Raw genomic sequence first — 72,089 nt, forward strand, 5'->3', positions numbered from 1 at the left:
CATCGGAAACTATCTGGAAGCCTGGCCATTCACATAAATTAATAGATTTGAAAAAAATAAGAATAAACTGAAATGAACTAAATTCTTCTCAACTCAAAAAGTATTCACCTTTCATTCCATCTAAGACTGCGACCATGTGACCAGCTTTCCTCTGGACGATTTACAGCTTTGCATTAATAATGAGAGAGAGCATCATAAAAGAGAATTTTAAGCATTCAGAATAGAAAGTGCTGACCCAGTGTCCACTCTGGCCCAACACACAGCCATGTTCTCACGGCCAGAGAACAATCCATGAAAATCCTAAAATTTGCTCTGCCCTTCCTTTGTTTAAAAGGCCTTGAAAGATCCACCATGCTCGTAGGGTCAAGCATAGAATCCTTGGAATGCCTTGTTCAGCCCTTTCAGACCAAGGGACCGAGTCCTTCCTCTTCTCCAGCCTCTACTTCTGTCCCTTCCCACACAGACCCTAGAAGCTTAGAACACAGAAATAGACACCTTGGAGGGTTCTAAACCTCGAGGCCATTTTCTTTATAACTTGTAGGAGATGGCGTTCTTGAAATATGAACAATAAGGAGTAAAAGCCATTTCTCCAGCCAGATCCATCCTGCCCCCTTGACACATTTCCTGAAGCGCCTCAGAAGTCTGAAGGTAGCCTTTTGTCCAATGACTCATGAATACACAACCAGAGATGGGCCCAGTCACAGAAGGCTTAAAATTCAATAGTGAAAAATGCTTGATCTATTGGTAATCATGTCTATATTGCCTTTTAAACTATTATGTTGAGAGAAAGGGAGAGGGAGAAAGAGAAGGAGAGAGACAGGGAGACTGAAATTGGAGAGGGAGGAGGAGAAAGGGAGAGAGATCTTTTCTAATTGTAATATTATTTTTTTAATTCAGTCCAACTATTGTGTAAATGTGCATAAAACTAGAAACATCATGGGCTTCCTCAAACATAAGCCACCCCTGGAGCCCTTGGCACAATGAGGGCCTTGGGATAGATTTCGTTTGCACACTACATAAAGATCAGTATTCCATATTTTATTTGACTATATAAATGTGTCTCAGGCAAAACTTAAAAATAGATTCAGTGATTCTATCTGAGGTTTGCAAATCCATTGTAAAAAGCCAGCTGGTCAACCGAAAACAAATATAGCCCCAGTTCCTTCTTTGCAGTGCAGAGAGGGCTCATCTGCTCTGTGAGCACAGTCCACAGTACTGGCTGGGCCATGCATGCAGGAGGGTGGGTGGCTGAGCAAACGGTAAATCTTTGAAGCCAGACAGACTGCAATGATCATTCCAGTTCTGTCACCCATTGACTGTGTGCCCTGGGGCAAATTATTTACTCTATGAGCCTTATTTTCTCTCCTGCCAATTGTAATAATAATGCTACCTATTGCTGTAAGGGACAAATAAGAAAAGCTATGTGCTAAATAAAATGTGCCAGCACCTAGCAGTTCCCTCATTCCAAGCCAGCTTGATGCCTGTTGTGCCAGATATAAAAAAGGAGATCTCAGAGAGAGTCAAGGCACAATGTGACACAAGCACCCAGAGGCCACCTTGGGAGCTCCTGGCCAGTGAAATGTCTTCCTCCTAATCACATGACTTTCCTCCTAATTTTCCAGGTCTTTGCTCAAACAACTCCTATCAGAGAGGATGTGCTTGTGAGCTCCATCTGAAATATCAGTTGTTGTTTTTTTGTCTCCTCTCTCCCATGTTGTATATTCCTGCATAATACATATTGCTTCCTATTGTATTTGTTCTTAAACTTATGTATTGTTCAATTCACTCCACCAGATCTGAGGTTCTGGGGATTGTAGATTTGGTCTGGTTTTTGGCTCTGTATTTCCAATGTGTTGAACAGCGTCCATCCCATAGTAAGTACTAGGATATTTGCCAGTAATATGTGAATAGAATAAATCACACATTGCTAATTCCTAACCACTCAGCTCAGCTCATCGTCAGCCTCTCGTGGGATGTGTTTCCAGACCATTCTGTGCACAGATTCTCAGAAGCACTCACTGGGGACAAGAACTGGTGCCACCTTATGCTATTACCAAGTTGTGCAAAATTCACATTGCATTTTCTAATTGCTGTTAGTGGAAAATACACAGCTTAAAAGCCGTAACTTAAGTTTGCTAAGAACAACAGAGACCCAAAAGTAATTGGGTAATTCAGCTTGGCAATTATTTATTGATGCACCAAAACTTGTGTAAGACATAGTTGGTTTCTTTAAGCTCTCCTTTCCTGAGACCCCTTTGAAGTTGATTTCTTCACCACTCACAATTCTGACTCCTGCCCCTTCTTTTATTTTTCTACAGGAATAAATCCAATGCTCTACCTGGGGAGTCACATACATAATAGTTCATAAATCCAACTGCAACCTTCACATTGGCAACACCTGTCTTTCTGCGTCCAACCCAGATCTCTCTCCAAATCCACAGGCTATGGATAGCTCCTAATGAGGTCTCATACTGAAGCTTCAGGCTTCAACTTCCATCACTCATTCTCCTGTTTCCAAGTAGCATCACTATCTTTGCATCCAAACCAGAACCTCAGAATCATTCAAGATTCATCATACTCCCTTGACACCCCAAATCAATCCAAAGTCAAACTGGGTGATTTAAGATCACCAATAACTGTGATCTTAATAGTTCTAGAACTATGGCTAGATCTGTAATAGTTCTAAATCTGTAATAGTTCTAGAACTTGCTAACAATTCTTCACTGCCACCTCCTTAGTCCAGGCCCTCGCCAATTCTTATCTTGAAAACAAAACATTAACAATACAAATGTTGCTATGTGGAGAAACAGGAAGTTCTTTTCACTGCTGAAGGGAGTGCAAAAAAAGGGACAGCCACTTTGAAGGACAGTTTGGCCATTTTTGTAAACCTAAGAATACTTTTAGCATACAATCTACGAATTGTGCCTCTTGGTATCCACCCAAGTTGAAGATTTATGTCCACACAAGAATCTGCACACAGCAGATTCTACAGCAGAACTTACAGCATTTTATTCATAATTCTCAAGACTCGGAAGCTACCAAGATGTCTCTCAGTAGGTGGGGAAGTAAATCAACTGTGGTGCAGACTCCTCCAAACCTTGAAACCCCACAGAGCAGTGGTCTTGCCTTATCAGGCTTGAAACCCAGCTCTGGAGGATGCTGCTAAAGCAAGGCCTCCATCAACCAAGGTTATGAACAACTTCTATATCCTCTACATCCTTGTGAAATAGAGTCCTAGGTTGCTGTGTAACACAACTGAAGGGACACTGCATTGCATGTACCAATGCCCCACCTCAGGTGCATCTAGAAGTCATAATGACACCCTAAGGAGGAAACAAATCATTTTTCTAAGCTCGGAGCGGACACTTCTGGCACCAAATATGCTTGTTTTCTACACCAAAGCTGACACTGACCACCTGAGGTGAGCACTGACCCCCAAGGTAAGGGCTGAGTTCCACAAGACTGCCCAGTTTTAATCAGCTTATTGCTTCGGTGACTAAAAGACCCAACCAGAATGGTTGCAGAGGAGGAAAAGTTTATCTGGGGGCTCATGGTTTCCGAGGTCTCAGTCCACAGACAGTATTATCCATTCCTCAGGGCTCAAGGTGAGGCCGAATATCATGACAGAAGAGAGTGTTGAAGGGAAGCAGCTCACATGGTAGTTAGGTAGCACAGAGAAACTCCACTCACCAGATACAAAATATGTACCCCAAAGGCACACCCCCCAGTGACCCACCTCCTCCAGCCACACCCTATCTGCCTTCAGTTACTACTCAATAAATCCCACCAGGGGATTGAGACACAGATTGGGTTAAGGCTCTCCTAACCCAATTATTTCTCCTCTGAACCTTCTTGCATTGTCTCACATATGAGCTTATGGGGGACGCCTCACATCCATCCAAATCATAACAGCCCCCAACATGCATGCGTGCGCACACACACACACACACACACACACACCCCACACACATACACACATTCAGATGTCAACTGCCCATCCAAGTTCCAGTCTGAACTTACTGATAATCAGCTATAAGTCAGAGACTCCTGTGACCCAATCCTCAGGTTCACTAATTTACAACAACATGTTCAATAACTTACAAGAACTGCTCACAAAACCCTAGAAAACTTGTATTTATCCTATTGGTTTATTCTAAAGGCACCGCCCAGAGGAAGAGATGTACGGGACAAGCACACGAGTGGGCACAGAGCTCCCAGGCCCTGTGCAGGCAGCCAGCATCCCCTCCCCTGTGTTCACCAACCCTCAAGCTCTCCAGAACCAGAGCCTTTGGGTTTTCCTGGAGGCTTTATTATGGGGGCATGGAAGATGAAGTCCCTGGCCATTGTGAATAAGTTATTCTCCAGCCCCCCATCTCCTCTCCTGAGGTTGGGTGGGGTCTGAGAGCTCCAACTCTCTAAGCACAGGGTCCGTCCCTTGGCAATCAGGTCTCAGCTCTAGGGACCTGCCATAAGTGGCCTTGTTAAGGTCAACTCAGATGTAGCCGAGAGTAACCAAAGGTGTTCATTTCACCTTTATTGCTCCTATCAGGTGGGATACGAGGAGTTTTAGGAACTCTGGGCATCCATCTGCGGACTGAGACCAAAATGCCTATTTCTTATTACATCACAAAGCCACATACCTCTGGAATTTAGCACCCCACAGAATAAACAGATAATGCCCTCAAAGTGCTTAACCTAACGCCTGCTAAAATGTGTTTGACAAACACAAGCTCTTTGGGATGGTGGTGGATGCAGCGGTGGTATTTTTCTATCCTTGGCACTGGACTTGGCCTAAGGTAGTTGCTCTGTGATTTACTCTGAATGAATTAAAAAAAAATTAAATTCAGGTCTTTTATTCTTGGTTCTAAATTATAAAGCACTTTGAAGTCTTAGTACAAAAAAGTGACATGAAATGGAATGGTATCCCTGTGTTCCTTATTTTCCACCACAATCCCTCCTGAGGTTTATTCCCTGGAGCCTGCACCATTAGGCAGGCTCGGAGACTGTTTGAGACAGGCTGTTTCTGAGCACAGTGGAATCCTGGGCAGGAACTTTCTGGGGAGGTCCTCAGCGGGGCCAATTGTGCTGGCAGGATTGAACCAATAACAAATACCGCTGAACAATGCAACTGTCCCTTGGATCCGGTTGTCTCTGGGCCTCTGGGAATTCAGCTCTGGCTCCACCATGCTTGACAATTTAATCTTCTCATACAAACTCCATGGGACTCCCTGGGACAAGTGAGGACTGCAGAGAAGGAAGCAGCCTGTCACAATCAGAGGTCAGCTCAGGAGAGCATGGCTGGGTGACCAGGTCTCCGCCTGGGCTGCAGTTCAGGGGAACGACAGGACCTCACTAATTCTAACAGGGTTCCAAATCATCTGTTCCTTGACATGATGAGATCACTCTTTCTGTAGCTGCTGTCATCTGGTTGTACAACAGACTCTGGATTACACTACTGAATCATATTGACACTGAATGTGCACCTGTGTTGTGAAAGCACTGTGAAAAAGGCAGACTAATAAATAGGTCCAACCTTCACACTGCTGACAGTCCAACGTGAAATCTTTTGACACCTAACTACTTTAATTAATATTTTTCTATATTTTAATTTTTGTTGGTGCCTAATAATTACACATAAGAGTGGATTTATTGTTACACATTCATACATGCACATGTATATGTATAACAATATAACTTGATTAATACCTCCACTGAAAGGGAGAAAGGAAACAAAAAATATGTGAGAGAAATAAGCAAAAACATGAAAAAGTCTCAGAGAAGGAACAAATTTAGAGAAATTACTCCATGGTGGCAGAAAGCCTCTGGGAAAGAACACTAGGAATCACCTCCATCTCTAGTCACTTAAAAAGTGGGGAAACTAAGCCTTAGAGAAGCGAGTCACTCTGAGCAAGGCCACAGTGCTGTGTGAGCACTTCCCTCTCTGTAACTCAGCCTCCTGCAAAACCACTGGATTCAGAAGGCCCTAAATTGGAATTTGGGTTCTGGGACCAAATGTGCATGATTTGGCACAATGTATTCAATCACTCTGAACTTCAGAATCTTCTTTAATGAAAAAATGACAAGGAATTCTTTTATCTTATGAAACTGTTGGGAAGATGACATGAGAAAAATCCATATTTGTTGAATGAATATGTGTTTAAGTGCATATTTGGAAAGAGAGAGAGAAAAAAAGAAGCCACTGCCTGTTACTTTTGGCTTTTTTACTCTCCCCATTGGGACAATTTAAGTTCTAGAAGATGGAACTCAAGTATGCCTGCTCTTAGCATCTGCAGCATGTGGCACGGTGCTTGGCACCTACTACACTTAAGACTCCTTTACTAATAAGTGACTATTCTTTCTCAAGTCTTTTGCTCTGTGCATTTGTGTCTGGCCGTTGGCTAAGGCCACACATGTAGCCGTGGTTGTATCTTTTGCTTGTCCAGGCCACCAAGGACAAAACTGGTCTTGTTATCCTCATTTTACAGACGAGGAAACAGATTCAGAGAAGTTACACATGTTTCCAAATCAGAGCCAAGGCGGGCAGAGTGAAACCGGGGCAGGACCTCTTTTATACAAGGACTCTGCGGGCATCATCTAGGCCCACTGCTCACACCTTGCCGCTGGCGTACCAGGGCAGAGAGCGACTGAGCTAACCCAGCAGGGCAGGATCTGAGAAAGAACCCAGGGCTGTTCCTTGGGTGAACCACTGTGTGGACAGGGCCCACTTCAGAGTAGTCCTGGAGTCCAGCCCCTGGAGGGTAACTCCCACTGCCAGTCCTGCTCCTGCTCTACTCTGTGCTGGATGACAGCCCGTCCTTCCTACTGCCGTCCTGTCCAATCCATGTCCAGTCACCTGCTCTCTCCCAGCTGCTTCAGGAACCTTCCATAGTGACCAGCTCCAGGAGCCAAGACCTCCCATGGGACTGGGCATCTGCCAGTGCCAAGGACAGGGGTGAAGAGAGGGCTGGAGGAGTCAGCATTGTTTGTGTGTGGTGCTGAGGATCGAACCCGGGCCGCACGCATGCCAGGCGAGCGCGCTACCGCTTGAGCCACATCCCCAGCCCCGAGGAGTCAGCATTGGACAGGGGTCCAAAGGAAGCGAGTCAAGGACCTCCACTGGAGGAGGGGACAGCTGGAGGAGGAGGGTGTGAATTCCTGCAGTTTGATGGACAGCCATCAAACAGACTCCAGTCAATGCTTAAAGCATCAAAGGTGGCATTTACTGTGTCTTGCTGAGGACCAGGCACTATTCCTCACTACACTTCTATATGATTTTTAATGCTACCAAAATTGGAATAAGGCATCTATATAACCCCAATCTTATAAATGAAGAAACTAAAGCGCAGAGAGGTTGAATCATCTGGCCAGGGGAGCACAACTAACCAGGATAGGAGGCAGGTGGTGAGAAGTGGAGCTCCCACAAACAATTTGCTGCCGTGGTCTACCTGAGCCCCACTGCAGTGAGATGCCTGAGGGGTGGGGCAGGCTTTGCAGAATCCATGACAATAAAGGTGAGTCTGGACACCTGCACCAATGAGGAGCAGGTCCAGATGAAGCTGGTGGGTGGGGCATGGGGAGAGGCAGGAATGCATTAGGCTAAAATTGCAAATGGGTCCACCAGCCTATTCTTGTGGATGCCTCACATTCTGCCCCCTCATACTAAGTACCCCAGAATTTCTGCAGGGGAATCCCCCAGGCCAGGGCTCCTTCTCTGCTCCTGCAGAGACCCAGGGCACCAGACAAGCCTCTGGCTACCTGCCACTGGTGGCACCCACCTGAAATGGGATGCACCTCAGAGCAGAACACTGACTCAAGTCTAGGTGTGTGCAGTGCGTTCCACTAACATCTCTGAAGTTTGGGCAAGTACATTAATCACCAACTTTTGAATAAAAATATCCAGAAGGACCATGAATTAAACCATATCAACAAAGAAGAAAGGGCACAGTTGCAATTTAATCGCATGCATTTTTTTTCATTTGGGCTCAAGGTAGTCAATAAAGTATTGAAGCCAGGCCTGGTGGTGCACACCTGTAATTCCAGCTGCTCGGGTGGGGTGGTTGAGGCAGGAGGATCAAGAAATCAAAGCCAGATTGAGCAACTAAGTGAGGCCCTAAGCCACTCAGCAAGACCCTGTCTCAAAATAAAATACAAAAAAGGCTGGGGATGTGGCTCAGGGGTTAAGCGCCTCTAGGTTCAACCCCCCAGTGCAAAATAAAAAAGTAGATCCATAAATAAAGAAATATATATAAATAAAGTATTGAAAAACTGAGCTACTAAACGTTTGACTTCTTGACTGAATAAGTGGGGCGGACACAGATTGCCTTTGCATTTTTGTTTTAATCTTTTCATTTTTTAACCTGAGCAGCTCCTCATTCTATCAAGCATCTTTCTTAGGGAGCTCGTTTGCCGTGTTCCCCGTGCTCCTGGGGCTGAATGTGCTGGGGACAGACTTGGCACCAGCACTCATCCAAGAAGCCCTAAGCACAGGACCCCCTCCAAGTTAAACAGGAGTCCTTCCACTTTCCATCACGTGGATGGGCGGTTAAAAGTCAAAGATCTTGGTTACCTAGAAGTTTTTGAGGTTTTATTTTGGTTTGGAGGGCTTAGGGGTGTTCTCTCTTTGGTTCTGCCTTTATGATCTATGGCTGAATTTTAAATAAATTTCATAAGCAACATTTGCAGAGTGATGGGAAGGAACAAGTTTGGGGGTCAAACCAATTTGGGATCAGGTTCTGGCTTCCACTCTGGCTTAGCTGTGTGACTGTGAGCAGGTTTTTTGTCCTCTCTGTGCCGGTTCTCCTGGGCTTTAACTGGGGCTAATAGCTCCCACATGAAGATTAAGTAGAAAGATCTCCTCCAAACACACGTTCTTCCAACCCTAGCACACAGTGGAAGCGTAGCACTTCCTTCTCCCTCTCATCTGCACCAGGTCATAACTCAGTGCTAGTCTGTCACTTAAAGATGATGATGCTAGAATCATTCTTTGTTTCCAATAATCACATGCTTTCAAGGTGGGGGGGGGGGCAGCACTAGGGGAATCTCATTTTAGAATTCAGAAGCAATTATATTATTATTCATTTTATTCTCCCAAAAGGCCAACAGAAGCCAGCATGTTAAAATACCAAGCTTGATGGATTCTACTGTGGGCACAGGATTCCAAGGATAATCTTATCTTTATACATTTTCTTTAAACAAACTAAAAATGGCAATTTATTCTCTGGTGCATTTTATATTCTTATTTAAAGTCAACAATGTTTTACAAAAGCCATGAGTTCAGTTGGCTTCTCTTCCCCTGCAGTGACTCCTCAGCTGTGAAGTTGCATGCCCCAGAAATTAATTTCCAAATAACTTATACCAAACCTTTTAAACCTCAAATACTTTTATATTAAATTTCAGCAATTTCTAATGTAACCTATTTTAGAAACTCTCCTGCTCTGTCTTACTCCAGCAGAGTTTACAGACTGTAATTTAGCTTTTCTTTGGTGACTCACAGCCACACTTCTGAACATAAATTATTGCTTTGTGCTGTCATAGGTAGATGGCTTCAAAGACCCCTAAGGGGCAGCCAGCGCTAATGGCCCTCACTCAGGGTCCCAAGGCCCTGTAACAGTCTTTCCTTGACCCATCCCACAGAGTTCCCATCAAGGAAGGACACCATCAAGTGCCTTGGTTTCCATGGCGAGATGCCAGTTCCTCCATCCTCCTGGGTGATAGGAAAGTATTCAGATCAGTCTGTAATCAGAATGAACACTGACTTCCTTCAGCATCTCAAATATTACCATAGGAGTTGTTCGGTTTTATTTATTTTTTTTCATATAACTTTCAAATTTAATTCCATGTTATTTTAAGGGCAATTCAGGTAAAGTCACATGACTGCAGTCTTACCATATTCTAAAGAGAAGTTGAGATTACAATGAGGTTATTGGGAAGAGTATGGCTGAAACTGTATTCCTGAAAGCTATGTGGGGAAGGAACGGGGTCACAGAAAAAGAAGGCTAATGTGTTGAGAGAAAGAGGAGAAAGAGTTGGCTGGAGATAGCCACAAAATCACAGGATGGAGGAGCTCCTACCACGTAGGAGCTCAGCAAGCAAGCCAGGAGGGGAGGCTGTGCCAATAGCTCATCTGGGGCGTGGAGCAGGTCTAATAGCACTGTGAGGGTGAGTGAGGTGCAGCTGAGCAGGCTTGTGGAAAAGCTGCCTGAGCTGAGAAGGTGAGGGCCAGGATGGCACTATGGTCATCTGCCAGGACATGGAAGCCACTTAAAATAAAGGTCAACTCAGATGGTGAAGGAACCACATTTCAGTTACTTAAGTTACCGGAGTTGGGGGCAGCACAGGAGAAGACAGCTAACCATAACTCCATCTGGAAGGCCCCCCAAAGCTCAGTTGAAAATATGGTCCCCAGTGCATCGAGGTTCCGAGGTGGGCGTGGTAGGAAGCAGGTCACCGGAGGCGTGGCTTGGGGACTATACCTGTCCCTGATCCCCTTCCCCTCCTGCTCTGTGTCCGCATCCTGCTTGGCCTAAGCTGAGTAGCTTTCCTCCACCACACCCTCCTGCTGTGGTGCTTCTGCCTTGGAGCCAGTTGACAATGGACCGAATCCTCTGAAACTATGAACCAAAATAAATCTTTCCTCTGCTAAGTTGTTCTTGTCAGGTATTTTGGTCACAGCAATAAAAAGCTGAATGACACACTAGTGCAGCCAAAGGTGGTTAGGCACCAATGTAGCACCAACTTGCACTGATGCTTTTTAGAGGTGAACAGAAGGTTTGGCTAAATTGGGGAGGGAGTCCACAGCAGGGCTTCCTAGCATGGAGGGGCTTAGGGAGACCATTTTATTATGTCTTCAAGGCTCTTACCCTCAGGTGCAGACCTAAGAGGCTCCAAGGGTGGTATGGCTGTATCTCATGAGCATCACAGTAGTGACCTTGAGAAATTGATTTGTCTTACTGGAAGGCTTGGGGGGGCCTCTAATGGAAACATCAGTTGGAATGAAGTGGATGCAATGGGTGTCCCATTCTGGTCCCCTGTGGGTGCACACATCACTCAACAGCTCTGGGAGCTGACAATAGCCCATAGTCAGCCTGGTCTTCTGCAATTGGCCTTGGCTGACAGGAGCTTCTCTTCCCAGAAATACCAGGGAAGATATGCTGCCAAAGCCAGGCACACTGCAGTGACAAAGTCCTGGACCTCTGCCTTGAGTTGGGGACACTGTGGGCCTGCAGGCCCAGATCCTCCTGTGTAACCAGCCTGGGCACTCTCAGCTGAGGGCACTCCCTCGTGAATCCCCATCTCTGGATCCACATACAAGAACCCTGGCCTAAGACGGGGAGAAAGCAGCACCACTCTACAGAGACCAAGTAACTGCCCAAGCTCATTAGGAGAACCAGGGTCGGAACAAGGGTGACCAATCCACGGAGGCTGTCGAGGGCTACAGGGGCTCCAAGGATGGGGGATTTTTGATTTCCAAATTGGATCAGTCCTAGGAAAAGGGTTACAAGCTGATCACTCTGGTCATAGCTGGGATTCAACCCCAAATCTGTCGCATGCTAAAGTTTGTGCTCTCACTACCACAACCCTGCCTCAGGTCCACTCAGGAGGCCCGATGTGCGAGCTTTCACCAGAGAGTGCAGCCACCACATAATGCCCATGCAGGGATGTCTGCAGGCTCCCAGCAGCTCCTGACTTCTCCTAGAACATGCATACTTAGCCGGAGTTCACAGGACGACTTCAGGGGATCCCTAACTTGAGCGATTGTCCAGGAGATCATGGCTTTTATCTCTGGATTAAGTAGAAGAGTGGGGTAAGATATATCCTGAAGAGCTGGTCCCTAGGAAGTGGCCAAACATCTAGCCCTGCATCCTCTAGAGCTTCATGGGTGGATCATCAGCTGCACGGCTCACCCCGCTCTCACCCTAGTCCTGTAGTGGGGACTTTCTCTTCTGTTAGAAACTAGAAAGACATTTATCTGAGACAAATGGGCAGGCCACCCCGGGAGAAGGAGCAACAGCAGGGACCAAGCTTCACTGTGTCTTGAACTAGATGTCCACCTTCTGACCAGTAATATTAAACAGGTCTGTGGTCTTGAAAAACCAAAAAGTTTCATTTCCCTATTGAAGATTTCTGGTATTAATTCTTCTATTTGTTTGATAAATATTTATTGCATGCTTATTGAGTATCAGGAACTGTTCTGTTTGGTGCGATATAAACACCCAGAGTCCTGGCACCATGGATGTACCCCCTTGCAGAGATGGGCAACAGAAAATAGGAACCAATATACCTGTAACAACATGTCAGAGAGTAACACAAAGACAATTCTATGAAGAAAAATAAAGGAAATGAACATTGTCTTCTTCACTTCTTGGGCTCCTATAAAAACTAGAAGGGGATAGAGTAGCCTGACCCAGAGAGACCCCTGCAAAGAAGGGGCATGGACAAGGGGAAGATGACAGCCCCAGGAACATCAGGAGTGATGTCCCACTCACGTGGGGACACAGTCAAGTCTCTAAGGCAAAGGAAACGACACAGTGTGTGGGGTTTTGTTTGTTTTAGTTTGGGATGTGCAAAGTTACAGTCCTTGTGGGTCTAGAAGAACGTTTTCATTTCCTCATTTTATACACTTCCCTGGGGCAATGGCTTCTCCTCCCAGGCTCTCAATTAGCATGTGCTGATGATTTCCTAAACCTATGGATTCAGCCAAGAACTTTTCTGAGCTTGACTGATGTCTCTATGATTGCCTAAAAGGTACATGGACATCCTCAGAGACCTAAAATTACCTTTCAAAACAGAACTCTTCATTCCCCCTTAAAAACTGTTCTTTCCACTGTGTCTCTGGCCACTGAACAGCAGCAGGCCCAATCCATTAGACCATGTCACAGAACCGACTGTCATCCTTCATCCCTCTCCACGCCTCCACCCTGTGTCAAGTCATTGAACTTGTCCCAAGATTCTAGTGACTTCAAATGTCTCAAGTTTGTTCTTCTGTCTCTGACCCTACTGTCTTCCCCTAGGTTTGGGCCATCTCTACCTCCACATACCTGTGGTCCCACAGAGTCTCCACGTCTGCCAGCGTCTCTCTCAACGCATCCTCTACACTGGAGCCAGAATGGACAGTTCCAAAGGGCATGTGTGTATCTGTCTCTACCTAGTTCACAATCCTCCCATGATGCCCGTTAGCTTCCAGATGAAGAACGAAATCCTGCAGGAGATGCGCAAGCCCCTGTGTGCCCCCCCCCTCTGGGTACCTCTTCAGTCTTTTCATTTCCCACCCTTGTCTTAAGCTCTCTCTCAAGAAACTTCACGTCTGCAAGTCCTTCTGTGTGCAGGGCTCTGCCCCGACTCCGTGCCTTCACACTGGTTTCCTTCTATCTTGTGTATCTATCTAACTCTTGGATCTCATTTTTGTCTCAGATGCCTCTTTGCCCAGCTGGGCTCCTGCTCTCTATTATGGTTTGCCCTCATTGTGGAATATTATACCTGCTTGTTTACTTAGTTGTCTTGTTTGCAAGCTGTCTCATTCTTAAGGAAATGAACATCGGCATCTTTACCTCCTGGGCTCCCAGAACAGAATGAGGCACTGAGGAAATATGTGTTGAGGAGATCAGCAGCACTCAGAGCCCTTCAACTGCCCAGTTAAGAAAATGACCCCAGGGAGTTTAAGTGGCTGCTTAGAGAACACAGATCACTCATTTTAGCATTAACCCGACAACATCTGTCTTAGGTCTTCATACAATTTTCTTCCCAGACCTCAGACTTCTTATGTAAACTAAACCCAGCTCTTAAGCTCACAAAGGTGCACCAGCAGGACTCAAGACCTAGCACCCAGAAGCAGATACTAAAACATGGCAGGCACTGAGTGTTGGGAGGAACTGAGGGGCTGGGTGTCTGTGGAAGCACCATGGGGGCTATGAGCCCAGTGCTGGACACAGCAGAGGGTGTGTCCAGGAGAGGCAGCCATGTCTGAGAAAGACCAACAGGTAAGGGCCACCCCTGCCATTCCAGCCAGAGCTCACTCCACATAAGAGCCTCCTGATGGAGGCACTGTGCCAGGAAGATGTCTCCTCAGAGGGGCACACCGGGGGCTCCCTCTGGAATGTTCACACACAGGCGGTCACTGCCATTCCCTCTTCTCCACCCCCTGGGGATAACACTCACCCTCTGTTCTGGCCCATCCCCCCGTAGCTGAAGACTTAGCTCAGAGGCTATGACGTCACTTCAACATCTGCCTAAGTCAAACAAAATTAGAAACAAGCTTTCAAAGAGAAATATCTTTTCTGTATAACGAAGCCAAATGAAAGAGCTGTACCTTCAATTAACACATAGGGCGAGCCATCAAAGAGGAGTGGAAGGAATACGTCTAAAGTGACATAAAAATGAGTGTCAGATCTCATGCAGCTCAGGCTTCCCCATCCCTCACTCGGGGGCTCTTCTATTAGTGAAACTGCAGTTCTCAGTGTCCCAAGAAATGCTTCATAAGAGATTTATCATTGGTAGTCTTGGTATCTATCTAACTGCTTACTCATGCCTGAAACATTGGACGAATATAGTAAGCGATTGCTTAATTTTTCAATCCACTGTTCAGAACATGTCTTTGTTTCTCCCCCAAATCATCCCTGTCTGAGCTGGGAAGAGCACCTCCCCTGGACTCAAGCTAATCCTACATTCATTCATTCACTCAACAAACATGCATTGAACACATATTACAGGAAAGGATTTGTTCTACCAGAGGGAGTTCTGCAGTGAGCTTTATATATTGATAAGTACTATAAAGAAAGGTAGGTCAAAGGATGTAACAGCTGCTTTAGAAGTAGGTCCAGGGTGGGCTAATGTTCTGATAAGGCTACATTTGAGCCACAGCCAGAATAAAGTGGGCATAACCATGTGATTACTGGAAAGGAGGCATCCCAGGCGGAAGTGGTGGGAAGGAGGCCAGAGTGGGGGCAGCAGGCGGCTCTGGGAGAAGGAGGAAGAGCCATGGCAGCACTTGGGGTGGAAGGGCTGAGGACCTGCAGGGTACAACAGCCCGCAGCCTGGGAAGGGAGCCATGCAGGGCTGGGAGCAGATGAAGGTGACGCGGTTCTGGTTCCCTGCAGTCTCCCTGGCTGCCCCAGGCAGAGAGCAGGGCCAGGTGGGGAGGTTGGGTCAAAGCCTGGCTTGTGGGGCCTGAGAGAGCCTAACCAGAGAGAGCGTGGAGAGGACGGAAAGTAACGCCCAGTGCCACCTGTGACAGTGCCACCTGTGAGCCCCTCCTGGCCCGCATCACTGGTACCAAGTCCCTAGAGTGTCCCAGGACATCCTCCTGAGAGGTGACGCAGTGTGCTCACTTCCTTTCCTCCCTCCCTCACATTCCCTCCCACACCATTTCCTGTGCATCCCCTCTCCTCGTCCCAGCTCTCATCCCTGAATTCAGGGACCTCTGATCAAAGAGGCTCTTGGCTCCATCCAGCTCCCCCAGTCTGGCCTCCACTGTGCAGCTGGAAGCACCTTCCGCCCAACTCCAAGCCTTTGTGTGGCTCCTGGTGAGGGGAGGAGCCCTGCAGATTGGCTCAGGGAACTCTGGGAGACCAGCCCTGTTCCTCTCCCAGCCTCACGTCGCCCTCCCTAGTGCTCCTGCCTCCAGCTCCTGCATGGTACCCCCTCCGCTGGCTTTCTCTTCCTCTGTTCTCCATGGGGAAGTTCAAGACATCAGCTTAGACTCCTGTTCTGTGAAGCCACCCTTGGCCACCCCTCCCAGGAAAGGGTCAGAAGTCCCCGTCTTGACTCCACAGGCCACACTCTGAGCACCATCTGGTTCCTTCTCATCAGTTTTCATCTCTGATCCCCCAAGGACATCCCTCTTACCCCTTGAAAAGCAAGGACCTTGCCTTGTTCCTGAGGGACTCCCAGGGTCGGGCATGATGAGTGGCACAAGGCCGGTCACTTAGGCCCATTTCCCGTACCCCACGTGTCAGAGTGCCACTCCGTCCACACCAGAGCAGAGGGTCACAGAGCCTGTGCTCACAGATCCAGTTTCCTTTGAGATCTGAGCCCCCCCATCCACAAGCACTCCTGACATGGCTGGGCAGCCACCTAGAAAAATTTCATGTTTGAGCAGAAACACTTGACATTGCTGAGCCCAGTGTCTGGCAAGCTCAGCTGATATCAGCAATGTCATGAATTTCCGCCAGCCCTCTCAGGTAAGACAGGTGCTTGTGGAATAAAGACCTTCCAGGCTGGATACAGCAGCCAAACTTCTTGCCTGGAGGAAGTCAAGAATGGGTCTTGGGCTGGAGAGATGGAGGTGGGCATTCAACAACTCTCTAAGGCTCAGGATCACTTTGGACACTCTGGATGTCTCTAGCTGGGAAAATTCAAAAAGGAGAGAAATTTGGTGATGGAGGTATGGGTATAGAGCACACTGAAGTGTAAAACTAAGAGCCTCTAAGTAAAGGCTAGATAGAGAGCTACAGATGTCACCTGGGTGAGGAGGACATAGATCAGCAGAGATGAATGCTGATATAGAGCTAGGCAGTCACTGTCACAGGGGGACTCAGTGCCTGGATCTGAATCTTTAGCTTACCTTACTCCTCACGGAACCTTATACACCTAACAAAAAGGAGACTCTGGCAGGGGGGTGGGTACTGTTATCTATTTCCTTTGTAAAGGCAGGTGAAGTTCAGGGAAGAAATGTATTCTGACAATTTCAAAATATTCTGGGATTTTCTGTTATGGGCAACTGTACCTATCATTTGGAAATTACATGCCTGTTTTCTTAGTGTATATGTCCCCAACCTACCTGGAAAGGTAGCTGTCATCATAATACTATGCAGATAGAGCAAATGGCTGAGAGAGCAAAATGATTTCCTGAAGGTCATACAGAGCTAATGAGAGGAGAAGCCTGGATTTGAAGCTCATTTTGTCTGATGCTACATAATTAGGCAGAGGGATTTTGCTCATTTTCTAGAACAAAAGTTAAGGAAAAGAAAAAATATATTGGGGTAGAATATTTTACAGTTTATTAAAAGCTTCTACTATCCTACTTTTAACTCACTCCAAGTGCTTAGTCTCTTTGTGAGATTGGCATTAAGAATCACATTTTTATAAGTGAGGAAACTGAGGCACAAGGAGATCAAGGGCCCTAGTTCCACATTCTTTTGGAACAGATTCAAACCTAGACCTTTTAAATTCAATTTATATGTTTTTCCATTTATAGGAGTTGAAATCAAGGAAAGAAACTGAAGGGAGAGAAACACATTTTAAGTCTAAAATATTCTATTGGAGGTTTTCAGCAAATGTTATATGAAGGCCATTCAACACCAGATTACAGCTATTCTAAAGTGCCCACTTGAGAAAAAATGAGCATTTTGAGGCAAAGTATGTGTTTCTGTTCTCCTTGGCTCCGCTTCAGTAGATTGACCCTAAATAATGCCCAATAACCCAGGCATTCTGCACATGACAGGGAGAGCAGCCAGGGACAGCCTTCGTAATGGTCTTCCTGTACAGGTGGTCAGGCTGCAGGTAAGGTCCGACCATCATGCAGCTTATTCTCCATGGCATTTGCTGCACCAGGTTCTTGGCACAGCCAAGGTAGGATAGGGGGAGGCCCCTGCCCTCAGGAAGCACAGAATTTAGAGAGGGGACCAGGATGAATGCAAGCAATGACACAGCACAACCTGTCTCAAAACAGATCCAAAGTGTCCTAGAAGCACATGAGAGAGACCCTGGAAAGGTGTCCCACAGGAGGGAGGCTCTGAATCAGGTCATTAAGGGTGGAAAGAAGTAAGAAATGGTCTATCTCTGCAGGGACCAGCACAAGCAAACAAAGGAGTAGAAAAGATCAGGAAATGATATAACACAACTTAGGCTCCTTCCAGAAATTACAGTTCCCCCAGCAAAGAAATCAAGGGGCAAGTGTTCAATTTCACCAAAATAGGCAAACATTTGGTAAACTCTGCTCTGGCATTACAAAGCAGAGTTGGATGAAGGGAACCTGCCTAAAAGAAGCCTACAACGTATCCAGTGTATCCATCTAACCAACATTTAAGTGAGATCCCATTCTGTGCAAGTCTTTTTACATGATCAGCTGCTTATTTCCACTCTGGGATAAGCAGACCTCACTGTGTCAAACTAGACAAGTACTGCACATGATGGCAAAACTCTTGACCTTCAGCTCTTGTAAGCAAGAAGGATGACATGCAGCATACTCCCCCAATAAAGCCCTCTTTATATGGCCCTGAGTGTATCTTGGACCAGACTACAGTGTTTCAACCATGAGTCACCGAATAATATAGCCACTGCCTTCCCACAACCGTTACATGATTTGCTGATCTGAGAAAGGTGATTTCTTTGTAAGATGATGATAATACATTTTACTTGCACAAGGCATTAGGTTTTTAAAAGTCCTTTCCATCCACCCTCTCTATCATCCCACTTGATAGTTACAAGAGACTGGTGAACTGCAACGAGTCTTAGCATCCCATTCCACAGATGAGAGAAAGAAATCTGAGCAACTGGAACAACTCAAGGTCATACAGCAAGCGTGTGGTGAAATTAAAATTCAAACCCCTGTTTTCTGACTTCTAAATCCTGTCCTTTTTCCTCTATATCTTACCATCTGCTACAATATGATAATATTGTCCTCATTATGACATGATTCCCCAGATGAAATGCTGGCCAACTCATATCCCCTCAGGTAATATAACTACATCATAAATTAAAAGCCCAATTAAAGAACATAGCCTTTTAACTGGGACTTACCACAGTCTCCTGAGGCCAGGATATAAAGAGAGAACCCTTTCAAAGTCAACGGCTGTCCATGTTGGAAATTACCCAGAGACCTACTTACCTATATGAAAGAGCTTTCAGACCCAAATTACTCACCTAACCAAACCTCCCTTCTCTTACAGTCTTCTGGGGCCCTGTTCCCAGCTGAGCTCGATTTGGAATTATGTTCTAACCTCTGGCCTACAGATGTAGTTAACACTCCCTCATGCAGGTGGATAGCCCAGGTGCCTCTGGACTCTGAAATACCACTGAACATCAAGAGCATTCCAATCTGATAGAAAATAATCCCCCACCCCAGTTCAAAAGAAGAACTGAAGTGGGAATTTTGATTTTCAGAGAGTGGGCCGGTTTGCCAATGGCCAAGGGGCGAAGGCAACACTGTGCTCCATGCAGTAAGGAGGAAGTAAGGAGGAAGTAAGGAGGAAGCTTAACTGGCAGTAAGGAGGAAGCTTAAAGAAATTAGGTAAAGAGAAGGGGAGAGGGCAATCTCGACTGCTAGTTTAAGGATGTGTTTCTACTCCCACCCCATCGCCAAGAGTCAATGCTAACAGCATGAAAAACTCCAGGGATACCCCTGGTGTCCAAATGGTACGAGTTACTATTTTCCTTGTCTGCACATCCCCTCCAGTGGCTGGATTTGAAGCTGTCTTTATGGATGAAGAGCTAGTGTATGCTCTGGTCCCCTTCCATGCCATAGCTGAGCTGCAGTGCCTCCCCCCAACCTCTGCCCCAAACCAAGCCACTGGAAAGAACGGATTTCTGAGTCAGTCTGGACCACCAGAAAGTGGCTACCACTGCCCCCTCTGCCCCAACATCATCTTCTTCAGCTCAGAGGAACTGGGTGGACAGGGGTCCAGATGTGCCCCCTCAGGCACTACCTGAGACTTCTGTGGAGGCCACCTCATTAACTTAGCATCTCCTCACCCATCACCACGAAGCCCCTTCGTGCCCGCTGGAAGACCTGCCCAGATGTGTGGCAAGATCAAAGGACAGAAAGATTGGAGGAAATAGAAGATCAACCACATTTCGCGGCAGAATCCCCGTTCAGTAATAGAAAGCCATCCAACTAGCAACCACGCTTCCAGAAACGTCACTGCCACAGAGAGTTTGCAGCTGCAGACCCCGGAGCGCTCTCACCTACCTGTCTCCTACTGCAGGGCTCCCCTCTCTCACCTCCTAGGGCCCAGCTCAGCTGGCTCCGGCCTGTCACCCTCCTCTTTTTGCTTTCTCCAGCCGCCAACACTTGCAGCAGCGGTGGCGGACGGAGGAGTCCGCGGCACCTGCGAGCTGGGTCTCAGTCCCCAAGGCGAGGCTGCCTGGAGGAGGAGCGAGAGGATGCTGCCCTCGCGCCGCTGCCGCCGCCGTGGTGCTGATGCGGTTGCTATGGTTATGGAACTCCGCAGCTGCCCCCTCTCGGTGCAACAGCTGCCCGGCCACGGCCTCCGGACAGCCCCAGGAAAGGCGCCGGGAGGCCAGGGTGCGAATACGGTTAAGGGGATTCGGCCGCCGCCACTGCCGGGAGAAAGGACGGAGAGGCTGCGCGGGCGCCCAGGGCTCGCGTCCCGTGGGCTCTGCTCACCTCCGGCGCCCTTGCTCCTCTCCTTCCCCGCCGGGACGCGGCCAGACCCCCGCGCCGCACAGCGCGCCCTCGCGGCCTGGAGAGCCCGCCCGCCGCTCCCGCTGGCTCGGCTCCCGCAGCCGCAGCGCACCGCCGGGAGGCTGCGCGACTGGCTGGGAGGCGCCGCTCGCGCTGCCCCACCTCTGTCCCTCTCCCCAGCGATTCCTAGCTCGGAGACTCCGGCCGGGCAGGCTGCCCAGCGGACCAACCCCGCCCGCCCGCCCGGCCTGAGGAGGGCGCCAGCCGCTGGACAGACGTCCGGCCCTCACAGCCCTGCGGCCGCGAGCATGCTCAGTCTCCACGTCGGGGTTGCCCTCCCGAGCTGGAAAACCGGGATGCAACAGAAAGAGGGGGTCCTTTCCAGACCCCAGCAGCAGGGAGTTAAACCTGGAAGTGGATCCCAGGGCAACAAGTAGAGGCCGGGGCACCGGGTGAGATTGCCTGGCAATCCATACCTTCACCACGACGTCAGCGGGGGCCGCAACCAGCTAACTCACCCATCATTTGCTGGTCTCCTTACTTTAAGGGGAACATGGAGGCGTAAAGATGCGAGGGGTTCCGAAGAAAGAGAAGAGAACGCTGGGAGGCTAAGCTAACTCCCATCTACGGAGCTCCCTTCAGGGGGCATTTGACCCGGGGACACCTTAATTCTCACATCCCTGTGTTCCCATGGCATGTCAGTCACAGGCGACAAGATAACCTTAGAGGTGGAACTAAGATTGGGACCTGGAAGGCCAGTGCTCATTCCATTACACTGGGCTACACTCGCTCACACTCCAGTCAGAGACACAGGTTATATTGCCATCAGTGTGAGTAACCTCCAACCCAGTTGGGGGTGGTTATAAGGAATAAGGGCAAGACACTTGAAAGTAGGCAATGGAAGAGGTGACAGGTGTAGGAGATTACTCATTTTAGAACCTGAGGACAGGCAGGCAGAGGCTTGGAGCCCAGCCGGGCCAGCTGGGTGGTTTCATCCACACTGCATGCACACCCAGCATCCCTAGGGCAGAGCCTGCCAGGAGAGGCCAGGCAAGAGCCGCTGCACCCATCAGGAGCACTGGGATTCAAGTAAGAAGGTGGGACTTGATGCTGAGAACAGTGAGGACATTGAAGGAATTTCAGCAGGAGAAAGGCTGGATCAGAATGTTGGCAAGGTCATCCAGATTGACCACTGTGGCAGTGGACAGGATGGGTTCTAAGCTACAGAAAAGGGCATTGTGAGGAGACCATTGCCACGGGTCCTGGGCAGGTTATGTCCCTGGTCTGTGCTTTGCTTCTCCCCATAGCACTCAGTTAAGACGGGAACAGGAATGTTTGGTGAATGGTAAATAAATTAATATTTGTTTTTCCAAAAAGAAAATACATACCTTTAATTTATAACTTATAAAATGTGATCAAAATCATATGATATTGGGGCTGGAGTTGTAGCTCAGTGGTGGAACACTTGCCTTACACGTGTGTGGTACTTGGTTCCATCCTCAGCACCACATGCAAATACATAGATTAAGTTATTGTGTCCATCGACAACTAAAAGTATTTTTTGAAAACCATACAATTTTTATTTTAACATTGACATTGCATTTTTATTCACACTCATTTTTGCAAGTCAATTTAAGTCCTGCCCCAGAAGTTTTCCTCTACGTTTCCTAGTCTCTTGTAGAGGAGATGATCTAGGATCTTGGTTCTCTTGCACTAGAATGGGTTTCAATTATCTGAATGAAAGTAATCCATGATGTAGTAACTTAAAAGCCAAAGTTCAGAACATGTTTAAAGCAAAATTACTTTTTTGAAACAAGGAGACAGACATACACGTAAACATGTATTTGCACTGGCATGGAAATGTGCTAGAAGGCTGTAAAAGACCTTGGAGAAATGACGATTAGTTTGGGGGACTGGGTGGGGTGGAACTGAGTGGAAAAATTTGGCACAGTAATGAGAATTTCATGTTCATGTCTATCATATATTTTTTTTATTTTTTAATGAAAAAATAATACAGATATATATGTTTGGGTGTGTCTATGTGTACATATAAATGTAATATACATACATTTTATACACATAAATTTGTGACTAGGCTGTCAGCGAACCTTGAGATAGCATGATTGACTTTGTCCCAGAACCTCCTGCCCTGTCCTCCATATAACGGTATTACAAATTCTTACTGTGATGTCTTCCTCTCCAAATGCTGCTCATGGATAGACCAGCAGGACACCCATCAGACTTCCTGCTGAGATGATGGCTTTTAAGCCCAGAGATTCCCTGACCCAATGCCATCTCCTAGAAAGGGAAGACTCAATGCCTTGCCCCCACCTGGCACATCCCCAGCCTGGTAGAGTGAGCCCCTGAGAAGCTAAGGGGCTGCAAAAGGTGCAGAAGGGAAAGCCCCTGCCCCTGCCTTGCCCTTGGTGATCCTAGAAGAACCATCTCAAATGCAGAAATCACACTTGACTCTTATGCCCCCTCCCAGGGAATGAGGTGGTCCATTGAATAACATGACCAGAAACCTAACGTCATCCTAGGCTTCCTTCCCTCTCATTCTCTCTGCACCTCTCATCTTAAACATCTAATTAAATACCAACTCTCATTCAACCATGTGAATAGCATTCAAAGTTACCCATAACAGGGGCTCCAGGAGAGGGAGAGGTTTGTTTGTTTGTTTGTTTGTTTGTTTTTTCCATCTAGTTCTTCAAGAGGCCCTTGTGAGTGATGGTGTGTCTAAGGAAATCTTAACTTGATGTTTTGAGATAAATAGTGACAGATAGGACAGGAGGATTGGGGTTCTGGGAAAGATATTGAACAGATGCAGCCTCAGGGCTGGAAGATGATAGCCCATTTGAAAGAGGGGCACACTGAGACACACACCCGGGAAGCTAATCAGGGGACACTCTGGCTCTGGAGTGTGGCTCTGGGGTGTGGAGCAAGATGGCTCTTCTGCAGAGATCTATGGGGCTGGAGCCTTTTCGGGGTGAACCAAAAATCCCAGCACAGCGGGCCACATTTCTTCTGTGGGAGGCAAGTTTTCAATGGTGACATCCTGTGGCAGCAAGAAGTAACTGTAAGGAAAGGCTTTCAGACTTCACACACTCTACATTTCTGGGGCGGCAGCAGGGGTAGGTTTAGAATAGCCTCCCCTGGGGACCCTGCATCCCCATGGATTTGGGTCAGTTTAGGAGGCAAGACTTCCACAGAGGCAGGGAACTTCTCATCCTCTAATGGAAGAACTCAGACCAGGGCAACTTGGCCGACTGTGAAATCTGGCACCACTGATCTCTATGGACTGTCCTTGAAGATGGACTCCATCTAGTCATATCTCAATTTTCTTTTCTCTCAAACGAGGAGAATAAAATGCACCTCACAGGCTTGTTGTGGGTGCAAGAACTGGATAACACAGAACACGGGGCTATGCATGTGAGAGCTCTGATTGTGTTTAAGTGTTGGGATGAGTTGGAGAAATAGCAGAGTGCTGTGTTCATTGCTCACACTTTCCATTCTGACCACTCACTAAGCCACCCAGTTGGCCCAGGGTCATCCTGTTCCTTATCTGAAATAGAGTAATTTCTTAAGAGCCATCTCCCTTCACACCGTATTGATTTTTAGAATTGCCACTTTGATCCTCCTCTTTTCCTCTTAAGATCCTTCAGGAGGGATTCTGCACTTTCAGGAAACGCTCTGAATTCCAGGCCTGGCATTCAGATGAGTCTAGTTTCTGCATCCTGCTCTGGCACATCCTGGAATCCTTATTCATCCTCCAAGCCTTTTTCTGCACAGGACTTTCTTTATAAAGCTGCCTCAGACCTGTGTGAGAGTTAACCCTTGCTTGCACTGGGCTGCTTGCGAGCCTCACGCATGCTCAGAGATCAGGAATGCTATTATTCAGACTCGAATGCATTTGCTACTATAGGCTGAGGAGTCTTTCAATGCAGATCTGGAAAAGCTTGGGCTTTTCTTTCCTCAACTGGTAGCACAGGATCTGGAACATATAGAAGAGGTTCAATGCATCTTAAAAAATGATTTGAATGCATTTGGGGCTTATTTTCTTCTCATGTTTGTCTTGTCTTGCCTGAAAACTCAAAATCAAAAGTTTGTTTTGAACATCTTTGTACTTACAATAGATGCTCAATTGCTGTATTTAATTTGACTGACTGAGCTGGTGGCAGTTGTGCACACCTGGAATGCCACTACTCCAGAGACTGATGCAGGAGGACAGCAAGTTCAAGACCAGCCTCAGCAACTTAGTGAGATCCTATCTTTTTTTGTGTGTGTGACCCTGTCTTACAATAAAAAGTTTAGAAATGACTGGCAGTGTAACCCAGTAATACAGCATATGTAGGTTCAATCCCCATCAATGTAAATAAATAAGCAAACAAAAAAAAGTGATGAAATGATGGGTCTGTTTACTCAAGAGCTGGGTTGATTGGCACAGGGGTGGGAAGGGCCTTACGAGAAGCGGACTTTGTTCAGCTTTGAGATGGGTCTTATGCGGTACTGCTGTTCAGCCCAGAGCACGCCACCTGTTTGTTTTCCCAGAGGGTCTGGTCAGTGCTTTATTTGGGCCACATGTGACAGTGACCACAGCAAGCTCTGAGCTGGTAGAGTTCTTACTAGGCACCAGTGCTACCCTAAACACTGTACATCAGAATGGATTTCACCTTCACAGGGACCGTAGGAACCAAGGTGAGGGTGTTGACGTTGACTAAATCCACACAGCTACAGGGAGCTGAGCCCGGAAGGGGTGGGTCAGTCCATGTCATCACTACCTGTGTGCTCTCCTTGGTCCCTCTTCTGTGAGGTTTATATCTATAAATTGCACAGATGTCTTACTGTTATTACCTAGTTCAGTGACTCTGTCTGAGCATACTACTAAATGGGGATTGGACAGCTCCTTGTCCTGAGGGGCTGCCCTGTGCACAGCACCCCTGACCTTACCCTGCTAGACTCAGAAGCAGCCTCCCTGCTCAGTTGTGACCTGTGATGACCCAAGCGATCTCCAGACATTGACTAATGTCCCTGGGGGCAGCATTGCTCCAACTGAGAACCACTAATCTGACTGAGTCCTCACCCACAGTCAAATGAGCAGGAAAAGAGAGGTCATTCCCGTGTTGGGAAAGAAAGCACATGCCTCTCTCACTCACACACCCCTCTATTCTATATTTGAAACCGAACAACAACAACAATAAAAGTAAGAAAAAAACAAATGGCAAGTTTTCAAATGGGGTAGGTCAGGCCCTGAACGGACCTTGAAGCTCCTTGTGGCAACTGCCTGACCTTCATCAGACTGTGATGGGCAAGAAATTAGCTCTCATTTTACCTCACCAAGCTTTCTGGGTGCAGCTGAAATTTTTGCCGAGAATGGCCTGTTCTATCTGTCATCAGTCGAAAGCCACAGATTTTCAAACTACTAGGCAATCTCAAAATCCACTCCCAGATTCCACATGAGGACAGACAGGATAGGTGCCATTATCAGCCAGTCCTTTCATAGTGAGGAAACGGGGGCTGACTAATAGGACTCCCCCACGCTGGGAAGATGCAGAGCCAGGGTTCGGCCCTGGGTAGTCTTGGTCCCTGATCTACACACTGCACTTCTCCTCAGGCGCCTCAATATAGGTTTGAGTGGTGAGTGACTGATAATTCAAAGCTCAGAATTTATATTACTTATCACAGTTAATGACATCCATTTCTTTTATGCTGAGAAAGTTTCACTACTCCTCGCCCCCCCCCCCACAAAAAAAGAGGTTAGTTGATAACAAAACAATCATTTTTATCTTTAAGAATGTCAGGAACTTTGAAGGAAAAAAAAAAAAGAATAAAGGAGGAGTCTATTGAGTTGATAGCATGATGGCATTAAAACCAAATGCCCTGCTGGGTGGGTGGTGCACGCCTGTGATCCCAGAAGCTCAGGAGGCTGAGGCAGGAGAATTGCAAGTTCAAAGCCAGTCTCAGCCACTTAGCAAGACCCTGTCTTAAAAAAAAAATTATAGGAGGGTGCTAGGGATATGACTCAGTGGTAAACATACTATTTTTCAGCCCAGTAAAGATAAAAACATATATATCCATCCTTCAAAGTTGGTGAATCATTACATTAAATGACTACATACTTTGGGGACAAATTCTTCCTTTTATAAGGAACACAGCCTGGGGAGTTGGCAGGGCACTCTCGCTTTTCTTGATGGAAATGTTTGGGGCTTCAATATCATTCCTGTCTGCAGAAATCCAGGCGCCATTCCAAGGCCTGCACTTGGTGAGCTACAAAGGGGGAAGAATTCATCTTGAGCGTGCTGCTGCTTGCCCCTGCTCTCTGAGACAAAATTCTTCCTCTGTGTAATAGAACATGAGCCCCACCTAAGTAGGGTGGTCCAGGGTACCGAAGGGCACTGTGGCATGTAGGTGCCAGCTGAAGTATTCTTTTTCCCCAGAGGCCTATTTCTTCCAGATCCCTGAAGTCACGTCACCTCCTGGGCTGCCCGGGCTGCGTGGTCTTCTTGGGAGTAATGAGGAGACCTAAGTCTTGCTTTAGTACTGAATCTGAATCTTGGGAAAACCACTCAGACCCTCTGAGCTGCTGTTTCCTATTCCCCGTGGTGGGCAGGGCTTGATTGGACCTTCCAGATGTCCCACAATCTGTTTCCCTGTCCACCCATGCCTTACTGCCCTGGATGGAAACAATACAAGTTCAACACAAAACCCCCCTCAAGTCAATTAATCTTCTGTGGTATCAATGCTTTTTTAATAAAATGTGATTAAATGCCTTCTCTATTGTTCTAAGAGGCTTTTGAAAATTATGAAATAGACCAGATAAGAGAAGATAGATTGCAAGAGGAAGAGAGAGAGAAGCAGGCTGTGGTTCCTTATCCATGTTATGTATCATATTTTACATTTTGCCATATCTATGTCATATACAAAGCATTTTTTTAAATAATTGAGCAGACAGAATTAAATTATGTGCATTCTTTTTCAAACATTTTTAGTTATAGATGGACACAATACCATTATTTTATTTATTTTTATGTAGTGCTGAGGATGGAACCCAATGCCTCACAAGTGCCAGACATGCACTCTACAACTGAGCCACAACCCCAGTCCAAATTATGCACATTCTTCAGAATTTTTTTTTCCTTTTGCCTGAACATGGTTTTGAGAAGCACTCTGTTGACATAGGAAGCTGTGTCTCATTGACTATGACAGAGGAAGCTCGTTGCTATCACTGCATAATATTCCAGTATAAGAACACATTTGTGCCCTCTGTGTGTGTGTGCGTGCACAGGTGTGCTCACAAGTTTCCAAGGGAGTGGCGGTGAGTACCCCTTGTGCATCTCCTGACACAGATAGGCCCTTCTTTCCTCTACACTTAGGATGACAATTGCCAAGTTACAGAACACACTCACCACCATATTTCCTGGGTAATGCCAAAGCTTTTGTAATGACTGCAGGGCTCAAATTCACATTAGCAGGGGGCGTGGCTTCCCATGGCACAATGTCTTCCCCTCACCCCTTAGGTCAGGCTTTGACATTGCTAATCTAATGAATGGGAAATGGGATTTGACCCAGAAATGGTTTTTATTTGCATTTTGCTGATTATAAATGACAATTAGGCCTCTATCTATGCTCACTGGCCATTCATGTTGCCTATTCTTTGCTGTTTTACCCATTTTTATTTTTGGATCACTTAACTTTTGTATTTGTAGGAATTGTTTTTATTTCATAGTATTTCGTAGCTTCTGTCTGTTCAAATATCATCTCAGACACTGAGGGTCTAATTTATCCACATTTCCATAGTGTCTTAATTAATAGAAATTGGTGTTTATGTCATTTATCTTAATATATTTTTTGGTTCTCCTTAGGGGCATTTTTATATTTTCAGGCCATTAAAATCCATATATATATATATATATATATATATATATATATATATATATATATATATATATATATAAACTTGCATATTATATATTTTACTACATTACATATATTATACGCATATATATTTATATATATATATATAATTTGTAAATCTTTGCTTTTTACGTTTAAGTCTTTGTTTTAGTCAGCTTTTCATCACTGTGACCAAATATCTGGAAAGAACAAGTCAAGAGGGAGAGTTTATTTGGGGTCATGGTTTCAAAGGTTCAGTTCATGGTTGACGGGCTCCAAGGCAGGAACATTATGGCGGAAGTGTGTGTCATAGGAAACCTTCTCAGCTCTTGACAGATAGAGAGCAGAAGGAGAGAAGAGAAGGGGCCAGTGGAAGATAAGCTCTGCCAAGGGCACACCACCAGTGACCTACTTCCTCCAATAGGGCCCCACTTCCCAGTCGTTCATTCAGCCACAGTGAATTAATCCATTAATGAGGACAGAGCCCTGTATTCTAATTATTGAATATTCCAGTCATCCCACGTCTGAACTGTGCTGCTTCAGGATCACACTTTCAAAACGAGCTATTGGGGGACACTTCAAATCCAAACCTAACCCTCTTCTATCTAGCTATCCAGCACTATCCACTGTCCTGCAACCCTTCTGCCTATAACCCGCAACACCAGCTCTATTAGGGAAGAGCCTTTCAGATGCGGAGGGGATTCACCCTGGGCTTGCTCTTTGGCTCCATTAGTATGGTGGGTTTTATTTTTCCCTCTCGAGTGCAATGCGCCACTGTTTATAATTCTCCCGTTTACAGTGCAACGTGTTATCTATCAGGGTGACACCATACACCTCATCCTTCTTTGGAAGTCCATCAGCTTTTCTTGACAAGAGCAGACTGTAGGAATTAAGGAAGGAATGAGACTGTGATTCCTTTCTCCCTTTGAATTTTTTACTAAGTTTGTTAATTTTTGTGACAATATTACTTAGGTTTGCTGTGGAATTGCATTAACTCTATAGATAAATTTGGGAATGACTGGCATATTTATGAAGAAAGATTATATATTTATCTCAGCCTTTTATGCAGTAATATAATTTCAAAATTTTCTACTTAAAGCACTTGCAAACATTTTGTTTGATTTAAACTTAGGTACCATGCATATTTTTGATGCCATTTTAAATATCCCATTGAAAACAAAAATTTCTCTTTTTTATTAACATATTATGATTATGCATAAGAATGGGGCTCATGATGACATTCACAAATGCAGGTAACATAACTTGCTCCATTTCATTCCTGGGTACATCCTCTTTTCCAGTCATTGGTAGAAGTGCAATTGACAAGAGTAGTTGCTTTTATTGACCCTTTTCTTAGTTTGTGTGGGATGCCATAGCAAAATTATCACAAACTAGGTGGTTTATGAACGAACAGAGATTTAGATCTTAAAATTTCAGAGCCTGGGAAATTGAAGATGAAGGCACCAGCAGATTGGGTGTCTGGTGAGGGCTGTTGGCTGCCTTGATGGAGACTTCTCAGTCTATGCTCACAGCAGGAAAGAGGCAAGCAAATCCCCTGGGCCTCTGTAATCCAGGGCACTAATCTCCTTCCTGGCCTATTCATGCTGGAAGGCCCTTAATACCTCCACACGGAGGATTAGGTTTCAACCCAGGAACTGGGGGTGGGGAGCATTTAGACAACAGAAATCCTGTTCCTGTAATTTCCTATTAATTCTAATAATGTGTTCATAGATTGTTCGGTTTCTTATGTAAACAGTTATCTGTGAATAATAGTAGTTGCCAGTCTTCCTTTTTATATTTTACACATATTATTTCTCTTTGATGTTCTTGTTTCCTGGCCAAACATAGCTTAGAGGAAGTGGTAATGAGCAATCTTGCCTTTATCTTTATTTTAAAGAGAATGCTTTTGAACAAGTCAATATTGTGTATATCATTTCATTATTTTGTTTATATATGTTCATTAATTATCAGTTTAAGGAAGGTTTTAATTTTTTCTGTTACTGAGCCTTTAAAATAATAAATGATCCTTGACATTTTATCAAAAACTTTTTCTATATCTATTATGACAAGACAGCTATTTCTCTCCTCACCTGGATTTAATGAAATATTGTATTAATAATATATTAACATGTCCTATAATGTTGATGTGCTCTTGGAATGAAAACTAACTGGTGGTAAGCTCTATCTTTTTGCAAACTGTGTTCTATTCAAGCTGCCCGTGTTTTATTTAGAGAGCTGTTTTGTTGATGAATGAGGTTTGAACATAATTTTCCTTTACTCTGGAAAACTTGTTTGGTTGTAGAATCAGTTGTGTTGCCCTCTTGAATTAAGTTGTGCAGTTTTCCTTCAATTTACTTCTTCAAATTATTTTGTATAACATTAACATCTGTTTCTTTAATATATTTGACAATCATGGGGAAGGCTAACATTTTCTTGGTAGGAAGTGTTTGAATTATTGACTCAGTTGCTAAATGGAACAAAGGAACAAAATTTCCAGAGATGAAACAGTTTCTTGGGGTGGAAACAACTTGAGCCTGTTCATAAGCTGAAAAGAAAGCATCATGAAGGGTGAGATGAGAGTCTCAGGAGAGAGCTGGAAGGGAGCAGAGGGCAGTCCCTAAGGGCAGGAGGGTCTCCAGTGCCTGGTGGGGTGGGATTTTATTTGAGAGGTAGAAAGAGGGCTTGCCTGCCCAGAGAGGACGAGTCAGAATGAGCTTTTGGTGAAATGGTGAACATGGATTGGTGTGAGAAACCAGAGCAGGACATGCTATCAGTTTGCTGTGAAGGGGCAAATGCGGGTCATGGACAGCAGCTTGGATCTCCAGGGGTTCTAGCAGGACTGAGATGGAGACAGCTTGGCGGTCTGTGAATTCAGGGTGATTACAGGATGTTGGTTGAAGAGATGGGTCATGATAGACTGAGAGAGGAGAAAGGAACTGGGAACTGGATATATCTGGGAAGGTAAAACAAAAAAAAGGTAGGAGAGAGGGAAGGAAAGAGGAAGCAGAAAGACAGACATTGTGCTCAGAAAGAGTATGTCTGAACTTAGGCTTGTCTGAGGGAAGTGTTCTGGGGCTTGGGGTTGGCTTAGTCCTGGGGGCAACCCTGCTGTCACAGGAGGGGAAATGGAAGGAGACCCCGTGGTTAGGAGTGTGGAGCCAGAGCTGTGTGAACCAACTGCAGGTAGTTTTCGTTATTTTGTGAAGCCTTATACATCGAGTAGCTGAAGTCCTCACAAGGGGATAATGAGGTGGCTCCTATTATCTCTGGCTTACAGATAAAAAGCCAGTGCCCAGATAGATGGAGCACCAGGCTCAGCTACTGAGATGGGCTTTCATTCCAGATCTTTCCAATTCCAAAGCTTTCACCCTTAAACCTTGTCCCACATGAGAGAGGGGCTAGGGAGTTGGGCGAGTCATTCCTGGGTCCTCAAAACCTCCCGGAATGAGAGCAGGAGAGGAAGTCTTTAACCCACAAGATGCCAAAGCAAAGACGGGTGGCAGATGGGAGAAACAGCTGACAGAGTCCAAGAACCTCTGCTGCACATGGGAGCAGACCTGGAGTTCATGGAGAACCATGGTGGGGAACTGGAGCCAGAGCTGCATTCCCTTGAGATGGTCACGGACAGGAGCCTTGAGGGAGAGGCCGGTGTCTGTGCGTGATCCCTGTCCTGAGGAGCTCTAAGTGTTGGTCTTGTCATTCAAACACAACTCAAGCCCCTAAATGAGTACTCACCACAAGGCTAACATGAGATTGTCATGCAATGGTGTATTGCAAAGGTGTGTAAGATCAGATACAATGGGAGGCTGCCCCAAGAGGTCAAGAGAGGAGCCTCAGAGAAGGTTGCATTTGAATTTGGACTTGAAACATGAGCCTTTCCAGGGAAGCGCAGTGGGATTCCAGACAGGAACTTCATTCTTTTGTGTGCACCCCTCAAAACCTAAGAACAGAGTCCTGCGGCTGAACACCAGGGCTTTTGTGAGGAGGAGTGGGTGACAGATATGGGGAACTTGCAGGGAGTGGCAAACAATGTTAAAGGACAGGTCAGGGTCACCTGAAGTGTAAAGAGCCTAGGGGAATGAGCAGAGCCGTGGGGGTGGGGAGGTGTGCTGGCATTGCCCACAGGCTTCAGAGAGGAGGCGATGTTTGCAGACTCAGAAGACATGCTGGATGAGTGGGTGGCTGCCAAGAGGAGGGGAGGAAAACATTCTCTGAGAGGATGGTGGTCCCCAAATGTGGCAGGGAAGGGAAGTTTCCAGTTCTGGGCTGTGTTCTGGAGAGGTGGGAATGAACACCTGGGCACTGGGGCAGCGTTCTCTGACCTGGTTTAGGTGACCCAGCCAGCGGCTGGTGGGTTCTCCTCATCCCACCACTAAGTGCGTCTGCCCTGCCTGGCACTAATAACTCCACGGTCCCAGGTAGGGTGATTGGACCCTGGCCCTGAGCGTTCTCATGGACCAAATGAAGGTAAGTGGTAAGTGGGTGTTCCTCGAACCCTCTAAAATGCAGGTCACCTTCAAGGCACAGTGGCACATGGGATCTGTAGGGGTGGTGGCGTCTTCCGTGTCTGTGTGCACAATGCAAGGCTCCCCTTCCCCTTCCCCTTCCTCTTCCCTCCACCCACTATCCACTTCTCAGTTCCCAGCACAGGCAAGAGAACCGAGTGCAGCATTTCACATTCGGACTCCTCCCTGGTCCCCATTGCCACCATGAGGCAGACATTGTTCCCAATCTACATGCTACAAAACTTAGGCTCAGGGAGATCAAGAGATTTCACTAGGTGTAAATATCCCTTGTAATTACAGAGCTTTTTAAATTTTTAAAAAAACTTCATTCATTTATTTTTTGGTGCACTGTAATTACACAGAACAGTGGGATTCATTGTTTTATGTTCATTCCACATGTGTTATGACAACATGATTTGGCTAATTTTGTTCCCCAGAATCCTATTTCCCTTCCCCTCCCCCTTTTCCCCTCCTGGTCCTTTTCCTCTACTGCACCCATCTCCCTGTGACTTCCATGAGACACCACCACCACCACACACACACACACACACACACACACACACACACACACACCTTTCTCATCCTTTTCCCTCTCTAGCTTCCACACGTGGGAGAAAAGACACAACCCTGGACAATCTGAGTCTGGCTTATTTGACTCCACGTGATATAGAGCTTTTATTTAAAAAAAGAAGTAATGCACTGCCTTCTTTGTATCCATATCTCCAATTTGTTCCTGCTAAACCCAGACAGAAAAGCCCTGCTATTTCCACTGGCAGAGAAGACATGCCCCTTACTCCGCGCCTGGAAGCAGCAAAGGCTGGAGTGGCCCAGCAGGATTCTGGCTTTGGGGATCTTTTATTTATTCATTTATATTTCTCTATTTGCAGTGCTGGGAATTGAACCCAGGGTCTCGTGGCCTTGCCCATGCAGCACCTCCCCTCAGCTTCCCCTCCTCAGTTTTTCTACTTTTAGGTCTCCATGTTAGAGTGACTCAGTGATAGGGGGCTCGCCTCCCTCACACCAGGCCTTGGGCTTGATCCCCAGCACTGCAAAATGAAAAATAACAATAATACATGAGAAGCCATGTTCTACCAGCACTCCACCTGGCTCCCCTGCAGTCTCCTCACGAGGATCACGGTGTCCTCCCAGACCCGTTCCAAGGTGTTGGTGACAGTTTAGCAGCTCAGGACTGGTAATGCATGGACAAGAGAGCCTAGCACACAGGAAACATTCAGGGTGTATCTGCCATCGTCATCACCAATCCCCCTGAGATGTAAAGACTGGCTCAGAGAGGTGAACTAATTTGCCCATGAAAACACAGCTCAAATGCTGCTCAAATCCAGGCCCTCCAGGTTCTGGAACTCACTTCACTGCTGCAGAGGAGAGTGCTCCGAAGGGCCCATGGTGGAGGTGAGCCCTGGGCGAAGAGCACCCTTCCAGGTACATTCTTGTCTATCTTACCAAAGGTTGTCTGAGCACCTCCCCTGCGGGGGACTCTGGAGTACTTCCTGGGCTCTGGTTCGTGACTCTGACCCCAGGTCAGTGGAGGACAATAGACACAAGAGAAATGAACAGAAACACCAGGGAAGAGCCCCCAGAATCCACCAGAGGGAGGCTGCAGGCGTTGGTGCCTGGGAGCCTGTGCATAGATCCTAAAAGTTCCATGGAACAATGACAGCTGGCATGAGACAAGGACACAGAGGGACATGGGAGCAGGGGCAGAGCTTGTGGACATCAGCTCAGAGCCCTGGAACCTGGCAGCAGGCTGGACCCACCACCAGCTCCCCCAGCTCCGTGTGGAATGCCCGGACCAACCTGCCTATCTGCATTCTAGCCCTGTTCTCTTGGGTGGGAAGCAAGACCCTGGCTGTGCCTCAGTTTCCTTGTGAGATATTCTTTATATCATTTCTGCTAGGTAGGGTTATTGCAGCAAATGTTCCTCAAATATAAGCATTCTGTAATTGTCATTTACAACAATAATTGTTTTCATGGACGTCATTTGAACAGATGTGAAAACAGGCCCTGAGAATTTCCAAGTTTGCCCATCCATCCATGTCTTATTTTTTATCCCCGCCCCCTCCCCCTGAGGATCAATTGGGGTGATATTTTTCTAGGGCTACAGTGACAGTATACCACAGACTGAGCAGCTTAAAAACGGAAATTCATTTTGTCATCGTTCTGAAGGCCGGAAGTCCAAGATGAAGGTGTTGGACTGGTTCCTTCCCAGGGCTCTCGCTTGATCTTCCCTGTGTGCCCACAGATGAATGTCCTGGAGGGGCACGGGGGAGAGAGAGAGAGAGAGAGAAACACCAACAACTCACCTGTTCTATCCATGCCTCCGGCCAGTTGGAGGCTCCCGCCCACACTGGAGGAGCATGAATCCTCCTCCTCACTCAATCCAATGCTTTGAATGGCAATTTCTTTCTGAAATAAACAAGCCCAGAAATAATGCTTTATCAGCCATCTGGATATACCTTAATCCAGTCAAGTTGACAGATAAAATTAGCCATCACGTAAGCTGTAGTTGATATACAAAAAAAAAACTTGCATACATTTAATGTACACAGCTTGTGTATGGGCGAATGCAGGCACTCATAATACCACCATGACCAGAGTACTAACTATATCCATCACATCCAAGAACTTTCTTATACTTTTTGTGCTCTTTTTCCCTAGAACACCTAAAATATGCTCTTCTCTTCTACCATATTCTAAGGTGCACAATACAGTTTTATGAACTGTATGATCAATGTTATCCAGTTATGATCCATGCTGGATAACACATCTCTAGAATTTATTCATTTTACATAGCAGAAAATTTGTACCCATAGAAAACCAATGCCCCATTTCCTCTTCCTGAGAGGCTGTGAGCGCTCTCTGCTCTCTGCCCTATGAGTCTGACTATTTTAGGGCCCTCATTTCATTGGATAATACTGGATTTATCCTCCTTGACCAGCTTATTTCACTCAGCACAATGTCTTCTGGGTTTATCCGTGCTCTTGAAGAATAAGCTGGCATTATGAGCATGGAGCAAAGTCAGACCTACCACCCTGGCCACTGGACTTGGGTCTAGCATCAGTGTAGGGTCAAAGGCAAATTGAGGGGCATGTGGGCACCTCCCCTCTGGATGGGGCATGAGACAGTCCTCTACCTGGTATCAAGCACCACATAGCCTAGTGGTGGAGACACTCTCTGCAGAGACCAAGAGACCAGAGTTGATTGTAATTGTATCTATGCCCCTCCCTTGACTATGTCATGTACAGTCCTTGGATTCACTTCATCCCCCTCCACCCATTTTCCAGTACCTTCGCCCTTTCCCTCACCCCAAAGCCAACTGTACCTCCTGTCCAGGCAGCACCCTTCTTCACTGTAAGGGGAATGACCGGGACACCAGAGCACACCTGCCATTCCATCCTGGGAGGAGGGGCTCTGGCTGAGGAGTTGGAGCTCCCAACCAGGACTGTGGCTCCCTCCCAACAGCAGGGACTTTGTGACACTGGGCATGCCAGTGAACCAGATGACAGAATAAAGTAATGCTCCAGTCCTTCCCAGCTCTGACACTCTGCTGGTCAGTCTAGGGACCCTGCCTCTGAGGTATGCATAGGAACCCCCTACCTGTTCCTTGCACATTCACATTATAGCAGAACCGACACCCCTGTAGGCAACTCGCCTGTGTCCCTGGGGGAATGGTGGATGGGGAGGAATTTGGCTGATTTCAGTGAGCATGTTGGGGTAGAGGCAGGGGTTTCAGTATAGAAGATGCAGGAGGAAATACCATGGCCACACGTTTGTTGACTCTGCACCGTGAGAGCCCTGAGAACACAGGGAATCCTATCTTCGAGGACAGGGTGCCAACCATGAACACATTGTCATGCATACAGTGGGGGCATAAGGTCACAGATACACCTGCTCAGAGGAGCCCTCCAGAGGATAGTGCCCTGGGCCCAGGTCCATCAGAGCATTTCAGAAGAGGGGGCTTGAGTCAAGTACATGCTGGGTAACCCCTGATCAGCCCTTCCACAAGGCATGGTTGGGAGAATACCAAGAGCTTTGGAGGCACTCCATAAACTGTGAATTGCATTATAAATGCTAATTATCAATTAGAAGGTGTTTGCTCTGGAATGTGATAAAGTTCAAAGTGCTTAGCATGACTATCACAGCAGCTGACAATCAGACTCAGGGTTGTCACCTGCAGTCACCCTGGGCTGCAGAATCCAGGCATGCAAGCATCCCTCACCAGCTGCACCTGGTCACACCTCTACACTGCTCCCTCGCCTGGGGCACCTGACCCTTACCTGCTTCTCTGTCAGAACTGAAATCCCTATCACCCTGCATGCACTGTGCGTGCCCAACACAAAGCTGGGAACATAGCTTCCCTCTCCTCCACAGACACACTTCAGCAAAGTCAGGAAGGACCAAATTGGTCTCTTCTCAAGATGCTTGTTTCTGATAATCCAGTAGGTGGGACGGCCCCCTAGCTGGGTCTTCTCGTGATTCTTCCTGCAAATAGAGTGAAGGGCAGAGCTGTGAGCCCACAGGTAAGCCTTTACTTGCAATGTGAGCATGTCCTGCATTTGTTACAGTAACACAAACCAGGGAGAGGGAAGTCATCCTAGTGTCCAATGACAGAGGAGGCTAGATAAATTAAAGAAAAGATGAAAACCTACTAGTCGACTACTCAAGTTATTCTTTACATGTATTTAAAAAATAAAGAAAAATGTTCAATTAAATGGAAAATCAGAGCTAAAAACAGTTTTATGGTGTGATCCTATTATTATACAAAACTAGAAAAAAAACATAATGAAATGAAGATATATAAAATCAAGATAGGGTATGGGAATGAGAGTACAGGTGATTTTAACTCTTTCCTATATATATATATATATATATATATATATAATTTCTCAATATTCTATGAGATATTATTCTGTATGTTATCAGGCAAAATAAATGTGGCTTAATTTTTTTTAATTACCTTGACTCAAATGACCCAAATGTATGTATTATGGAGTTAATATATTATAATAGTCATCCAGCCAGACAGCCTAGGAAAAATGGTATATCTTATGATGCTGGCTGTGCTCATGGTCACAGGGATGTAACAGAAGCAGAGGAGGACTGGGAATTTGCAGATGTGAAGTGGGGGTTCATGGACTGTGGAAGTCCTTTCTACACTAAGACCTGCACGAAGTGGACAGGCACCCACCACCTGCTCTGCTCTGCTGCAGTAAATTGGATGGCACCAAACTTGCTGCAGCCAGGAGCAGACTGGGGTGCAGGGACAGGATGTGGGAGGAGTGCACCATAGGCATGCCGAGCGGATCCAAGGTGACTCCTGTGCTGAGAGCCAGGAAATGGTGGATGCCAGTTGGAAGATTGCTAGAAGAGGGCCTGGGAAGCAGGCCCCTCATTGGCAGGCACCCCCGCTTCTGAGGAATTGCTCAGCCCCTGCCCTCAGGAAAATGGCCTTAGTTTTGCCTGCGTTTGAGGGATTTTTTAAGCAGCAAAAGGACTAACAAATGCAGCCCACTCCCTGCGTGTGAGAGACCTGTGATTGTCATTATCCAGGCTGGCTTCACGCTTACCCACTTCATTTTGAAAAAGCCCAAACCATCCCCTAAACAACAGTGTTCGCATAAATGCATCCTTGGAAGCCGTGAAGGCTCCAATTAAGATTTTGATGTCTAAAATAAAATGCATGCCATCTCTTCTGATAAAGTAATTTACTAACACCCTACATAAAGGATCCTTTTCATTTAAATAGAGAAGAAATCTTAATAATGGATGATTGCTTTATGAATATGAAAATTATATATTCATTGCATAATCAGCCATTTAATTGACACATCATTGCATCTCCTATGGAGTGTGTGGAACAGATTTGACACCACGTGACAGATTGTTCCATGCTTCTTTTTGAAAGCAAGAGGACTGCTATTTAGCTAAGATTATATGGAAATATGCAATTGAAATCCTCCATTATTAAGCATGTGCTATATGCAAGAAGAGATTGTTGGAGAGTTTGCCATCTTTAGAGAGAACCCCCCATCACAATAAAGCTCAGAATTCATGAGACTAGCACACAGAGTATTCTAATACAATCTAGATTAAGATCTGCAGCAGGAAAGACTTTCCTCTGAAATGAGGAAAGGGAAAAATGAGCAAAATGAAAGTGGAGCCATAGGGACCAACTATGGCCCAAACTTACCCTGCTGTTTAATCCACAGCAGAGCACTGTGGGGAGGGCATCGACACATAAGAATCCAAGCCTCAGCAATACACATCCACCTTCCTGAACACGGGTTATAGGATCAAGAAGAGAATCTTCCAGTTTGAAACACCCATTTACTGCTTGTTGGAGTTTGGACCTAGAACAGCCCGAGGCTCATGTGTTGAAGGGTTAATTCTTAATGCAGTAGTGTTCAGAGGTGGGCTTTTTGACCTTGAGGGCTCTGAACTCATCAGTGGGCTAATCCATTGAGGGATGGTTAAAGTAAGAGAGTAGATAGAGTAGAAACTCTCAGAGGTGGGGTCTAGTTGGATGAAGAGGTCACTAGGGGCATTGTCCACCACCCTTTAGTCTCTCTCTGTCTTTCTTTCTCCTTTTAGCTGCCTTAGACGAGCAGCTTTCCTCCACCACACTCTTCCCTCCAAGCAACACAGCCAGCTGACAGTGATTGAAACTTCTGAGACTGAGTCAAAACAAACCTTTCCTCCTCTTAAGTTGTTTATCTCAGGTAATTTGTCATGGCAATGAAAAGTTGAATAACACACTGATCTATACAGTGGCCTTCCACATGAGTTACAAAGAAGAAAACCTCACAATGTTCCTGGTAGGAACAACGTCAGAGCAATGGAACAGAGTCATCCCGAGAAGACTGGGAAGGATGGAGCAGTGTGTGGGCTAAAGACAGTGGGGTATCCTACAGGGAGGCAAAGAGCACTGGAAGTTCACTGTGATGTCCAGGGGAGCTGGTTACTACACGGACATGTGCCTAAAGAAGCAGGCCTGGACAAAGTGCTCCTTCCTGGAAGGGAACACTGAGCCCTCCACAAGACGCTCTGGGCTTTGTCCATATCTGTCCTTGGGGATCAGGAGCACAGGAGAGATGGGGAGGCAGGAGACCTCTCAGGGCTGTTCTATCCCCCACACGCATGCTAGCCAGGGTCCTGCCCAGGGAAGTGGCATGGGCAGATTTCAGGAGTCATTACCACGGGGCTCTGAGATGGGCTGCCTGTGGGGATGGCATTGGAATGGAGTCAAAGGATGTCAGCAAAGGAGCCAGAGGGACCCCAGAGAACCTTAGAATGCAGACTTCTCAAAAGAATAAGATTGCCAACTACAGCCAATAAGAATAAGGATGGCTCGTTCAATCTGAAATTCAGGCAAAAGACAATTTGCTTTTCTTTTTTAACATAAATATGTCCCTAAGATTGCACAGCAATGAAAGTTCTCTGAAATCCACGTTTAACTGAGTGTTCTGTATTTTATCTGGTTATCTATTCCAGAGGGACAAAAAACTCCAAGTGACCTAGTCTGTCTCCCTACAAATGGGCCCTTGGGCACCTCAAAGCAACAGCCCCCCACCACCTGCAGCTGGCTGTGCTTGCCCTGGGGCTGCAGGTACACTGCCCACAGCCCAGACACAGAACCTTGTGGCCAGTTTGCACGTCAATATGAGCTGACCCCCATTTTGAGTGTGTGTGACAGAGAACCATGAGGAAGATCAGTGACAGAGCAGTATGAAGAGCGCTGGGATTCAAGGGACACAAACACCACATAATCACTTGGGCTGTCCTCAGCAAGGGGGAAAAATAAGAATACTCCGGAAAGAAAAAATTACCTTCCCGCTGCTTGTCCTCTTCTTCCCCTTCAGTACGTATTGGCCTCTGGAGTGACAGGCCCCTTGCATCATGGCTACGAAGATGAGTGAGCCGCAGCCCCACTGGCTGCCTTGTGACCAGGTTTCATATGCTGGTGTTGCCACTCACGAGCCCTGTCACCTGTTATTGATCCTGAAAATGGGTATAATAGTACATTCATGCAATGTTGTTTTAGAGGTCAATTTAAATAACATAACCACTTGGGCAAAATAACATTTACCAAAAGCTGGCTTGCTTCTCTGACTCCATCCACATTTTCTGTTCATGGAAAAAGATAGATGACTTCATAATCGCAAAGTCGTGAGCAGATGATGCGATTGAAGGGGACCCAGGGGAACAGGGCATTTAGCTGTGTCTGAAGGTGTGAGGCGTGCCAGACACAGACTTCTAAACATCGGATCTGCGAGGCTTCTTTCCGGTGAGATGCTACTCTCCTCCACCCTTGTTATCCCATTCAGTCTATGCAGTTGTTTGAGACTCCTCCAGTCCCCAGAACAGGGCACATGACCTACACCCAGACAGTCACCTCTGGTCTGTTATAAGAATGATCTGCAAAGACTCCCAACTATCCTCTGAGATTTAGAACCCCAACTGGTCACCAAAGCCTAGAACTCTGGGGCATTCTGCAATCATATCTGAGAATGAAGAGGGACACTTGTGACATAATTCCGACCTGGACTGAACTATGTCTGAAGCTAGAGTCATCTCCTGGACTTCACATCCAGGACCCTACGGAGGCTCCTTTGTTCTAAGCCGGTTTGGTTCAAAGCTTTGCTCCTTGTAGTTAGTTCTCATGCTAGCTGACATCTTGCATTAAATTCTCAAATATTTAGTGTTGGCCAAACTCAATAAAAGATGCCCCGCTAAATGGAAGACACCATTTAGAGACAAGCAGTAAGAAAACCTATCAAAATTTATTTCTTTCATGACCAAGTTGTTATTTGACCAATGGGATCTACATTTCAAGTTGTTATTAGATGTTTCTATTTGAGTTTTATTTTGAAGGTGACGATTCCTCCAGATGTGGGACAATAATAAATCAAAAAATATTATTCTTAGTTAAACTATAAATCAAATTCCACTAATATACTTTAAGGAATCGTTGATATTTTCCAGAATATTTAATGAGATGTAGATTGTGGAAAAATCAAAGCTCACAATGTAGACGGTGATTCATGGTAAATTATGTCTTTTCCTAAATTCTTAAAACATTTCTGAGTTAGCTCCAAAATATTTTTTTTTTTTTAGTGTAGGACATTTAATTTTTTATGAAGTTCAGTTGTCTTGTATGCTGAGAAATTTCTATCAGCTCCACTTCATTTCAGCAAACCCATCAGAACAGAGCACCTTTCTTTATCCAGGAGGCTTCATAGTGTAGTTTATTAATACCTTCTGGACACGGAAACACATCACCCTCTCATCTTTTTGAACTATAGACGTAGACATAGAGACAGATTTGAACTTCAATTTCAGCCAAAGATCAAGAGACAAACACAAAAATATCACAAATCCAGATGTCAAAGACCAGTTGTCTTGGCCAGGGGCCATGAAATTCTCAATCTGATTTGAATGCAAGTAGACAAATAGAGATACAAGCAAAAAACCCTAAAACCCGGAATTCTCTGTCATTTCTCACCTAACAGACTAGATGTCTATGCTCCAGAAAGCCATTTACAGAGACTGCCAAATGGTGAGGCCATAAACCAAACCCTGGATCCTTGCAGCCACCAAGGGATGGCCATTGAGGTCAATGAATCAAAAACAAACAACACACAAAGTTAGTAGGGAGAGCCTCAAGACAGAGTGAGTCGAGTCCTACTGCCACTCAGAACTCACACTGTCATCAAGGAAAGATGCTCCTGAGCATGGCCAGTCAGCTCTGGCCCCTCTGGCCTGCCTCTGGCAGAGGGCACTCAAACATCCATAGAGCTCAGTGGATGAACTTTCCCACTGGAGAAGGACACTACTTTTAAAAAGGAAACCTCATGGCTCTTGTGCACATACAAAGTGACTCTGTGACAAAGATTTTATTTAATAATGAAGAAAACAATGATATGTGGCTACTGGCTCCGTATAATCATTTTAATTTTATGATGACCTCAGAAGATTGATTGAAAAGTAACCACTTGGCCTGTGAGTGACCTTTGTGCTGTGAATGTGCAAGTGGCCTTGTGCATTCCAGCTAGTGGATCACGTTACTGCATTCACCTTATGCTACAAGTGATTCAAAAGGGAACATCAGAGACAATGTGGATATGTGAATGGGGGAGGGGAGGTTTGGCACCTTTCCCAAGGGGAGGGTCTAGAAGTGGCACCTCCTCTACCTAGTTTGAGCAGTTTCACACTACAAATCCCTATTAAACAAATTATGAGAGGCCAATAGTATAGTGTTAAATTCCTTGGGATCATGCAAAGAACTGGAAAACCCAAAACAGTTCATAGCATTTATTCCTATCTCCTCAAGAAAATGCTGCAGTATTTTTGTTAAAAAAAAAAAAAGAAAAGAAAAAGAACTGAAACAGAGAGTAATGTACCTACTAAAATAATTTAACCTAAAATAGATTCAGAACATTTTATTACAAGATCTATATATACATGTGTATACGCACGTGTGCATGCATATCTATATCAAAAATGTATAAATAGCATATAATGTGTCATGCCAACTTATGGTACACTTGCTGAATACCAGTGATTCAGGAGGCCAAGGAGGAGGATCACAAGTTCAAGACCAGTCTCAGCAACTTAGCAAGACCATGTCTCAAGATAAAAAGAATTTTAAAAAATAAATAAATTAAAGGGCTGGGGTGTAGCATTTGCTTGAAAATGTACAGCAAGCCAGCTCTTCAGTAATTTCTTTGAAAGATAAACCAAGGGACAGTGGACCAAGTCTGGGCTTCCAGTCTTGGCCATGGAGGCGTGAGGTATGCATGTACCATTGATGAGCTTTGCATCCTTTGTGTCTTGGGGCAAGTTTCTTTCCTTCTCTGACTTTTAGTTTCCTCCACTGTCGACTGCTCATGGTGCTGGAAGCTTTGTCTGCACCTTATTTTCCATTGAGGACTGAATAAATGGCAGCAAGGAAAGAAGGGAGGGATCAGACAAAAGGAGGCTGAGGAATGAAAGAAAGAGAGCCCTCTGGTTGCTACACCTCTGGGGAATTATTCAATCCACGCTTTCCAAGGATAATCTTGTAAGAGATTAAAGCCCTCTCGGGACACATGAGGACATCCACAAGTAGATTGGGGGACCATTTGGGATAGAGCATCAGTACAACTTTCCCAGAGTAGCGAGCTCTTTAACACTCCTGCCAGCCTTGCAAAAGAGCGTGAGGATATTGATTTAAGCAGTGCTGGCAACAGGAGAAAATTAGCCAAGGAATGGATAAACTGTAATTCATTTATAAATGATAAAAATGATACTAAAATGATTGATGTAGACTGTGTGCTATTGATTGGAAAAGAAAGAATTGTAAAGGCCATTTTTGTAGACCTTTCAGATTCATCAGCCTACATTTGAGGTTGCTTGTAGCTAATCATTGATGTGGTAGAAGTCCAAAAACACACCTGAGAATGACACATGTCAATTTAGAACGTGGTTGCATGTAGGAGATGACAGCTCTAGCTATTGGAGCTTTCATGACTATTCTAAGTGGTAGGTGCCATGATGTCTGATACACTTTACATACATTTCTATCATTTTTTCATAATAACACTTTTTAAAACCCTGTACACAAGTATTTCAGTGTGAGATGCTTGCCTTCAACAAGTCAGCTGTTAGATGGGGTACACTAACTTCCACATTCTAGGAAAAGGTCACCAACATGAGCCCAGAGTCCTTTCCTGGCCAAGTGTGATTATGTTATTTTTTGTTTATAATTAAAAAGAAATTATCCATGACCTTCTGCATCATGTTCTCCAAAAGTCCTCCTTTTCCACCTGCTGCTTGGTTCCACAGCCACTTCCATCGCAGGTCCAGTTGTGACCGACCCACTTCCAGATCCTGGCCACTCATTTTCAATCTGTTGTTCCCTAACGATGTTATCAAATATATAATAAATTAAAACAGACACACTGATCTCACAGTTTCTGTGGAGACAGGAGTCCAGGACAGCTCAGCAGAGTGCTCTTCTCCAGGGTCTCACGAGGTTATAATGAAGTCCTCGGCCAGATCTCCTGTCTCATGGGAGTTGGGCCAGGGAAGGACTTGCTTCAAGCTTGGGGCACTGATGGAAGTGTTCAGTGTTTTCAGATGTTCAGACTGAGGGTGTCTGTTTCTCACCCTTCTCTGGCTGGAAACTGCCCTCAGGTCCTTGCTACATGGTCTTCTCCAAGGGCAGATCACAACATAACATGGTCTTTACCACCAGCAAGAGGGAGCAAGTCTCCTGCAAGAGAAGCAGACCCTGCAACTTCCCACACTGTTACCATAAACATGTAATCATGGCTTACGTGGTCCTCATCCCTTGGCTGTAATCTCTTGGTAAGGAGCAAATCCTGGGTTCTGCACCTACTCATCAGGACCAGAAGGCAGGGATCATGGAAGACCTCTACATTCTGCTCACCATGGACCTCTGATCTTAAAATCTTCTTTCAGGCTTGCCTTCCTCTGATCTGACTTGTATATTTCATACCTCTTGAATACATTTTCCATTTGCATAATGACTTTATTTTCTAGTCCCTGGCTTTTGGCCAGCAACCCCAACCCACCTCTCTCCCTTGTGCAGAGGATGGTCTCCCTAAGCCTGGGACCCTGCCCCTTCTCTGCTGCAGAAATGCCTCATGCAACTGCCTTCATCAGCAGCTCCAAACAAAACTCGCTGAGTAACTGCTCTACCCCACACTCTGCAGGTGACACTTTCCCATATATTTTCTCTAAACATGTAATCTTGCTATAATTGAGGTATTTGAAATCCATTTTACAAATGAGAAACTGGAGATGCAGATCAATTGATTGTCTTTCCCATAGCACGTAGTAGACAATGGCAGGCATGGGCTTGAATCTAAATCCCTCTATTTTTTCCACTGCACCCACCACCTTTTAAATACCTATCTCCCTGTATTTCCAAGGTTTCAAGCTGTTTATAAACAGCTCCACCCGTCTCTAGGCAAACAGCTGGTATTAATCACCAACATTGAAAATCTCATTCTTCCACCCCCCTGGTTTCTCACCCACAGGTAAAGCTTCTCCTAGCCTTTGCTTCATCTCCCCTTTTGTCTCACCCTGATTCATTTACAAGGTAAAAAACAGAATAAGAGTGCATGGGGCGAGTGTGATACTCTACAAATACTTAGGGAAAAGAGGCGGTTGCATTGCTTATATTTTTCAGTTATTGCTCAGATACTTGCACATCTCGTTAGAAACTGTCTCATTCAGAATTGAATATTCCAGATACCCATGGTTCGCTTAGTTCAAAAATATTTTATAACTTTCATTTTACTATCAAATGGAGAAGTAACTAAGATCTGGCCTACAACTATTTGTGCTAATACACAATGGAGCAGAGAAAAGCAGGACCTGCACCACCCAGAAGACCAACTGTAGATTGTTGCTGGGATTCACTTTCTGAGTCAGACCCTGTCTAGGCCATTTGGTGTCTCAGGTCCCAAGGTTATTGCTCACCATCAGTGTTAACCAAGGCAGAGCTTTGGGGTAGGGTGACTCTGACAGGGAGAAAAAATTAGCTTCTTCTGCATAGTAGAAGATCCACGACTCAGGGCTTAAAGCCACAGTGAGTCTGTAGTTTTGTGAAGTCAGACTCAGCTGAGTAATTCTTCTACTTGTCTGGTCTTCACTTATGCATCTGTAATCAGATCCATGGCAAAGCTCTGCTTCTGGGAGTTTGAAGACCAAGGCAATTATAAGGGGCCTAGGATTATTAGGGTCAACTGGACCATTTGTCCCGTATCTCCCAACAAGTTACACTAGCTGAGCTCCTCCCCATGACAGTAGGGTTCTGAGAGCAATAAGGAGCAAGCCCCAGGTTGCTTCTAGGTCCTGCTAGTGCCTTGCTGGGTACTGTTCTTTTCTCCAGAGCAAGGCACGTGGCCAAGTCCAGGTTCCATGCAGAGGAGCACACCACAGGGAAGACTTTCAGGGAGGTGTGTGCGTGTTGGGACCAATGTGCAGTCGACCCCTCAGGACCCTCCTGTGGAGCCTTGTCAAAGACCTGGGAGGAAGACTGGCCTCTGCCTTTCTCCAAGCTTGTTCCCATGCACTGCTTTCACATGCAAGCATGCTTCTCCCCAGCAGTCAGCTCTGCATCCTTTCTCCTGCAACAAAGACATGCACTCCATTTACATTTCTGTGACTAAGAAAACATTCAAGAGATTCTTTGCAAAACAATGAAGATCTGCTTCAAGGTTATTTTTCTCTGAGATGATTACTGAGAAGTGGCTGATAACTCCTCTTGCTGAAAAGCTGAACAAAAGCTCACTGTCCACAGTGAAAGTCTAAAGTCCTAATGACTGACACCCAACTTAATCATAGAAGGAAAAATGTAAAAAGTAACGACAAAGAATAAATAAATGGAAATGTATTGATCTGGACCATTTGTCCCATATCTCCCATAACTGGGAAATCTTCAGAAGGTCACAGAAGACCTAATCCTGATTTGGTTTCCTTTGTCTCTGTTTGACCACATTCATCAGAAACCTTCCCCATGTGGTAAGCAAATGGTCCCTGAGGAGTCCTGACAGGACCAAACTCTCTGCACAGTCTCAACACAAGTGATCAATCTTCACCAGACAAGAATCCACAGGCTTTGGGGCTCTCTTTTCCACTGGGCAGAAATCATTTGCTTCATTACCCAAACAGGCCAACAGGTGGACAGGAAATGGAATGCAGAATTTGATGCCTCAAAAGAAAGCTAATTTCCTGATTTCGATGAGCCTTGGGTGCCCCAGTGAAGGATGTCCTGTTCTGACATCGTGAGGACTCACTCTGAGCTCTTGGTCTCCACTCAAGCCTTGCGTGTGTTTTCTCATCAATCACAACATGATAACAGGAGGTGTAAGCGCAAGGAGAACTGTGAAAGGGGAACCCAGTCAGTGGAGAACAGGAAGAGCTGGTTACCAACCCTTTGGTGGCCTTTACTTTTTACTAGTTAGTCCTTATGCCAGAAAGAATGCTCTCAAATAATGTCAGTATGCTAATTTCAAGTAAATCAAATGTGTTGAGTAATAAGATCAATGGGTTCAGGCTGAGCAGGCTAATTATTGCAAAAAAATAAAAAAATAAATGGCAAATTTAACCTCTTTTGACAAATATATCTTATATTAAATAAAGATACAACATAAATCCCATAATTATTTAGTTACAAGCCAATAGGTCTGAAGACGATTCTAAGACTAAATCTTGGAATATGACAGAAAGTTCTTCTTTCTGTTAGAAAACAGGCAGAAATTAAATGTTAAGACAAGCAGATGCAGACTAAGCTTCGGACTTTACTATCTCTGTTTCTCTTTCTAAACAATGGAAAATGGCCGATGGCTTTGCATCTTCGTCCTTTCAGATTTTTCTCATGAACTTCCAGTGAAAACTGGGGCTTCTGCTTCAACTGAAAGTTTAAGTAAGGCTCTGTTAACAGTCCTGTGGTGTCACCACTTTATGGCCACATCAGCAAGTGAAGGAGACTCATGGACCAAATGATTATTACCCTGAGGTCTAAAACCCAAGCAGTTGCTAGGTCAGGGAGCCCGGCGTGGGGATAGAAAATCCTAGACAGTTGTAATTTTGTGGATTGGTCTCTGTGTCTTCTATTCTGTACCATTGGTCCACCTGCCTGTTTTGGTACTAGTACCATGCTGTTTTTGTTACTATTGCTCTGTAGTACAGTTTGAACTCTGGTATCACTATACCTCCCGATTCACACATCCTGCTTAGAATTGCTTTTGCTATTCTGGGTCTTTTGTTTTTCCATATGAATTTCACGATTGCTTTATCTATTTCTACAAGAAATGCCGTTGGGATTTTAATTGGCATCGCATTAAACCTGTAGAGAACTTTGGGTAATATCGCCATTTTGATGATGTTAGTTCTGCCTATCCATGAACAGGGTACATTTTTCCATCTTCTAAGATCTTCTTCTATTTCTCTCTTTAGGGTTCTGTAGTTTTCATTGTATAGATCTCTCACCTCTTTTGTTAGGTTGATTCCAAAGGGTGGGGAAACAAGGGAGAGAATTGAACAACAGCACAAGAGGTAGAGAGGGAAGATGGGAGGGGAGGGGAGGGGGGATAGTAGGGGATAGGAAAGGTAGCCGAATACAAGAGTCACTAATATGCCATTATGTAAAAAGGTGAGTGTGTAACTGATGTGATTCTGCAATATGTATTTGGGGTAAAAATGGGAGTTCATAACCCAATTGAGTTAAATGTATGAAAGATGATATATCATGAGCTTTGTAATGTTTTGAACAACCAATAAAAAAAATAAAATAAAAAAAAATAAAATTATATTCAGCAGAAATGAGCTTTTATCCTTAAGATAGGCCACAGTCAGGTTAATAAGACAAGTTTTTCTTTCAGCCATATGTTCCCCTAAAGGGCTGTGAAGATGTATACACTGTGGTTCTTTTGTTCTCCTTTAATTTTGCTAAATGCCAATAAATCAAGGACATCGTTCTGTTTTTTTTTTTTTTTTTTTTTTTTTTAAAAAAAAAAAAAAGAAAGAAAAAAAGAAAATCCCAGACAATGGTGAACCCCTGCGAATGCCTCCCACGGGGCTGGGGCTTCCCAAGGTGGAGGAGCTCACAGGGGGTAGGGGCCGCTGCATAACACAGCCTCCAGGAGGGGGCATGAAGTACACAGAAGACTGCCCTTTAGGATCAAGGAGTTTTATTCTTTATCCTAAAAACAATGGGATGGCATTCAGGGCTTTAAACCTGATTCAGAACGGGAAAAGACTAGATTTGCCCTTTGAAATGACAGTTTGTCTCTTACGAGGAATGGATTGGAAGAGGCCAAGCTGATTTTGGCTATACCCATAGGAAGTAGGTGCCTGCAGCAGAGCAAGAGGTGTGAGCCCACCTGGGAGGGTACACCTGGAGATAGGCAAGGGAAAGCATTTAGCTGGCACAGCAAGATGCCACGGGAGGCTCCACACTGGTGGATCACGGCATGGATTCTGCAAACTGACTGACAGAGTTTTGGATTTAAAAGGAAATTTCACATAAAAATTCAGATCTTTGTCTTCTCTTGAAAAAAAATGAGATGTGTTAGTATTTGAATGCAGGCCTCCTTGGCAACCATGTGCTGGAGCTTGCAGGTGGCTGACTGTGAGGCTGCGAATGACCTCTGCACCGTCCTTCCAAGGCCACCACTCTTGGGATTCTAGCACCCGACTTCCTGCATTTACTCTCCGACCTACTACGTACATTTACAGGCTTCCTACCTACAAAACAGAATTCTCCAAGAGTTGGAACATGAATCCCATTCACAGAAAAACATGTGTCAAAGATGTGTTTGACTCATTAATGTGGAAACTGCAAGATGGTAAAGTTACTTCAAATGAAAAACAAAAACCAGGAAAACGTGTGTGTGTGTGTGTGTGTGTGTGTGTGTGTGTGTGTGTTTGTGTGTGTGCGTGTGAAAGACCCCAGCCCAGAAACCCCAGGCCCCATTGTGAAACCATCAGGGCGTGTTGCTAACCCACTAAACACCGGAGAGGTCTATCTGTTAATCAGTTAAGGGTAGTCTATTGTGAAAGGACAGGATGGTTGGAAAAAGAACAAAAAAAAAAAACAGGTCCCAGGGCATTCTTAGGCAAATAGGAACTGATAACATAAAGTGAAGAACAACTTTGCCCTTTAGCTAATCTATATGCTGGGTTCAAAATAACCAATAAGAAACCTGTTGCTTACCGCGCGCGCGAAACCTGCCCCATTATCCTATAAAAGACCTGTACCCCAAAGCCCGGTGTGCCAGTTCACCAAAGCTCCGGCTGAGGTTTTGCTGAGCACCCACAGGCGTCTGTGTCTGAATAAACCTCTTGCGTTTGCAGCCAGTGCCTCGTGCGTCTTTCTTGGACAGGGAATCGGTGGGTCTTTCATTTGGCGAGCCAGGCAGGAGAACTCCTGTAACCCCGTCCGGATCCCTGCCCGAGGAACACCCGGCAACCACTGGGAGGTAAGCTGGCCAGCTCGTGTCATTTTGTGTCTCTTTTGTTCTATGTTTGCAGTCTTTGGTCGTTATCTGTCTGTGCGCGGCGTCTGTACGATTGCGCGTAATTGCTCTGTTTTCTGGGCAGCTTGAGAAGGAGTTGACGAACTCGGACTTCTCTCCTGCCACCCTGGGAGACGTCCCAGGGATTCCTGCCACCCTGGGAGACGTCCCAGGGTTCTGAGTGGATTGCCTGTAGTAAAGTATTTTGTGAAGTATTTGGTAAAGTATTTTGTAGCTGACGGATCCATCTGAGCCTTTAGTTTCTGGGTAGCAATCCACGACGTGCTGCGAATTTTGTGGCCGCGTTGCGAATTTTGTGTTATGTGTTTCTATTGTCCTGTCTGTCCCCAGCCCAAAACCCTGGCAAGAGAACTAATCTCCCAATCTGGCGTTGTCAGACCCAATCTGAGGGGGATGCTCCCCCAATCTGAAGGGAAGGCCCCAGTTGGCTTGGGGCCAACACCCACTTTCATTTTTTTTGACAATCTGAAAAGGGAATCTATGTCTTTGTGTGTCTCTGTGTGTCTTTTTATGTCTCTGTTTAGTGTGATGGCATTGTTTTACTTTGGACCGATGCAGAGTCCCAAATTTCAATCTGCCTTAGAGGTGTGGAGATAACTTTAGCTAAATTTTAACCTAAATTGTAAGCGAGATTAGGGAAGCAGTGTTTTCATTTCTTCCTGTAGTTGGCTTGCGTGCACCCACTGCGGTTAAGAAATGCCTGCTGGGGATCTAAAAACTTTGATATCTCGCTTTAACTTTTCTCAAAACCCTGTCCTCATTATTAAATTGGCATTAATTGGCTTTGGGAATGGGAGCCGAACTTTCAGTCATAAATTCTGTCCCAGACTGAGATTCTACACCGAGGTAAGTGCACGCACCCCATGTCTGTTTGAGGTGCATCTTTCTCTCTCTTTCTCTCTGGAGGGTAAGATGGGCACCCGACGGCTACTTAAACGCAACTAGTGCAGCCGCCACTCTTCAAGACTCGGGTGAGAGGTTTCTCGGCCTAGGCAGCTCTTAATCACCTGTTCAATACAGAGCAGGCATGTTGGGTTCTGCCAAAGCCGCTTCCAACTTTTCTGTCTGGGCCCGGAGAGCAATTGGCGTGAGTACACAGTGTCCCGAATCCCGATCTGCCTCAGATGCGTGGAGGTGGAGGAAGGAGTTTGGAACAACTGCGGAATTCTGGTCTGGGCTACTCTCAGACGATTCTTAAGGTTCCTTTCTCTTGAGCCCCCTCCCGACAGCCCTAAGGGGTATCTAGGGTGATCGGTAGATGAATGGCACTGAGGGAAAGCCCCAATCACATTTGCCTCCGTATGGGCTACGCAACACTCCCACAACCTCGCATCCATTCCTCCTGGATGCTCCCCTTCCTTCGCAGGTCAGAAATGTTAGAAAATCAGGTTGCAGGACTAAGAAAGGCACGGGATAATTAGCAAAATCTGCCCAGGTTCCCTAAGGTGCATAGGTAACTTTCAATAGTCTGTTTTACCACCCCAGTGTTTAAAATGAGCTGTGTTCTTTAAGCTGCTAGAGAGGCATTTTTAGAATCAACTCTTCCGGTAATCTGCTACCTTACAACCAGTAGATATCCCTTAACACTTAGGCGGCTCCTTTAGTCTACAGTTCTGCCATGAGAAAAAGAGTCAAGAAAAAAACTTGAGCCAATCAAAGTACATTCCCTCTTCCCCCTTCAAGACCTAAGGCAGATAAAAACTGACTCTACTGGAAAAGTTAGGAGATATGCCAGATTGCCTGGGATTGGGTCTATCCAAAGGTGCTAATCCTATAAGTAAAGGGGAAACTGAGGATTTCTCAGCAGCTGCCAGAGCCATCTTTGCTCTGGGGAATTTCCTCATTCTTTCCCTGCACTGCAAGGATTACTCCACCTGAATGCAGTAAAGTCAGTCACACTGAGACCCTTGATTTTACACCTATAGTTGCCCCTATGTGAAAACATCTGGTCCACTCCTGGGAAAATCTATGGTGCCACTGATAGGAGTCATAATTAAATGGAAGTTCAAAACCTGGAGAGATATTTTCTTATCTAGTTGTCTGATTGTTTCTTGGGGATAATCTAGGCTAAATGTGTCTAAAAGAGGATGTTTCATTGTAACATCTGGTATCTAAATGAGTTTGAAGCATTGCACAATCTTGCAGTAAAAAGTTAGGGTTAGGTAATTGTTTAGTTTGATTTCAGATAATTCATGCCAGAGAAATTAGATACTTAGGATAGAAAATTAAAAGAACTCTACTTCCAAGTTGGCAAGTAACTCCCAATCATTCAGTGTTATTTTTTTATCAATTTTGAACTGGGTAGCCTGAAAAGATTTCACTAGGTGTACCAGTGCATTAATTTGGGCAAGGATAGTAAATTATGATTTGGTATCTGTTCTCCTTAGTGTATAAGATTCAGGAAAAAAAATGTTGGATTGGGACGTTGGTCTGGCTTATTGAAATAACATTGAATAGCAACAGTCTTGGAAATTTTTTTAAAAGCTTAATTTTGGATATACATGGTAGTGTGTAGTTCTCTTTTAAGATTTTCTCCAGGTGATTTAATGAAACTTAATACTACTTTAGGAACTTCAGAACAAAGAAAGTGACTTAATGATCCTAAATAAATTTCTTCTGATGGTAGAGATCCTATTTTCAGTTTTGTGTGAGCAAGTTTTTCTAGTGTAGGAAAATGTAAAAGGTATGAAATTTTATAAATTGCATCTTAAACTTGTATCATAATTTTCAACATCCAAACCTGGAAATTGTGACTTATGGTTAAAATGCCTTAGGCATGAGGTTTGTGCTCAGAATTCCAGTTTTCCCAGACCTCAGCCAGGACTTAAGCTGATATGCAAATAGAAGAAGCCTGGAGCACTCAGTAGGAGACAGATCTGAGGCCCAAGGAAAAAAAAAAAAAAAAAAAAAAGTAAAAGTGTCTTTTTATGGGAACTCAAACTAGATTAAACCAGAGAGTAAATTGTATGGCATTTACTAATTACAGGCCGGTCAATTTTTTCTAGGACTTTTGCTTTTTTTTCTTAGATTCTGTATTTTTTTTTTGAGCTCATGATTTTGATCCTATAGACAAGTTAATGTTTTTCTGATAAGTTCTATTTTTGATCAACTATGGAGTTTTTTTAACATTGCAATGAGATATCACCTGAGAAAGCAACAAGGCCTTTACTATTGTGTTGTGTTACACTGTGTTACGTGTTGTATGTCAGTATGTCAGTATGTGTGTATGTATGTTCATATATCATGCAGTGATATGCCAGTTGACAGATGAGGAGCGCTCATGAAAAATTTTAAAAATGGATCCAAATATCTTTGATTCACGTGATTCAAATGGCTCAATTTAAATTAGGTAAACAGATGAGAGTAAAGATGTCTTTAAAATTAAGCTTATTATAAGTTTTTCTAGGTGTTCAAAAATAAAACCTAACAAAATGTTTATGTCTATAAAATAATCTGATTAAATTCAAAATTTACAAGTATTGTTTCAAAATGTGAACAGAAGGAGGTTAACAGATAAAAAAGAGAAACTAGAAGGTTCTAGGTATGGATTTCATAGAGGGAAAATGTGTTTCTGGATAAGAGTCTATATGATTAAGTAATTAAAAGAGTTTAAGTAAATGATATAAAGAAGGTCTGTGTAAGTTGCTTACAAGTATAAGTTTTTGAGCAAGTAATCTTAAAGAAATTAAACAGCTGGTTAAACAAGTGCTATTGTTTTAGAGAATTGTGCTATGTTATCTCTTTAAAAGCTAAACTTGGTTAATATAAACATCAATGTAATTGGTGCTATTAATATGTTCACATCTTCCAGGTATACAAGTCTGTTAGGTAGAAGCCTTAGAAAGAGCATTATATCAAGCTGGTGTTCTAAAGTTATATGGTAATTTTAGGCTTAAAAGAAAGACATGTTAAAGATATAATTAAATCATTTGTGTTCTATAACTGGACTTGTTATCAATAAGATGTACAGTTCTATGTTACCTTTTTACACTGAGATACAACAAATGTATTTTTAAGTTAATGAGGGCTTAATCTGTGTAAAGGTTTTATTGTAAAACACAAAAGTACTTTACTACTTTTCTACAAAAGGTTAAAAGTTTTCAACCTTTCTTTAATTCATGTTTTAGATGTGATATTATGTTGTGTTTGCTCAAGTTCACAACAATTTATGTAGGCTTTGTAAAATAATGTTTAAAAAGCAAAGATCAGTTTCAGAACTATAGTATTTAAGATCTATGAAGAGCCCCACCTTACTTGAGATAAGGCTCTGTGTCCCATCTCACTGCATGTGAAAGTGACTATGAAAGAAGTAGGCTAGATTTCAGTACATTTAAAGTTGTGCCCAAAAGTTGTTTTTTGTCAAGATTACTAGGATCTCAAACAGGGGATATAATGTATAACTCCACCAAAATTCAAGGTAGCTATTACATGAACTAAATATGTTTTTACTCTTGATAATTTTATCTTGTAGTTTTCAAAATGGCTTAAAGATTGCCTGTTAATGTTTTGCAGAGGTACTGATTTAAGAACTCACAACCTGGGTTAATGTAAGATAAGGAGTTATCACCTACAGGATAGAGAGATAGACATTAAAGCCCAGTGCTCTTAATATAAGGCTGTTAAAACTTATTTGCTGGATGTTTAAGATTAAGTTTTAAAATTAAAAATTTGGCTCTTGCCCTCTGAGTCAGTCTGAGTCAGGGGATAGGGGACTTTTCCTAAGGGCTCTGCAACTCTAGGCCACATAACCTCCTGAACAGGGAGATTAATGAGACCAGTGGAGTACAGAAAGCCAATCAGTGCATTTGCTGTGAAGAGGAGGGTCATCAGAAAAGGGAGACACCCCTGATGCTTCCGAGGGAAGCCACATGGTCAAGCAAGGCCTGGACCCATCCTAGCGCAAATGGCACTAGCAGATCTGAAAAGCTGCTGTAAAGTTCCCGAGGACTCCCAAGGAAACTCAGCTGACTGTTAACAATAGATAGAAACAAAAGTCAGTTTGACTTGCTTCATCTTAAACACTTAGCAAAGACAGTCAAAGCCAAAACACAGCTATTCCTGGGCATTTTTAAATAAAATAATAGTTAAATGTAACTTCCATAAATAAGTAAACTGGAGGCTTCAAAAGAGATTCTCAGACAGGAATGCCTGATAACTATCAAAAGGAACTGCCAGAGTAGTTTTTAGTTCAAGGCCTTTATTTCTAACCTACACAGGTAGGCATGGTGTTTGCTAGTATGGTTATCCAGCCCTGAGTAACAGAATTAAAGATTTCTCTATTAGACACAGAGGTCAAACTAGTAAAAGGATTTTGCAAGATCAGATGACATTAAATTATTAAACTGTGTCTTAAGGGAAAGGACATCTGTAACCCTAAAAGTTAAATGTTATGTTTACAGTCCTGGTAACTGAGGATGTTAAAGCCTGATGAGGGAACTTATGTATAGTGACATGTTCCAGCTTTTGCAACACTTATTCAGTACTCATGGTTTTTGTTTCTCTCATAGAAACACCCATCCCCAGATGACAATCTGTTTTTCCCCAACCAGATCTCAAATGGAACTGACTTCTAAATGGGAACTCACGTCCCCCAAGTCGCCCCCCACGTCTTCAAGCTCCCCTCATGTTCGACACCCCTTTTCAGCTCTGAAGCAGCCAGAACGAGTCATCGCCCCTTCTCCACACAAGTTTCTAAAATTAGGGGGAAACAAAGCCAAAAATGGAAAGGCAGTGTAGATAGGTAAATCGAGTCAGGTTGGGTCTAGGAGGCCAATTTTAAGTAAGTCTGGAAAGTTAAAGACTGTCCCCTGAGGATTACTGTTTACCAAGATGTAGAGTCTGCCTAAATAGGCCCCCAACTGAGGGAACCATGATTGGTTCCCAAGTTTCCAGACAAAGGGGGGAATGAAAGACCCCAGCCCAGAAACCCCAGGCCCCATTGTGAAACCATCAGGGCGTGTTGCTAACCCACTAAACACCGGAGAGGTCTATCTGTTAATCAGTTAAGGGTAGTCTATTGTGAAAGGACAGGATGGTTGGAAAAAGAACAAAAAAAAAAAAAACAGGTCCCAGGGCATTCTTAGGCAAATAGGAACTGATAACATAAAGTGAAGAACAACTTTGCCCTTTAGCTAATCTATATGCTGGGTTCAAAATAACCAATAAGAAACCTGTTGCTTACCGCGCGCGCGAAACCTGCCCCATTATCCTATAAAAGACCTGTACCCCAAAGCCCGGTGTGCCAGTTCACCAAAGCTCCGGCTGAGGTTTTGCTGAGCACCCACAGGCGTCTGTGTCTGAATAAACCTCTTGCGTTTGCAGCCAGTGCCTCGTGCGTCTTTCTTGGACAGGGAATCGGTGGGTCTTTCACGTGTATGTGTGTGTGTGAGTGAGTGTATGTGATCTAATAAGAACATTTCCTCTGTGTGTGTTTGCAAACAAACTCATTTCATATGGTGTAAGTTTGTCAAGTTAGAGATAAAACTAGTCTATATGCTTCCGGTCAATAAACTTTGTGGGTTACCTTCTTCACCAGAAATTATTTACTTAAATTTCTACTGAATGCTAACTTCATATTGACATGCATCCTCAGAATGTGATGCTGCTCAATAGTGACTAGTAAGCCAGAGGATTTCCGAGAATTAAGTATTCCTGTGTATTCCTGTCTGGTGATGTCCACCCATTGTTTTTAAGATAAAGTGGAAAATTGACACAATTATCCAGTAGGACACTGAAGGACATGCAGACATTCTTTGCTAATTTATAAGTATTGCAAAATTGTTTTTTAAGCATACTCCTGGTTTGGATGAGCTTTAACTGACAGTTTTATTATGCTACGGCTTCTTTGGAAATCCATCCAAATCCTTGTAACTGCTAGTTTGTAGGTACACTATTATGCCATTTGTCCCCTTAATTTTCTAAGAAAACACAAGCACACTGAGAACACATGGTTAAGAAACTCCACTCCCTGCCATTATTTCTAATCAGGCTTCTACCTATTGCTCCCTCTTTGTCCATTTGCAAATAATGCTCTTCAATTAAGCTGCTTCACTCTGAATGGAAATTGAGGCCTTGGGTTTGGCTGAAATTATACAATTTTCCAGCCCCTCCATTTCTCTAAATAATGACTGGTCCAATCTCCAAGTGGTTGTTTGTTGTGCAGTTTTCCTTTGAGAGCAACAGCAAGCCATGGTTATGTTTAAACACAATGATTAAAATGGAAAATTGACACAATTATACGGAAAATTTGGGCTAAAGGGAAAACAACAATTAAGTCGGAAACAATGCATTTTTCAGCAGACATTATACAAATGGGCCATGACACGGGGCAATCTCATCCCTCTGTCGACTTATTTCATAGATCCCCTAATGGGTTCCCAAGCCAGAGATTTTAATGCAGGTGACACAAGTCTCAGTTAATGTGCATTTGTCCAAGAATGGATTCCATTGAAATCTTTGCCACATTTTCTGTGGAGTAACAGAGCATGATTTATGTTGGACAGACCAGGTCTAATCCCAGTTGCATCCTTTACTAGCTGGGTCAGTAAAGTATATCTCAGGACTGTTTCAGGGCATCAGCCTGCGTGAAGCTGAGGCATCTGAGGAGGCCCCCTTCAAACCCTGATTCTTTCGATCATGCCAGAAAGATTTCAGACATGTCACTCAGAATGACAGGCATGAGTTTATTAGAAGGGATGGGAAAAGGGAAAGGGAACATTGTCAAGGGAGAGAGTGCATCCATCCTCTCAGAGATCGGTAGGATAGCACCCGCCTCCTGTCTTCTAGTTTTATTGATGATTCCAGGGAAGTTTCCAGAGAATTCTGCCCAGGTGTGCTTCATGACTTTTGGATGACAGCAGAATGACATCAGATTCTAGGTCACCTTGCCCCATGCTGACCTGTTCTAATTAGAACTTTTTCTTACACATTTTAAAATCAGGGGGAATTATCTTTATCTTCCTGGGTTCTGGGATCTGGTCACAAAAGTCCCCCACTTCAGGCTAACTTGTGTTCTGAAAATTTTGGGCTTGCATTTGTCCTAGTTAATAAGTAGTTGGCTGGGGAAAGAAGCCAGGCAGGGCTGGAGGTAAATTGCATTTAAAAAAGGAAACTGCATGGAGGTCAGCATGGTGGGCCTCGTTTATAGGATCATTCCTTTAACCTCGGGCACTCCCATTTGTGTCTTTTTGATTCCTATCAGGGACCTCCAGTCTCCCCTCTGCCAGTGGAGATGACAACGTCAGTATTTCAGGTTATTTGTATATGGCACGGTTTCCAACACCCCCTAGGCTCCTAGCAAACGCATCTCCACATCCCTGCCCCCTTTTCTTTCCAGAAGTTCTGTGCTAGATGGTGGGGCTCCAAGAGGTGGAGGCAGGGTATGGAGAGAGGCATCCTCCATACTCCCCTGGGACTAAGAACCCCGTTGGGTATTGGCTAAACATGTGAACCAGCATGGCCTGTCCCAGACGTACTGAACTGCATTCTTGATCTAAGAGAAGGGGCCTGGGGGGAGAGAGTACTCAGTCTACAGAAGACTTTAAGGGAGAGTCAGTCTTGAGTCTCTGAGTCAAAGAGAATTCTGCAATCTCAGAGAGGTAGGTAGCTCAGACTGACATGTAACTGACACAAACAACTTGCTTTTTGCCTTAGGAGAACATTTTCTTTAAACAAAGTGTAAATTGAAGTTGAATATAGGAAACAAAGAAAAGCCCCCCACCCCTGCCTGAGGGTCAAGGGGAGCTCCCTTTGGATATATAATGCCTCCTCTTAAAGATGTCCAAATACGAATTCCTGGAATCTGTGCCTACATCACCTTGCATGGCAAAAGGTACCATTTGGATGTGATTAAGGAAAGGGTGTTGAGGCAGGAGGATCATCTCTAACTCTATGGTGTCTTATAAGAGGAGCAGGATGGTCAGAATCAAATCAGAGGCTGTAAAGGAAGCAGAGGTCAAAATAATGTGGGTCATGAGCCCAAACCTGCAGGATATCTGCAGGAGGTCACCTCCAAAGGCTCGAAGGGGCTCTCCCCATGGGCTCAGAAGCAGCACAGTCCTGCTGGTGCATTTTGGATTTCCAGAACTGTAAGAAGATGAATTTCTGTGGTTTTGAGCCACTGAATGTATGGTGCATGTTAGAGCAGCAATGGGAAATCACTACACATCCTCCTGCACTCCACTCACACTAAGGTGGGACTGGACCCTGAGCTCAGATCCAAGTAAATGGTGGAAGGGGTCAGGGTGGAATCACAGTGACATTGCCATCAGCACTGACATCGGCCAAGCCCACATTGCAGTTCAGATTCCGCAGCCCAGCCCAAGGCATCATCAGCCACTGGTAATGAGGAGACAAGAGTTAGGCCTTCCTCAGGGAGCCGAGCACAGCCATGGAGCTTGTGATGTGCCCATCTTTGAAGGGGCCCCTGTGCCTGATCAATGTAATGAATGGCAACTGCTGGAGTTGGTAGTGTGACCTGGCATGAGAATCCTGGCATCAACATCAACACTGCTAAGTACTGAGAATGCAAAGATGGGCAGCCAACAGAACTGGCCATCTTGGATATGTCACACCAACTAACTCTTGATGATCAGATCCATGATGCTATGTCCCACTCATGTGCTGAAGACCAGCACTGTCCTGGAGAGTGGGACATAGCTAATGGAGGAGGGGAAGGCCAGGGGGGCCTCTCTGCAGCTGGGTAGATCTTGAGCTTCTCGAGAATTGCACGTGTTCATTATTCACCACTAGTTCAGCTCTGGCTAAAATGGAAACTCAATTTCCAGCTCACTTACTGCTTGAGAGGAAAAGATCATACGAAGCACTATTTAGTGTGGTGTTCAGTGCAGTGAGTCCATCATGAATAAAAAAAAAATGAAATTTGAAATGGTGTCTCTCCCCTTCTGATTTTCAGCAGGGCCAGGGCCAGGGCCTTGCCCTCTGAAAGTGGTTAGCATCCTTTCCCTCAAAGCAAACTAGGTCCCTGGGATTTCTCACAAACAAGTGGCCGGGCTGGTTCCACACTTAGGGAACAACGTGAGTCCCTGGAGGGCTCCTTGTAGCACTGCTGAGTGACCTTCCAGGAAATCTGTTGGAGAGACCCCCATGCTCAGTCGGGGCCAAACACCCTTGCTGACACCTGGGGTTTGGGAAGCCCCATGGCTGATGTGCTACGTCCAGTACCCGACCTCCCTGCCCCCGGGCTGATCTGGTACCCACGCTGTCCTCCATGGAGAGTGAAGAGGCCTTTCCAAGCCAGCTGATCCTTGACTGGAAAACTGGAGAGGAGCCCATTCTGCAGCTGCATTTCACACACATCTTGAGGAGCTGCATTCTGGCTTTGAAGGGAGAGGGAAGAACAGGAATGGAGTCAGAATACACACGGGGATGGGGGAGCATGTATTAAGGACCTGCTCGTGCTAGACACCTTTCCAAGAGCCACATACACAAGACCTCCTTAGCACCCCAGCAGCCACATGATGTGACATCACCACATCCACACAACAGGTGAGCAGACCAAGGCTCAGGAAAGGTAAGGAATGGTCAGGCCTTCAGACACTGAGGGTGCCAAGGTGGGCTCTGCACGTCTGACCAGTGGTTTGCAATCTTGCTGTTAGGCTCTTCCACATCTTAACCACCAGCTGAGAAGAGAGGGGCTGGGCCAAAAGACAATCCCTGCCACCACAGCATGCCCCCCACTTTCTCATATACACGACAAACAATCTTAGAAAGGGAGAAAAGAGGGAAAGGAAAGGAATGGGAGGAAGGAAGGCCGGTCCATTAAAGGGTGAATCCAAATCTTGGGCCCACAATTAAAAATGAGCTTAACCCTGTCACTTAGTTTCTGTGAGCATCCTTTCTGGGCTCTATAAGCCATGTTTATTGTAGGAAACAAATGAATCCTTTATAAACAATCTTAGTACAAGACCTGGGACACAAGAAGACTCAGAATGAGGCTGTTATCAAGTTCCTAAAAGAAGCTAACCCCACAGGGTTATTATGACTCAAGCTAGATAATATGTAGAGCATCTCTCCTATGGTGGTAAACAAATATTAGTGATCAGAAGCTGGCAGAGTGGTCAGGAGTCCATGGCATGAAGTAGACGGGGTTTCTTGGTGAAGGAGGTACAGTCTTCAATGAGTCAGAGAATATGAACACCTAGTTTGAAGAGCATAAAGAAAACATTCCCAGCACACGCCATAGCACACACTGCAAAGATTTTAATGGGTTATTTGTTCCATTCCAAAAGTAATATATGCTTACTCAAAAGGATTTAGAAATTACATCAAAGCCAGAGGAAGAAAATTACTCACCTGACAACCAGAAACACACTCTATCAACATCTTGATATATTATCCTTTAGAGTTTGCTTTTCTTCTTTATAGATTTAAAAAACAAACTATATTTTTTTACACAGCAGTGATAACATGGTATATAAGACTTGGAATTTCTAATTTTGCTCACTTCATGAGATAACTATTTCTTCATCTTTTTTTTTTTTTTTTTTTTTTTAGATTTTTGAGCATGATTCTCATGGCCTGCAAAACATCTCAAGTGTGTGTGCCTTTCCATTTAGCCACCACCATTAAGTTGTTTCCACTTTTTATTGCTTAGTAATGATAGATTAAACATCTTTGCACTTGGGTTTTCTTTCAAGATTCAGGAAATCCTTGGACTGTGGTCAGCTTTCTATTGCCTGCAAATGGGTTCATTTCACTCCCTGATTTGAGAAACATGTATTGAGTGTCCACTACATGGCCGGCTCTGAGAACTAGAATGAGATGGAAAAGGGCCCTGGCCTCTAGGTCCCCACAGAGTCTAGAGAGGGTAAACTCAACATCACTCCAGCCATTACCTTTCACTATGTTGCAGGTGCTTACTGACAGCGTGGTTGAGGACCTTGGATCCAGGTGGCCTCACTTACTGCAGAAGGCCACTGGAACTGGCCAACTTCCCTGCTTTCCTCCCCTTCCACCCCCGACCTACACACAGAACCAACTTCTGGCCATCCTCTGCATGGCCCTCCCTTTGGGGCCAACTTCTCTATGTGCATAGCCACCAGCCCACTGGCCTGCCAGGTCCTCAAGGGCCAAGACTAGCCCCAACCTCCCATATCCCCTCCTCAGCTCCCATTATGGCCCTCAGAATGTCAAGCCAGAGAACTCTGGTTCTGTCTCTTCTCCTTCCCAGTGTGGACCACAGTAGGGGAGGGGTGCCTTCATCTATCCCACCGTTGGCAAACATCTGTTCCCTCAGTCCAGCTGTGCACATGTCACCCATGCTCCAAACCCTTCCAAGAATTTGCCATCACCACCGACAGTGCCCTGGGCACTCACACTCACCCCACTGTGGGCCCCCATCACCTCCAACACTCGCACTGGGTGTCCTTGGTGGGTCAGCCGCCCATGCCCTAGGAGGTAAGAGCAGGGGAGGAACCTGAGAGACTGTAGGCAGGAGAAGCAGGGTTGGGTGAGAACCATGGGATGTTTTCCATCTGGGTGTGAAATGAGGTTTGCTCTGTGGTTAATGAGAACAGCCTGTTTTCAATATGACTGATGCCTTCCATTAGCGCTTTGGCATGGCCCAGTGAGAGGCACGATGGGGGCTTTGTTGCCATTTCTTAAAAGCCAGAAACTGCTTTGTCATTCGCAACTTTTTTTTTGATCCTGCCCCAGAATCTATGGCAAGATTTATTGCAGCAGATCTGAAAATAAAAAAGACCTATCTCGCCCTCTATTTGCTGGTGAGCCAGTAACCTTGGACAAGATTCCTCACCTCTCCGGGCTTAATTTTATTGTTGGGCAAAACAGGGATGGTATGTTAGTCAACTTTCTGTCACTGTGACAAAATGCTTGAGAAAAACAACTAAAGAGGAAAGATTTATTCTGGCTCACAGCTTCAAACCATGGTGCTTTGGCTCTGTCACTTTGCATCCATGACCAGGCAAAACATCACAGCAGGAAGCGCAAGGGGAAGCTAAGCTGCTCACCTCACGATGGCCAGGAGGCAAGGAGAGCAAGACAGAGGAAGGAGCCAAGACGAAATGTATCTTTCAAGGTCATGCCCAGATGACCTGCTCCTCTATCTAGAACCACATTCCATGGTTTCTACCTCCCAGTAGCCCATTGAGTTAGGTGTTCATGAAAACTCTCACGATCCCATCACCCCCCATGGCCCCTCCTCTGGACTCTGCTGCACGGAGACCAAGCCTTCAATGCATGAGCCTCGGAGGGGCATTTCAGATTCAAACCATCACAGGCAGCAGCACTCCCTAAACCTGCTCAAGTTCTTGGTGCAGATCAGATTTTGAACTGCTATGGCTGCCTCGCTCTGTCGAGCTCCTAAATGTGCCAGATACTGCGACAGGCATTTGAATCATAATATCTTTTTGGATCCTGTTATGATTTGGATGTGGAATGTCCCTCAAAGGGTAATGTGCAAAAGGCTTGGTCCACACTACAGCAAGTTTCAGAGATGGGCTTTTGGAAAGTGACTGGATCATGACGGCCGTGGCTCCATAGTGGATTAATCCATTGATAGATTCATGATCTGATAGCACTCCTGGAGGTAGTTGACTCTTGAGGAGCTAGGTCCTTGTTACAGGAAGTGGTCACTAGGGCATGTCCTGGAAGGGTATTTATCTTCCTCGGGCTACTGCTTGCTCTCTCCTCTCTCTCTCCCTGCCCCCCACCTGGCTGCCAGGAGATGAGCAGTTCTCCTACACCACATCCTTCTGCCATGATGTTCTGCCTTGCCTCAGTCCCCAAACCATGGCGCCAGCCAACCACAGATGGAAACCTCCAAAACCATGAGCAGCAGATGTCAGGGAAGCTGCCTCTTTCTATCTGGCTTTATCTTCGTTTTTGGTACTGGAGATTGAACCCAGGGGTGCTCTACCACTGAACTGCATCCCCAGCCCTTTTTATTTTATTATTATTTTTTATTTTGATACGGGGTCTCGCTAAGTTGCCAAGGCTGTCCTCTAACTTGTGATCCTCCTGCCTCACCCTCTCTAGCTGCTGGTATGGCAGGCATGCACCTCCGGACTAGTCAGGGAAGCTGCTTTGTCAAGGCAAGCTCACCCTTCCTCCCCTCTCCTCCTCCTCCAGCACGTCTTGCCTACTGGCCACTCCTTCCCCTCCCTTCTCCTTCTCTCTTCCTACTTCGCCTTTTTACCTGCCTTTGAAGAACATTTCACATTTCGGTTCTTTCCTCCTTGTCCCATCACGAGCAACCACTTCTTCTCTCTGAGCTTTAACTTTCTAGGATCTAGTTTTTAAAAGTTAAGTGGCATCTCGTGTTAAGTGCTTAATCATAAAAGACTCTCAGTAATGGCTCTCCTGTCTTCTTTTGTCTTTCATTTCTGCTTTTGGCTTCCCCCAGTGACTTTGTTGCTCCCTCCAACTCTCTCATGCCCCCACCACCTCCTTTTCTACCGCCCTATAGCTTGGCTGAAGAAGTCTGGGCTTCTAGCTCTTCCACAGAATGCCTCAAGTTCTGGGCCATCGGCTGCTGAAATCATCTGACTTATTTCTTTGGTCACTTGTCCCCACTACAACTCAAGTTCCTTGAGGCAAAGACATTGCCTGCCTTGTCTCTGGCTCTTCCGGTCACACTGAGAATAACATCTGCACAAAGCATCTCTCCACCAGTATCAAAGCATTCACTGTTATTGAATGGATGAATAGATGCATGGATGGGCCAGTGAATCAATGCATAAATGGAGGTCAATGTTATGACAGCGTCTCTTACAGCAATGAATAGAAATAAATAGAAAAAGAGTCCACAGATTGGAATTCTGTTGCCTGCAGCTAAAATACCTTCCTGCACCCTGCCTGAGTGTGGATTTCAGCTACTGGAGAACCTTGACAGCAAGAGATGGTGTCTAAAAATGTGGTCAGCTTCCACTAAAACTTGCTTACAGGGCACAGTCTAAAGCTAGGTTTTAAGATGATCCCAGCTCTCCTCTCTAGCAAAGCACACTTGGATGAAGCCTGGGCTGCCCACCTGCACCAGAGCAAACTGTAGACAGGCTTCCCCCTCCTGAGAATGGAGGTTCTTGGGCCAGACACAGCCCTAGGGGAATGTTTATAGACCTGCTAACTTGTCTCAAGGCCAAATTCATCAGATACATAACCAGGAGGGAAATATTTTTCATTTTATAAGTTAATGAACAAATGGATTTCTTATTCATTATTCATTGGCTTTTGAAGTTTAATGAATAGCTCAGGGACAATCCCTAAATTTTGGTATTTATAGAAAATCAGTGCCAGCCAGATTCAATACACATCAAGTATTCAAGTACCAGTTTATTATGTATAATGAATTTCACTTATAACTTCAACTGTGTTGTTTTTATCAACTTTAAATTTTTAATAAACGAGAAGTGGTGAATTCATTAAGGACACTCGCCTCTCCTTCTCTGGTTTGAGTCCTTTGTGAGAACCGCATGGCCAATGAGCGCCTGCGCTGCATCTTGTCTGCATCTGTCTCCGAAATGGATGTTTTGAATTGTGGTTTCCACCAGAACTAATATCCCCCATGACATTCATCCACTTTCCATTAATTCCTTCTTCTGCTGGGAAATGAATATCTTTCCTCCTCTTCTCTCCAGGAGGACAATCATGGATCATGTGTTCAATAATAAACAGTCAAAAAGAAAGATATTTTAGTCTACTACTTTGTGATAACTTAAAACTTACAGCAGAAATATAAGCAGAAAGAATAAACTCCATTTAAAAGTCCTAAGCCATTCCCTGTCACCTGCAGCTACAGACGTAGGATAAATTTAGAGATACTTTCAAAAGAAAAAAAAAAAAGTGATATTACCCAAAAGAGCCTCTTGCCATCTATTATAATCATAGTTGATATCAGAATCATTAAGCTGCTGTTTTCAGGAGGAGCCTAAGAAACCTGGAGGGGGAACAAGAAGTGCTTTTCCTTTTTGCAGTTAAATCCTCCCTGGGCAGTGGCCTTTGTGAGCATCTAAGTCAGACTCGGTGATTTTCTTTTTAGTTGCTCTCAGTCACTGGAGCTGTCTTCCAGCTATTAAGACTCCTGCTGCTCATTTGTCCTCTCTTCCTTACTCCTCTCAAGGCCGCCGACCTCCCCAGCCTGCCCCGCCCTCCCTAGGGGAGCTCATTGGTGCCTAATTGGTGACAAGAGAAGGGGGGGGAATAGAAGTGTGGTGTTCTCACCTTCTTTCTAGGCTTGGCCCCTGATTTAGGGGAGTGACTGTGGAGGGGTGGCCGGGTTAGAGGGGCTGGTGGACAGTGGCTTCTCTGTGCCTCTTTGTAAGGGACTCCATCTCAACAGAATGGTCTTCCTGCTTGCCCTCCCTGGCCCACCCTCGGGACACTGCCAGTTCTGCTGCTACGAGCACCTCAGCTCCCTGTGGGAGGCCCCAGTTCTAGCCCCAAACCCCAGCCTCTGGCCATCACAGATCTGAGTGTGCTGAGGCCTTTCCTATGACTCCAGAGTGTGGGAACACCAACAGGAGCTTGGCCCTCCAGCCTTTGTTGCCTGAGCTTGCTACCAGGCCAACCTTCCCCAAGGCTGTGTTGCCTGCTCCAAGATCAGCCACGCCGACAAGCACAGAGGACATGGGTTCCCACTGGGACGCCACACATTCTCTCCCATGTCAGATCCCCCACAGTGGCCCCCCTTATGTGAGTGGCGCTCTGAGGGTGCCCATCTTTGGTTTGGTGAGGAAGACGCTGCTCTACAGGGCACCCATCAAGTCCCCCTCCCTTCCCATAGCCACAGCCTGGCAATGGGACTCAGCTAAACACTTTTCAGCCACCCCTCAAACAAGGCTAATCTCACAACCTGCTTTGGCCAACAGAATGAGGTGACGTCTTCAAGAGGAGGGCCACTCTGAACCTCCTCTTGAAGAGGTCGCCCGCACTCCTGTCACCTGGAGTTCTCCCCAGCACTGTCCTAGTCCACAGCGTGTTGCTTGAAGAAAGTTCCAATGCTGAGCACTTTATGAAGAAGACTTAGCTCACAGATCTGGAGGCCCCAGAGAATGGGACCAGCACTGGCTTCCGATGAGGGTCTCATGGCAGACAAAGCCACACAGCAGGAGTGTGTGCAAGAGAGAGGTCACATGGCCAGGGCTGGAGCCAGAGGTCCGGGAAGTGACAGACAGGCTCTCCACTCACTTTTTTTTGTAACAAGTGGCTCTTATGAGATCTAATCCACTGCTGAGAGACCTAACCCAGCATCAATCCCTTCCTGAGGGTGGTCATCACCCTGTCAACTCCCATTAAGCCCCACCTCTTAAAGTCCCACTGCCTGTCACAGTGCTGACCAGCAAAGGGACCTTTGAGGAACAAGTCCTACTCAAACCAGAGCAAACAATTACTATTTATATTATTTAAAAATATCTGTCCTCTAAAGATAAGTTGTAACTTTCTTGAAAAGAACAATCATGCCTATTTTGTTGTTTACTGTGTATTTAGCTCCTAGTGTTTGCCTTAAGTGGCCTCAAAGAAATATTTTATCTTGCTTGGGGAAGGATGAACTATGGAGGAATTCCTAAAGGGAAATGAATGCTCCAATGTAATACTTGAGAACTCAAATATATACCATGAAGTTGTTTATGATGTATTGTCCTGCACCTCCCTGCTCCACCTATTAGTTCTTTTAAAAGTCTAATGTGAGTTGAATTTTGTGTGTCTTTGTTGCCTAAGAAGACATACTGAGGAGCTGAAGTGACATCTGAAGCAGTATCCTGGAGCATCAGACCTGGGAACAGGAAGTTGAGCTCAAGGTTAAGAGGAGGGCGAGGAAGAGGAAATCAACACTCTTCATCCATTTGCAAAAACTGAGGGAGGTTTTGGACTTCCGAATGCTGTGGAATTTGGACTGCCAGGACAGTCACCCCTGGCCAGCTGCAGACACGCTCCATCCCATACCTGTTTTGCATTCAGGTGAGTGAGAGCTGCTCCCCAATCTTGCGGCACTTATCCTCTCTTTGTACCTTAGATCTTATATCTCTTAGGTCCTATCTGATTTTTATTTGTGCACAGAGCTTCTGTGGTCAAATGGGTCTAAGACTGAGCTTCTCCAAATGCTGTGCACACCCCCTCAGTACCACAGCTCACAGAAATGCAGCAAATTAGAAATCAGAGGTGTGCATGCTCACCCTGGGCTGGCACTGGATCTCTGTGTTTGCCCACTGATCTCTGGGGCTCAGTGTAAGCCAGCAGCTACCCTGGGAAGACCCCCTCTGCCTTGGTGCCACGGGATGAGATGAATGAGGTGAGAATGAAATTCAGGGTTGGTTTCTTTGGGCTTTTGCACCTGATATATTCCCCCAGGGCCATTCAGAGATCACCCTAGGAAGCAGAAGAAATAATCGATGCATGGAGAGGGCGTGTGGCAGAGATGAAATAGACGTGCTCAGAGGAAGACCTGCTAGACCAAGGTGTCCCCTCTGGCAGGACTTTGCCTCCCTAGTAGAAAGGGGGACAGAAGCCGTGACAGCATCTTGATGACTAGATGCACGTTTTTCTCAATTGGGGTGGAGTATGCTTTAGTGACTAAGTCACATTTGGGAAAAAAAAAAAAAAATTTAAAGGATAGAAATTTCAGTGGTTGCTAGGCAGCCTGAAGACTTTAAAAATAAACGTACTAAAGTCTGCTGGCCACTTCTTTAATATGACTTCTTCCCACCCCAGGAGAGCTGTGGCTCTGGGAGATGCAAGGCCAGAGTCATTAGCTGCGGTCTCTTGGAAAAGGTTGGCAATGAGCAGATTTTTAAATCCTGTTTAAGATATTCCCCTCATTAAACCACAGAAAAGCTCCGGACTAGTGCCAAAGAATCCACCCATTCAGTTTGAAAGTCAACTCTCACCCACCCAGAGGGGTACACCAGGCTCAGGCTGGTCGTCTGAGTAGGGCTTTACTTCGTGGTCCCCCACAACCCTTTGTGATGGAGACCCTAATTCATTTGCAGATGATGCTGCCGCCTGAGAAACACACCCACTGTCTTGGCAGGGTCAAGGTGGAAGCCCAGTCTCCTGGTACCTTGTTTGGTGCTGTGCTTTGCCAGACACCCCCCTCCTTGTTTTTGATAGCCAGATTCTATGGCCCACTCATGATCCAAAGGAAAATGTGAGTCCTGTAGTCTTCATGACATGGGTGCTTGGCCTAGTGTCTGTGCGCAGGCCACAGTGCTGGGGGCTTTGGTGCACTGTTCCTTTCATGTTTGTCAAAATCTTAAGAGGAAGGAAATGTAATAGCCCCAAAGAGACGCTCACAGACATGGAGTGAGTTGTCCCAGATTATTCAGACCTGGTGTTTAAAGACCAGATCTGCCTTACTCCGATGCTCGCCTGTTCAACAGCTTTGCCATATGGCATCTTCCATGCCAGGGCTATATCCTAAACCCATCCTCCTCTGAGCTTGGTGAGTGGTGTTAGAGATTAACAAGTGCAAAGGTCTCTTAAAATCCCTCCCTCTCCCTGTCATTCCCATTACCCTCAACTCTGTCTTTTCTATTGCAATCCAAGTGTGATTTCTCATCAAACCCACCCTCTGCCAAGCACATCCACAACTCCATCACATCTCACCTCCCCTGCAGCCACCACCCTGAAATGAGTGAGTATTGTGTCCCATCTGGGTTATGACAATGACCTCCTTCCTGGTCCATACTCATGGGCTTGACCTCACTGGAGGTTGCGGATAGGGACATCTGGCTGGGAACTCCCGTCTCCTATCAGACAAGCCTGCTGAACTTCCACCAACTCCTAAGCTGTAGATGCTGACCTTAACCATTATGCATGTATTAAACTGCACTACCACTTAAAGTTTATTTCTTATTTTAATGCATCACTGTGGAAGTTTTCAAATGTTGTGCCTCTTACCCTGCATGTTCCTATAAGTCTTTGGGATTGTGTTCTATGACTTTGAGTAGTACAGTGATTTTTTCCACTATTTTATTTATTGTTATTGGTACATTAAAATTAAACATATTAGTGAACTTTATTGTACATGTTTGTACATGCTTACAATTTAACAATGTAATATGGTCATTCCTCGGAATTTGTGACTTATATCATAGCAGGATCAACTACACATAGACTTATAAATCCATTATTTGTTTGATCTAGTTTAGTTAGCCACTTTATCAACTCATGGGTTTGGGCGTGGTATGAACTACAGCCTTAACGCTATAAATGTGACTCAGGGATCTTCTCTATTTCAAGTTTGGTCAGAGGAGCAGGACAATGTTCAGTGAGAGATATGACAGAGTGTGTTATGGGATTAGCTGTGACATCACCCTAAGAGCTGGTGACAGACTCACCACCTGGCTTTTCCAGTGTCACCATAGCTGTTCAGGCCCATAGTTGGAGGTAAAATCTAGGCCAATGTAGCACAGAACAACTGAATTGTGAGGATGAACTGTAATCCACAAGGACATTTGTCCAAGCCCAGTGAGTTCATGACCACAGGGAGAGCTTGGCCAGGGAGCTGCACCCGAATCTGTCCCAAGACTCTAAAGCTTCATAGAATGACCTGGTGGGAGCTGGGGGAGTCTTGGGCCTGGTTCCACCTCCAGAATATCTCTGGTGATGTGAGCCACAGGACCTGGCGCTCCACACTAACCCCCAGAGCATTATAAAGGCCTCACCTTCACTGCCTCCTTCCAAATCCTGTGGGAAACGTGGTTCCAGATTTCAGAGCTCCCTAGGATTGGGAAGGAAGCTGCACCCACCACCCAGGAACCCACTGGACCCCCCACTGTGTTCAGAGAGTCCAAAGGGTTGGCAGGAACAAAAAGTTCAGACTTCAGGAGAATAAAAGGCTCTTTGGTTGAATTTATTCCTAAATAGGTTTATGCTGTTGTAAATAGAATTGTTTTCTTGACTCAGTATTTGATAGTTTGTTATTAGTGCATAGAAATGTTATGAATTTTTCTATGTTGACTCTGTATCCTGAAACTTTACCATAAATGAAAAGACACCTTGTAATCGAAGATCCAAAGAGTTTTCTTGAACCCAGGGAACTCTACCACTGATATAAACCCCCAGCTCTTTTAATATGATTTTATTTTGAAACAGAGTCTCACAGCATTGCCCAGGCTGGCCTCAAAAATTATAATCCTCTTGCCTCAGCCAACCAAGACACTGGGGTTACAGGTAGGTGCCTCCATTTCTGGCTTGAACGAGTCTTTCTTGTTAAAATGTCCATCATACCCAAGGTGACTTGCAAATTCAATACAATCCTTTTCAAAATTTTAATACCTTTTTCATAGAAAT

Source organism: Callospermophilus lateralis, chromosome 16 (assembly GCF_048772815.1).
Source record: "Callospermophilus lateralis isolate mCalLat2 chromosome 16, mCalLat2.hap1, whole genome shotgun sequence".
NCBI classification, from domain to species: Eukaryota; Metazoa; Chordata; class Mammalia; order Rodentia; family Sciuridae; genus Callospermophilus; species Callospermophilus lateralis.